The following is a 72,089-nucleotide window of genomic DNA, read 5'->3' as shown; positions in this document are numbered from 1 at the left end:
AGGAGCTTCTATCTTAACTGACATAAAAAAACACAAATAAAGATGAATAATATCATAAATACACTGTTTATAATCCTCTACATCTATCAGTTTTCCTTAGAAGCAGTAATAGTATAATATTTTTTCTAATATGTGGAGAATATAATGGGGACCCATAAACTAGTATAGTGTCACTAGTCAAGCTCTATGATTATTTCAGTATAAAAGACTAATTCAAGCAAAGCTAATCCTTCACTTCCCTTGGAGTAGTTCATAATTTACTTTGCAAACCAAAAATTTAACACTGAGCTCAATTAACTTCGAAAAAGCAAACATTCGTGATAGAAATCAAAACACCGCTATTTTTAAAATGAACTCAAGTCATTTGTCTTTTTACCACCTGTGAAGCAGGTATTTTAGACAATAACATTTACACAATCTGGCACTGTATTCCTGCAAAGCTCTACTTTGCAAAAAACTAAGAGTGCTTTAGCAAAATTCCATCTAACTTCACTTTTGTGGTTCTAACTATAACTTTTGTACTTCTTTTACATTTCACAAACAAAAAAAAACACTTTCAAACACTTGAATGAAATATCTGTTTATTTAAAACAGGATACTCGGTTTTAGTAGCACTTAGGAGGGGACCTTAGATAGATTTGTGATCAGGACAGAAGATACGGTTCCGAACACAGATTTATAGCATTTTCATTATTATTAAAACCACTCAGGCAAATTAACTGGTCCATGCCAAATACATATCTGAATGTTTGAAGTTGGCGAAACAGTGGCGAAGATTTGGTGGCAATCGACATCGCGGCTAACTGTACTCATGGCTCTTGTTCGAATTCTCTATAAAATCTCTTCTTGGAGTCGGATTTTCAACATATTAGAGCCATTACTTTTTCCCGAGATTACCAAATAGTAGCCAGATCCACATCCGAGGCAAAAATCCTTTGCAAAGCAGCTTCCAATTGCCTCTCTTGGCACCATCGAAGTGTACCGTGCTACGGCTGGCCACTTAATGCGTACTGTTCACACCAAGGAGCGGCCCAGTTCGACCACCAAAACCGCCTTTTTACATCGTGCAATGCCACTTCTGTTGCGGAGGGACTTCCCTACATCTTTTTTGTGTTACAAATACAAGTGCCCGAAGCATGAACCAGCTTTCAACAAAGATTGTATTTGTTATAATCACACACATATAATAATAATTTATCCTTTTAACAACTCCTTTTGCTTTTTTCATATATACATTACAAAATTCTAAATTTCTTGTCACAAATCAATGACTTTAACTGACAAAGAATACACATTCCATAACTGAGGATGCACAGTTACATAATACAAACCTATTTCTAATCGATATAAGTGTTACAAAGTTAATTCTTAATGTCTTGAACCATATCCCTTCTTATTGTCAAAGTGTTCCAGATGTTCTTCTCCCCACCGGTTCATCTTTTTTTATTATTCGTGTTGATCATTGAGGTTGAAGTCCACAAGAAGTTTCATCAAGACCACTTCAGCGTTCCAAACAAGAGAAGCTACAGCAAAGAAATAACTGTATATTTCTCGACTAGAGAACAATTCGATCTGGCCACCCCCTTTGGAAACACTCCCAACAAGGCACGAAGACAACTCATTCATTTGGAGGTCAGTCAGTCACCTTTGATCTGGAGTTGTAAGATACAGGAATAGCATCCAGAAGTGCCACTTCCCTGTAGATACCGCCAATTGTGTCTGTGGAGAATAAAATACCACGGAACACATTCTGGTCTGTCGGTTTTGACCTGTATCCTGCACAGAAGATGTTCTGATAGCGACTCCGAGCGCCGTTGATGTTGCAAGATTTTCGGCAACAGCGATAGAGCTCAATAATTATTTCTATCTTTTGTTTTTAATGGTATTGATACTTCAAAGCACGTTCTAATTTCTTATCTTATCAGTTCTCCTTACTTCCAACATTTTTCCATAGCATTACTGCTCAAACGCTTTGATTTTCTTCATTTTGTATTCCGACAATTCTTGATTCACTTCCATTCAATTCTGTGCTCCAGACGTACATCCTCAGAAACTTTCTCCTAAAATCAGGCCGAGGTTTGTTACTAGTAGGCTTCTTTCGGACAGGATGTGCTGATCTGCTTTTTATGTCCTCCATCTTGTGTTATTCTTCATCCTTAACTTCGTCTGCTCTGTGATCCTCTCATCTCATTTGTGCCACTCCTCCCTACTTTCGTTTTTCTTCAGTTTACTTTCAATTCGCATCCTGCACTCATTAGATAGTTCTTTCCAGCCAACAGATCAAACAGTTCTTCTCTACTTTACAATCTGTGAATTTTATCATTGATACCTTTCACTGGTAATTGTAATCCCACTCATGACCATTTGTTTTATTTCCGCATTGATTCTTGGTGTATAGACTGAACAGTAGTGGCGAACAACTGAGATCGTGTATTTATCGTTTCTAACGGAAATAATTCGTCCTTAGCCTTCCATTCTCACTGTTGCCTCTTGCTTCTTGTACATGTTATACATTATCCTTTTTCTTGAGAATTTCGAATATCTTATGCCTTTTTGCATTGACGAAAACTTTCATTAGTTCGACAAATGCTATGAATTTATCTTTATTTTTCGTAAGTCTTGCCTCCAACTTTATCATCACCTAACAGAATTTCAGTTTTCTTTTTCATTACTGTGCATATAATGCTTGTCAACAACATGGCGACAAGAGATGGGACAGTTCTCAGTCTTATCAGCCCTTTCTATCTTGGTTTGTGTTGATGATATTTTTCAGCAGGTCTCGATGGTATTTCTCCTGACTCTTGAATTTCCGTTTAACTGCCACTTCCCGCAGCTATCTTAGAAATTTCGAATGAATGTTAGCTATGTTTTCCACCTTTCTTGATCTTATGTGATCCAAAATTCTGTCCTATTTCTTTTTCTATCACGTCATGAGGGTGTTCGACACTTTCGCAGACGTTAATTGTTATTTTAATAGTATCGATTCTTCACGATATACCATGCTCGCTGGCCAGTTGGCTATAGCATGCAGTGGGTTGGTCTCCATATCGAACAGAACATGTTCCAGGACTGGTGTTCGAACGACAAACGATTATCCACGTTGGTCATCCATCTGGACAGGCACGTCCATAACAAACACCGGAAAATGCACGCAGAGTTTTTGTGAGTAAGGTGGTGCTTTCTGTCAGATAAATGGCTTGTTAAATCCGATCGGCCTCTCAACTTTCCCAAGTGCTTATCCGTAGATTAAGACAACCTTATCTGATTGCTGAAATTAATAGCGGAACATTCTGCATCCTCTTAACGAATATTGCTCAACAAGTCATCTGGAGAGTAATGTTGTTCACCGTGATACGTATTTCGGCAAATATGCATGAATGCAATAGAAAATTAGTATCATGTTATGTATAATGTAAAATACTAGTTGCCTTATCACAGAGTAAAATGGCTCTGAGCACTATGCGACTCAACATCTGAAGTCATCAGTCCCCTAGAACTTAGAACTACTTAAACCTAACTAACCTAAGGCGTCACACACATCCATGCCCGAGGCAGGATTCGAATCTGCGACCGTAGCGGTCGCACGATTCCAGACTGAAGCGCCTAGAACCGCTCGGCCCCACCAGCCGGCTATCACAGAGTCACCGACCATTTTCAGACATATATTGATATGGACATTCTTGCTCCCTTTTCATGTCAGGAAACACATCCTGAAGTTAGTGGTCTTACTTAATATTCCTTCAGTACATCTTCAGCCATCTCACCACATACCACACATCTCATATTTTGTGCTCTCCTGGTGACTGTCATTCGATGAAGGCTATGACAAATTTTGAGAAACGCAATTTGTCCACTGAGCTTTTATCAGTAAGATTTTGCTTCATGTTTATAAACAAATATGACTGTACAGACAACAAGAAATTGTGGCATACAAAATGTGAATCATATAATGTTCTTCGATAAACTTCGGACAAACTTCTGTTGAGCGTCATATCTGGACACTTCATAAATTCAGGACATACTTTGCGACATCTGATCCGGCTTTCAAGAAGAAAGGAAGTTCAGTGTTTGACATACGATGGTCATTAGATAGAAAGTAAAGTATTCATCACATGTGATCAAGAAAACATAGTGAATCAGAAATTTATTGCGACACAATTAACCCAACGGTCTGCGGTTGTGGTGAGCTCGTAACCAATAATTAAAGAAAACAATATCTTTTGAATGTAAGACTGAAAAGCTACTGCGGATCAAGCTTAGTGTTCTCTCAAGTTACTAAGCAAAGTTCACAACAGAAGTTTTTGCACAAAAGGAGCGGGAATTAGAGTCCAGAAGGTACTACCACAGTCTTAGTCCAAAACTAAGTTCGGCACAGCCGGTAACAACGAAGAGTGAAGATAAATATAATCCGCTGGTAGAAGGCCTCTAGAAGGAAATAAACACTGTTTTGAAAGGTAACTGGTTAGTAAGCACACAAAGCCTCCACTAGAAAAAGTTGAAGTCCCAACAGGACAGATCCAAGGTTACATGCTGAACGCTCTGACTCAGTCAAAGTTGAAATCCCCGAATGACGTCCAGTATTAAAGTTCAGTAAGAATAAAAGATGTTCACGTCCAGTGCATACGACAACAAAGTCCAGAGTTCTAACAAGTTTGCTCTCAGAAACACTAACATGAAGCTCGGAGTCATCGCTGCGCTGGCTGCTATGTGTCTTCCCAATTGAAGGAATGCGACTACATCTGCCTCGTACCCCAGGAAGCCCACTCGGAATCAAATGGCATTCAGAGCCCTCGCTCTGGCTTAAATATAGCTCTGGTTCTTGGATACGGCTGGTTCTCTTTCCAAACACGTGGTCTGTGAAAGGAACCGGTTAATGGGTCCATTTGACTCTGTAGGGCTTGGGTTTTCTACTGGTGGCTGTGTGGAACATTGCAGCTTTCGTGTGTCGTCTGCTAGGAACGCGACTGTCCTTGTAACTCCGCTGTAATGTGGGTTGCTGGTAGATTAGGAGTAACCTCCAGATACAGCAGGAAGCATTAGCCAACTGAATGAACGTGAGGAAGAAAATTGGCTTTTCAGGGGACTTGGCTAGGTGTTTCGATGGAGTGTTGAACGTCGGTAGTTTCGTATATGAGTTCACCACTACGTTCAGTGAAAAAACTTGATGAACATTAGAATGTATAAACAATTTTCCGTAGCTGAAACGTATGCAAACCTTACACCAGGCACATGACAACACCTAACTCAATACAGAGGACGACTGGGTGCATTCATTAACAAAATGGGACAACATTCATTTCAAAAGTTATTAAATACAAGATTTTTGGAGGTTCATATTTAACGATATACACGCAAAATAGTTAAACTCAGTACACCATTTAACTCTACATTTCAATTTGTATATCCCCAAGATCAAAATCTCTTACTTTTTCTGCATTATTTATGAACAAAAACACACAAACTTCTTATATCGTGAAGACATTTCACTGACAAAGTTTGTAAGTATCGATGTACTGAGTAACTCGAATAAAATATAGCTGTAATACGAAGAAGATAGAAGGAATTACCAGTTACTTCATTAGCGGCACTGAGCTTACCGCCACTTACTTTTCTTCTACAAAACCTTTTCAGATTTTCTAGTTTCTAACTTCTGACGTTCCATGCTTAGACTGGTAGAATGTTATCTCGCCGTCGGTTATTCACCTCTCTCTTGGCAGGCCACTCCCGGAGATCAGAATAGGGGACTAGTCCGAAATCTTTCTCCAGTGGAGATATCATCATGACACTTTTTCATTTGCAGGCCACATACCCTGTGAATACAAATTATGTATCTTTAATGCAGTGGTGTCCATTGCCTTCTGCATTCCCGTGATGTTGGTCTCTGCTGATTCTCCCGCCTTTTCGGGGCACTTTACATCCCAAGGGATGCTGCCTGCTCCTCCACTCTCTTTGACAAGGCCGCTGACAGGAAGAGGGTGACTTTTTATGACGGAAATCTTCGGCTGCCATTCATGATAATTTTCTTTTCATACTTTAAGCGTGGTTGGGTTCGAACCCGGGACGAAGGAAATTTTTGACTGCTAGTCAGGTACACTTCTCCTAGACCAGGTACACGCCATATGACTGAAAAATTGGTTTCGCGACCAATAATCAGCGAATAACACCTCTCGGATAATACAACTGAAAGACTGCGGAGGTCTGCTCCGTATTAACAGATTTGCAGTCCATCGCTGTAATATTCCTGTAGGACACCACAGATAGGCAGACCTCTGGTCACCGAGTAACTATTACGTGAGAAGTACGTGTAACACTGGGTTCGGTGCGGATTATGGAATTGACTTGCTTGGCAACATAGACAGCAATTACATAAACGATTAGTTACGGCTCTCCATGAGGAATTATGCAATCTGATAATTCTGCAACACAGTGTCCCGAAATATAACTGTCAAGCGGGCCCTCGTATTAAAGTACAACTATTCATAACAGCCTTTTTCTCTAAATCGGAGTGCATAGATTTGTGAAATATCCTTAGTTATGAAAATAATAAACCGGACCAGGACTCATGCCCCGGTTGTCGACTTTCACTGAAATTTCTCTGATCTAAAGAGGTATTCAGGCTCCAATCACGAACTGCTATCAAAACTCTGATTCTACCACTGGCTTCCGCACATTCGTATAACTACAAAATCTGTCTATTGTATCTTGCTTGACTAGTATATCTGAGAAAAAGGATATTGCAGAGAATCTTGTAGGATTAGTGTTTCTGAGAGAAAGGGCGTTGCAGAGAATGATTTAGTTGCTACCAGTATTTTCAGAATGAATCACACGCTCTGAAGCTACGTGTGAATTGCTGTGCACCTTCCTAACAGATTAATAGTTTATTGCAGACCGAAACTCGAATCCGAAGATTCTTTGGGTTGTGAGTCACGCGGTGAGAAGTTTACCTTGTAGAGCATTAGCCACAGAAGAAAAGGATTCATAACTTGTTCCAGGACACAATTTTCGTGTGAAAGGCAGAACCGCGCGCACTCAACTGATTAGTAAAGTACTGTGCTGCACTTGGCCATAATTGTAATTTTTTCTTTAGGAATGGTCAGTTTCCTAAAGGTATCAATAGTAAAGTCGTTTATAAAAAGGAAGAAAGTGATAATGTAGACAATTATAGATCTACATTTATGCTAGCAGTGTCAGCTAAAGTTATTAAAATGTCTGTGTATCTAAGGATAAATGATAATTTCATTTCACATAATTTGCTGTTAAATGTACTGCTCGGTTTCAGAAGTGCTATATTCTCTTTCCTCTGTGAGGCACTGGATGGATGAAATGAAAGGTTTCCAAAGCTAGGTATCTTTTTTGATTTAACTAATGTGTTTGATTTGTTGATTACAAAACATTACTCCAGGTGTTGGACCATTATGGAACATGGGGAGTAGCTCACAACTGGTTCACCTCTTATTTCAAGAATAGACGGCAGAAAGTCATTCTCCAAGAATGGCTATGATGTGGATCCCGAGAGGAGCACGATTAAATTGGAGAAGCCCAAGCGATCACTGCTGGGGTCGCTCCTGTTTCTTATTTATATAAATGATATGCCTTCGGTATTACAAGTGATTCTAAAATACTTCTGTTTGCTGATGACACTGGCTTGGTAGTAAAGGATGATGTGTGCTAAGGATTTTGCGTGCGCCATTGACACTGTTTCAAATAGTGTAGTTCAAGATATAAATTCACGGCTTGTAGATGATAAACTAAGGTTAAATCACATAAGTCTCAGTTCTTACAGTTGCTGACACGCAAGTCAACAAAACCAGGCGTTTTAATTACACATAATGGGAATTTCATTAGTGAGACTGAACAGTTCAGATTTGTAGGTTTTCAGATGCATAGTAAACTGTTGTTAAAATACAATGTTTAGGATCTTTTTCAAAGACTTAATGCTGCCATTCTTACTATTAGAACAATATCTGAAGTAAGTGATAATTCGACACGAAAATTAGTCTATTTTGCTTCTTTTCGTTCACTTATGACGTATGGCATTATATTTTGGGGTAACGCTTCCCATTCACAAAGGGTATTTTTGGCTTCGAATTGGGCGGTCCGGGCAATAAGTGGAGTAAACTCGCGAACTTCTTGTCTACTCCTGTACATTAGTCTGGGTGTTCTGGCATTGGCCTCTCAATGTAAACAGGGTGAATCACTAGATATTGCCACCAAGAATAACTCCGCAAGTATGATAGGATCTGAAAATTCTGTGGAACAAAAGTTGCGTGGAACAACGGGGGCTATAATATGACGTCGGTTTTTTGTTAGCAGGTGGCGTCGCGTCAGCGATATGAAGGTCAACTTTGTTTTTTTTTTCATATGGGATGCTATAGTTTGGCACTTCTGATGTCGGCTATCGAGACGAATCCAGTGATGTGTAACAGTAAGATCTTTGAAGGTCAACGAAGGTCACAAAGGTGGCATGAACGTCCATTTACAGAAGGCGACCGAAGTGATGACCATTGGTGTCAATGCAGTGCTGCAATCTTCTTATGATGGATTGAGTGGTATTCCTTACCACATCGGCACTTATCGAAGCATCTGCTATGACAATTCTCTCTGGCATATCTTCAAGTGTAGTTGGAACGTCTTTATAAACAATGTCTTTTACGAATCCCTACAAGAAATAATCCAGAGGTGTCAAGTCTAGCAAACTAGCCGACCACGACACATCTCCTCCGCGTCCAATCCAACGATTTGGGTATTGTCTCTGCAACTCATTTTTAGCCATCAGTGAAATATGTGCCGGACACCTGTCGTGTTGATACCACATTTTATTCCTTGTTCCTAGAGGTGTTTCTTCCAATAACCGACTTAATGTTTCTTGCAGGAATGTGGTGTACTTGTTACCATTAAGATTTCCTTCGATGAAATAGGGGCCTATAATTCTGTCCTCCAGAATCCCTCATCATATGTTCACCGACCACGGTTTTTGGTGTGCAACTTGCCGCAGACAACATGGGTTTTCACTTGTCCAATAATGCATGCTATGCAAATTAACATTTCCAGGTTTCGTGAATGTAGCCACGTCAGTAAATAAAGTCAAACTGATAACTGTGTCATCACTCTGAATCTGAAGTTGAGTCCATCGGCAGAATTCAATGCGACGCATACAATTCGTGCCAGTTAATTCTTGGTGGAGACTGATACGAGTTTGCTCATACCAGATTCTCTTGCGATTTGACGCGAACTAACACAATGATCTCGAACCACAGTGACAGGAGTACCAATTTCCGTTTCCTCGTTAATAACTTTCCTTTGCCGGGTATGTTCCGGTGCACTAAAGAACCAGCTGTTCTCAATTTATCGTACACATATTTAAATGTACGACGTGTAGGGTGAGCACTTTGAGGATATCTTTCAGTTGAGGATATCTTTCAGAGTGTGTCTCTAGCTCTCACTGAATTTCGTTATTCGCTTGATTCGACGGTACTAGTCTTACCATTCGTATGAGTGTTGTATTGCGAAACATCGAATGGCACGTTAGATGGATACGCCGTATTCGGTGAATATTTACTATCTGCACGATATACGAGAGCATGTGCTTCCATAAGTTCCGAAGTGATAAGGAATACCACTCAGTCCATCATAAGAAGATTGCAGCAATGCATTGATACCAATAGTCATCACTTCGAATACCTTCTGTAAATTGTGTTCATGCCACATTTGTGACCTTCGTTGACCTTCGAAGACCTTACTGTTACACATCAGTTCATTCGTCTCGTTAGTCGCTCTCATAAAATAAGTACCAAACTATAGCATCCCATTTAAAAAAGAATTTGACCTTCATATGTCTGAAGCGACCTCATCTAACAACAACAAACCAATGTCATATTATGGCCCCCGTTGTGCAATGCAACTTTTGTCCCACAAACTTATCAACTACTATCATAGTTTCGGAGTTATTCTATGTGGCAAAAGTTAGTGAATCACCATGTATATTACGTACTATCATTTCTTGTTAACAATATCAGCTTATTCACAAGAATTAACACCTTTCACTCAGTTAATACCAGGCTGAAATCCAATCTGCTTTTGGATCTCACTTCCTTCACTCTTGTGCAGAAATGCGTGCAGTGTTGTGCTGCAGTCATTTTCAATAAGCTACCACAAGAATTCAAAAATCCTGTTAGTACACCATGTGCTTTCAAATCAAAACTGGAGAGTTCCCTCATGGATCTCTCCTTCTATTTTGTCTAGGAGTTTCTTGAAACATTAAGCTGATCCTGTATTATATTGCTGGCTGCGTTTACGTAAACTTATAGCTTGACGTCTTTTTAGTTTTGATGAATATTTTATTTTGGCTGTTATTACATTTGTTGTAATTTCATGTACTTACACGTTCCATTACCATGGGAATTTGTGCATCAATTTGCTCTTACGGATCTAGACATGTAAAATAAAAATAAAAAATTCTACCAATTTTCTTCTAGGAATAAATTCTTTTCTGTGGCTAAGCAGTTCTACTCAAGAAACTTTCTATTAGGAGTCACAATCTAGCAGAATATGCGGGAAGGATTCCAAAAAAGTTTGTAAACTACGAGGTAGGTATTCTACATCACATTATTTTACTAAAAGCGAATTGGTCTGGATGTCATCCTCTGAACCTCACTTTACTGCAAAGGGTTGTTTCTGTTGAACAGTGACTACAATAGCCAGAGCCTATCACCCTGTCGTCGACTGGGCAATAATGTTAGACGTCGTGACAGATGAAGGTGCCTGACCGAATTACCAAATGAAATCTTTACTATTCGCCGTCACTCTCCTACTGACTAGTGTATTCAGACATCTTATGACTCATTTCTATAGCTCTCTCAGTGTCTCTCCCCCATATTCGAAATTTCACAAAATCTCTCGTGCAGAAGTTAGATGCCTATCATTAGGATAAGTAACATTATCGTTTATAAATAGCCTAGTCACAGGATACGAGTTTCTTTTGTAGAATGATACATTTACTAAATATAATATTATTAATATGGAGTGAGGGTAGATCGAGGAAAGACGAAAGTCATGAGAAGTAGCAGAAATGAGAACAGCGACAAATTTAAGGTCGTAATTGGTGATCATGAAGTAGATGAAGCTGAGGAATTCTGTTGCCTAGGAGGCAAAATAACGCCAGACTGGCGGAGCAAGAACGACATAAAAAGCTGGCAGAAAGGGCACTGCTGGCCAAGGGAAGTTACAAGTACAAGTCACAGGGCATAATGTGAGAAAGAAATTTCCGAGAATATACGTTTGGAGCACTCTGGCTTATGACAGTGAACCAAGGAATGTGGGAAAACCAGAAAAGAAGAGAATAGAAGCATTTGAGGTGAGGTGCCAAAGAAGAATGTTGAAAATTAGGTGAACTGATAAGGTAAGGAAAGAGGAGGTCCTCAGCAGACTCGGCGAGGAAGGGAATGTTTGGAAAAGGCTGACAAGAAGAAGGAACAGCATGATACGACTTATGTTAAGACGCCAGGTATTAACTTCCATGCTACCAGAGGGAGCTGTAGGGAGCAAAAACTGTAGAGAAAGACAGAGATTGGAATACATCCAGCGGATAATTGAGGATGTACTGCTACTCTGAGATGAAGAGGAATTCATGGCGAGCCGCTCAAACAACTCGGAAGACAGGTGACTAAAAAAAAGTTATTAACACAGAAGGCGCTCCGTATTCAAACGTTTCAGTAAGAAAATCTGCTGGTTTAGCGTAAGTTCCAACACGCTAGCTTGAGAGACAGGATTTGGAGGCTCACCAAGAAAAAAACGTGGCTTAATGACAGCATTCTGCTGCTTACAGTAGTGTGTGTAGTTGATAGGAATTTCATCACATCTGTGTTGCGAACTGTTTTGCAATCACGCATCTAGGTTTCTTCCAACGTCTTCAATTATTTGTTCAAAATGGTTCAAATGGCTCTGAGCACTATGGGACTTAACATCTGAGGTCATCAGTCCCCTAGAACTTAGTACTACTTAAACCCAACTATCCTAAGGACATCACACACATCCATGCCCGAGGCAGGATTTGAACCAGCGACCGTAGCGGTCGCGCTGTTCTAGACTAAATCGCCTAGAACCGCTCGGCCACACCTGCTGGCAATTATTTGTTGAATATATGCGAATCTGCATATTCTCCTGAAGCTTTTACTCCCTACAGTTCAATGAAATGCCTTATATATTATCCCTTGAATCCCTAAAAAAGTCTTCCGTCATTCTACGTAACACTTTTCCTTGCTATGTTTTCCGTCTGTTCCGCTCCAACCCAATTCTGCAGAGAATTTCATTACTTTCCTTATCAGTCCACCTAATTTTCAACATCCTTCTGTAGTACCAAACTTCAAATGCATCGATTCTCTTCTTTTTTGTTTTTTTTTCCACAGTCCATTGCTTAACGCCATAATCCTGAGTTCGAAATATATGTTCTCAAAAATTTCTTCCGCAAATTAAGGCCGATGTTTAGACTTCTTTTGGGAAGTAATGCTCTATTTGATCATATTAGTTTGCTTTCCGTGTGTTTTTTACTTCATCTGCCACGTGTTATTTTGCTTCCAAGGTAGCAGAATAACTTCATTGCATCTAATTTGGCCTCTCAATTTTATTTTATTGAAGTCCACACTTTTCTCATTTCTGCTACTCTTTCGTTTTTTTTTCAGTTTTCTCTCAATCTATAATGTGTGCTTGCTAGACTGTCCATTGTGTTCAGCAAATCTTGCAATACTTCCTTCTGCTGAGGACAGCAATGTCACCAGCGCATTCCATCACTAATATCGCTTTACTCCTAACTTAATCCAGCTCCTAAACCTTAATTTTGTTTACTGCTTTTTCCGTACATATAGCGAACAACAGGACCGAATGACTGAATCCCTGCTTGACTCCTTTTTTTAATCCTAGCACTTCATTCCTGGTTTTCGATTCTAATTTTTCCCCTCTCTGTTTTTGGAAATTTGGAAGTTTACGGTAAGTTCGTATGGGACCAAACTGCTGAGGTCATCGGCCTAGGTTTAAACACAACTTAATCTAACTTAAACTAACTTACGCTAAGGACAACACACACACCCATGCCCGAGGGCGGACTCGAACCTCCGACGGGTGAAGCTGCGCGAACCGTTTCAAGGCTCCTAACACCGCAGGGCTACCCCTCGCGGCCTCTTGGTTCTTTTTCACACTGCATATTACCCGTTTCTCCCTAAGGCTTAAACATATTTTTCTCAGAATTTCGAACATCTAGTACGCATTTGTAATAATTTTCTTACATCGCCTACACGTTTTCTAGTTCTATAAATTCTGTGAATGGCTCCTGATTTTTGTTATGTCTTCCTATCATTATGAAACGCAGCACCAGAAATGGCTCTCTGATTCCTCTTCCTTGCATAGAACCGAACTTATTGCCATCTAATAGATCGTTAGTTTTCTTTCCCATTATTCTGCACGTTATTCTTGTAACAAATTTGGATTCATGGTATGTCAAATCAAATGTGCGACAGTTCTCGCTCATACTTGCCCTTGCTACCTTCGAGATTGTGTGGATGATATTTTTCCGAAACTTCGATGATACACTTCAATGATACACTTCAATGATACACTTCAATGATACACTTCAATGATACACTTCAATACAACATGAATAGTCGTTTGATTCCCACCTCCTCCAAGGAATGTTACCTACGCCTTCCGCCTTATTGTATTTCCAGCGCACTGAACCAAGAAACCCGAACGATTTGATTAGTACTCAAAAACGCTACCACTAAAGCAGACTATAGGAACACTCAAACGCGAAAGCACACTGAACAAAATTTACCTGGTTCGCAAATATATCACCTAATGTTATTCTCTTAGAGCTACTGGTTAAGGAAGCAGGGAAGACATGCGGTGAATTTTTTGATGAACGTAAGAATTTTTAACTTCTGTAGCTGTCAGTTGACGACACCGATTTTTTTCTTTTTGGAATATTATATTTTTAGTAATACCTCATGGTATCAGGAAAAGGATAAACCCATTTTACATACGAGGGCTATTCGGAAAGTGAGGAACAATCGGTCCCAAAATGGAAATCACTGTGAAAATCCGACGAGGCTTTTCACAGACGTTTTGGACAGTGTCTCTAGTATGCCCGTCTATCGCATCAAGACGCTCTTTTCAGTTGTGAGCGTACTGTGAGCGAGTAAAGGTGCCTAGAAAAATAATGTCTCCCACCAAGTAGGAGGGTCGGCTGAGAGGCTTCGCCTTAGTGAATGCAGCCCACCAAACACAACTGCCACGCACTACCTTCGCCATGGCAGGTCTCAGCCACTCACTGCAGGGGCAGTGAAGACGCTCCTGCAGCCTTTTCGATCGGAAGTGTTCGATCACCCTCAGCTCAGCCCTAATTGGCTCGTAGAGAGTATCAGCTCTGTTCACATGAAATGCTGGATACGAAGACAGCACTTGGCGCAGGCTACGCGCTATAGACCAGCGTAGAGAATTATCGGAAAGCACAGGCGGCTGCCTTCTATGACGATGGTGTTGGAAATTTGGTATAACGCTCCTACAAATCTCTAAATAGGAACGGCGACTATGTAGAGAAGAACGCCGAAGGTGTAGTTTACATGTGCCAGGAAAACAGTTTTGGTTTTAACTGTGGTTTCCATTTCTCGACCGATCGTTCCTTACTTTCCGGACAAACCAGAAAATTTTTGAATATATTTACACAAAATGTTTTCATTTTCTACAACGCACATTATATACAAGAATAAAATTGATAACTAGTTTCGGTTGATCATACAACCTTCCTCATATGAATACTGGTAAAGACACTTTGACCTGTATACGGTAAGGTTACTCTGCATCGTCTCCGCGGCTCGTAGGCTTGCGGTATCGTTCTCGCTTGGGGTTCTCTCCCGGGTTCGATTCCCGGCGGGGTCAAGGATTTTCTCTGCTTCGAGATGACTTGGTGTTGTGTGTCTTTCATCATCATTTCATCCTCATTCACTCGCAAGTCATCGTAGTGGCGTTAAAGGACTTGTGGAGCGGCGGCCGAACCGCCCCGCGAGGGGCCTCCCGGCCACCAATGCCATACGCTCATTATTATTACTATGCATCGTCTACATATCTTGGTACATTCTTATATAATACATAACTTCTGTAAACTGCTGGCTGTATCTTGTTGGTACAGCCAGCACGTTATTGAAGTTGTCTCTTATATCAGATATTGCAAGTCTCTGGAATCAGCCTATAAAATAAACATAAGCCACATATCGTGTGTGGAACTTGGTCACATAGTAATGAGATAAAATCTCCGAAAAACAATGTCTCAGTGTCGGGAGGAGAAGACCTGCACTGTGAATGCCTTAGTATACCAAAGGTAAACAGACAAGACAGAGGTACGGTTGGCGTTGTTACTTCTGTGCCTGAAGTCCATCACTCTGTTGTAGGAAAGAGGCAACTTCCTCACGAATGTTTTCAGAGTTTCACAGTGTATACGGCATTCGGAAACGAGGGTATAGTTTTCATGTATATCGAATGTCACCAACTGTTAGAGCAAGGGAATGGCTGTATACTGAAAGCCATCCTGCTCTGTCGATCTGCCTATGCGAACATTAAATACTAAGAAATAAACCGGAAAAGCAAAGGAACAAAACACCAACGAAAGAGAACAGCAACTGCTAAAAGAAATGCAAGTAACACATTAGCAGCGGCAACGAAAAGTCACATTTCACTACGAGGTTGTCTGGTAGAGCATGGTCAGCGAACGCTTCACTTTTCGCATTTTGTTAAATCTGCCCCATCAGAATCGGTTGCAGTTATCCAAGTTTCGTCTACGAACCCTGCAAAGTAATTTCGGTTTTCTAAGCAGGATTACTTTAAGGATAAACACCATTTAACAATCATGGATAGATCAATATTCACAATACATCCAAGAGGTATTCACGTTGGCCCCGAGAAGTTGGTAAACAACGGCCTTATTCTGGTAATTTATGGTGCGGACATTTTAAGCCGCACATAACTGGTCCATGTTTTACTAATGGGGCTTTAAATATATACAAGTATCTGAAGTTCCTAATATGTTGCTGCCGCAGACATTTCAATGGGCACTAGGCAAAGTAGTGCCTATTGGAATGTCTGCGGCGGCGTACTTGTTAGGAATCTTAGACACTATGTGCATCGAACATGACAGATGTCCTGGAACAGATAATTACAGACATTCTTTATAGAACAATTGGAGATTGTTTAATCGGTCAGATTAAAAACACAAAATGATATGGACTCCCACCAGATTAAACATCTCTCGATTTTTATCTTTGCAGAATATTAAAAAAGTCTGCTGGGAAGTACTGAGTACTTTCTGAAGACGTAAAGTATCTTATGAAATGGACTTGTTCTGCGATAAATCCAGATGATCTTCAGCCTGCATCATTGCATGCCCAGCATTGCTTTGTTACGTGTATAAACGCTCATGGCAGACAATTTGAGCATTTTATACCACAATCATAATAACCGAGACACGAACTCTGCTTGAGTTACGAGATTGCTAATACGGACATGTTCAGAAAGTAAGTACACTGCTATGGTAACGGGCTGTGGTTCCTTGTTTTTGAGGTCTGGCAACAACTGGTGATAAGAAGCGTATCCCCTTATCAGATCAGGATTACGACAGTACTTAAACTCACGTTATAATGTTCAGTTGCGTGAAAGATGTCGGTAAGAAATACCGTCAAGTTCGAGCCATGTGCTGCGATACGCTTCCTACTTGCGGAAGGAATAACACCTACCAAAATTTATTCGCGAATCAAAATAGTTTACGGCAGAGGTTTTATGAACAGAAAGAGTGTGTTTAAATTGTGTAGGGAATTGAGTGGAGGTAGAAGAAATGTTCATGACGAACAGAGAAGTGGATGTCCTTCCATTTTGACTGTTGAGTTGGTGCAAAATATCAAAGAAACAGTTCGTGAAAAGTGCCGTTTGACAGTGGATGAAATTTCTGCAATGTTTTCGCAACTCTCCAGAACTCTCTCTTGTACGAGAAACTCACAGAAACACCGGAATACCGGAAACTGTGCGCAAGATGCGTCACAAAACAGCAGCTCCAGCGAGTTTCTTAAACGATTTGAATTGGAAGATAAAGATTTTTGAGCTCTGTTGCGGCTGGAGATGAAACATGTTTGAGACAAAAAGACAGACGTCACAATTACCCATCTGCCAAAAATTTCCAAATCACAGTTTTGGGGAAAAAATCAAGGACTTAGTGTTTTGGGACCGAAAAGGCATCGTTTGGGTCGAATTTCGGCCACAACAACAATAATGTGAGGGCCAAAAAAAGAAATCAAAAGTAACATTCAAGAGAAAAGAAGGGTGACTGCTGACAAAAGGAGTGTGCTTGTTGCACGACAACGTCCGCTCTTACGCAGCCTCAGCGACCTAGGAGCTCTTGGACTCGTTTGGTTTTCTGTATATGAGTGCGTCGGAAGAACAGACACGACGCGTAATCCGTAGCTGTAATACATATTATGTAAATTGAAGACAGAGGAGGGACAAAGAAAAGGAAAGTAAAGGAAAGGAACTAATGACATCAGCTGCATTGGGACATTATGCAGAATTGCAGCACCAAATGGAAATGTGTGCCACACTGGGACTCGAACCCATGATCTCCTGCTTCTTAGGCAGCTGCGTTAACCTCTGCCGCAGCTGGACAGAGTGTTTATCGCTATTGAACAAACTACCTCGGCACGCTCCCCGACCAACTGACATTCCCATCTAGTGCCACCTGTCTGCGTTTCCCATCTATGTCTTCCAAGCTCGCCCCTCCGGTTGCAAGTCGAACGTACATGTCCTTCTGCATTGAAGGTGTGAGCATGGAGAACGTGAACAGGGATTGCGGATAGGTGGCGATATGTGGGCATGTCAGTTGGTCGGTCAGCCTGTGAAATAGTTACGCAATTTTTTTTCTTTTTTTTATAAACACTGCGTCCGGGTGGCTCAGTGGTTGATGCAACTGCCTACGAAGCACGAGATCCAGAGTTCGAGTTTTTAACGAAATAGCTTTTATTTTCGTTAAAGATTGTATAATAATTATTGCTTTTAGTTAATTAATTTGCCTCTCTTTAACTGTCTTCTGTAAGTACGAACTTTGTTGTAGAACCTCTCTCTTATGTACGTGTGGTAATAAAAAAAATTCACTTCCAAAAGAATTACGTACATTTAAAAATTACGTGAACCCATATTAACTGATTAAGAATATTTAGTTGAGGATTAAATCCTTTACATCATTCGGCCTTGGCACACATTTTCTAAATGCAGTGAATTTTTTATCAAATATTTACTGAATTCTATCCCGGCGTTAACTGTGGAACACAAGATTATCTCTATTAGCAGAAAATGGTTAATTATTGCCAAGCCGACATTTAATTATCACTGATCAAACCTACTTCGCTATACATTTAAGTTATTTGAAAGAACCAAAATTGTTAAATTTCAATGTTAACTAACATTAACTATCCGCCTACGAATGCACAAACGTATAATTAGTTTAAAATTCATCAGTCTCAGGACCACTGTAAAAGAAGAACAATTTCTTAATTCACTGTTAATTTTTATCTATCTGTTCCCGATTTACGGGTTTGGTTGATTTTTCCTTTAGCGGAACAATTTTTTAAATGTGCCGCCGCTGCAAATCGATCGGTCGCGGCACAGCCCAGCAACACCGCTAAAAATGCTGAAAATTCTTTAAAGAAATTTTATAGATGACATGGGCAAGCTAATTTACATTAATAATACACACTTTTGATAAATTCTGATATATTTAGATCAAACAATAATTGAACTCACATTAATTTGTAACGCCTCCTCTAATGGCGGCTAAATCTAGACAGAGACAAAAGAAGTCTACCCACTGATAAATCGCTTCGACACAGCTTCCTCTCGCATTCAGCTCTATACAGAGAAGACCAAAGAATACGCTGTACATGGTTCTTTTATACTACTGCTGACTATTAACATTTCTTTGTAATTTGACAATATTATTCTCCTCTGGCTAAATTTCACATCTCTGTTATCGCAGATACTGACACATTTCACAATCACATAATAAATATAGAAAAATTACTATCCTAAATACAGAGAGAATATTACTACAAAAAATATTACGATAATAACAAATGTCTTTTACACAAAATTCAATAATATTTTTTGTTCAATAATTACGGTATATACAACTTGCTCAGAGCGGCGTATATGGTACAAATAAACTCTTGTTCATTAATAGCGTGAGTTTGCCAGGGAACGCATGTCAGTTGGTCGGTCAGCCTGTGAAATAGTTCGCGCAATTTTTATTTCTTTTTTTTATAAACACTGCGTCCGGGTGGCTCAGTGGTTGATGCAACTGCCTACGAAGCACGAGATCCAGAGTTCGAGTTTCAGTCTGGCTCACTTTTTTATTCATCGCTGCTGATTCCTCATAAAGTCCTGATACTTCTGATATTAATAGTGCCCTCCCTTTCCTTTCTCGTCTGGTCCAATAGCTGAGTCATCGCCGGCACGGTAGCTCAGCGTGTTCGGTCAGAGGGTTAGCTACCCTCCCTGTAACAAAAATATAAATAAATAAATAAAAAGAAACTGCCTGAATGGCTCCACGTAGAACCTAAACGAGTGTCATCGGACGTCCGCCCCGAACAAATTCAACGAACAATATAGATCAAAATGAGATTAAAGAAAAAGAAACAAAGTGGTCAGCGCGGCGCTCTGTCACGCCAAAGGGCCCAGGCTCGATTCCCAGCTAGGTCGGTGATTTTCTCCGCTCAGGGACTGGGTGTTGTGTTGTCCCTATTATCATTTCATCATCATCAGTGGAAGGCAACGGGGAAACCACCACTGGAATCACTTTCCTAGACGCTCATGCGGTGGACGTCTCCGACGAGGCTTCCCTCATGACAAGACCTGCCGTATGGCAGAACACAAAGGTTTTTTTTTTCCTTTCTCCCTCTTCCCACTCCCGTTTACAATATTTGGTTCGGATGTTTTGAACCAACCCCGTGTTCGCCATACTTAACGCCTTCAGGTTATTATCTTTTCTCCTCCATGAAGGCACACATGAGAGGAACTAAATTTTCAGCCGTCGGGCCAGTGCAGCAAGAAGTTGTAAGGTGTTGGAAGGTTGGAAGGAGCTGGCAGGTCAGTTCTTCGAGGAGGTCATATAGAAGCTTGCGCCACATCTCACTACGTGCACTGAACGGGATGGTGATATGTGAACAAATAGTCAACAAGTGTATAAAAATACGCTTCAAGTTTTTTAAATGCACTTTCTCTAGTACACTTACTTTGTTGGCGTGTCTCGTATTTGGTACAGTAAGTTGGACCTTAATTGGACTTAGTCTCCCGATGGTGAGGCAGCGGTTTATTGTGCTTTTATCTTCTTACTGTTTGAACCGCTGGAAAAGCAAAAATCATAATAAGCTTAATTTAGTATCCTGCCTTGAAGGAATGAAAACATCACTATGAAACACCTTGTGGCACACTTGCCTACATTCTCTCTTCTTTGGCTCTTTCTGTTCCAGAAACGTCAAGCTATACTAGCTGCGGTCACATCACAGGGCACAAAAACAGCTGCAAGCCACTTCATCCCCTCACCTCCTCCTTTGTAACGCCCCGCGGCGGGCTCCCCATCGGCAACGGCGACATCAAAGTTTCAGCTTCCTGAAGCAAGCCGCCTCTCATTAATTCTAAGCTCGCTTTCGAGAACACGCGAAATGAGGTTAATTTCATGAGACCAGGAAGCTAGGTGTTCGCTTTCGCGCCCCCGATGCAGCCTATCGCCGCAGCTGCCTTGGGGTGTGAGAACTAATTAATGAGGCGGCAAATATTTTCCGTGTCGCGCTGTGAGTGACGCCGCCGATGGAGGTACGGCCGGAGCGACACGGCGCCAGCAATCTGGGTCGCGGGACAACGCAGGCGGCGCCGAGCCGCGCCTACACAGTCACCAGTACGGCCCGCACCACGCGTCACCAGTCTCGTTGGTTACCAGTCGTGAAAAACGACTAAAATTCGATCAACGGTGCTCAATATGCTGTGTGAATACCTGTTCCCGTAATAACTCTCTCTACTTAGTTGGGCCACGTGGTCGAACCCGTTTAATTTGTAGGTATTTAAACACGACTGACCACTAAAATTCGAAGGTCAAGCTTTATGGAATCGTTGGTCTCACAAACAACTGATTTAAATCGTACTAAATAAATACGATGCGAGGATTTTAGGAAACACAGCTGGCCCTCTTTGTGCATGATATACAACAGGCTCTAGATACCGGCTCCCAGGTTGATACCGTATTTCTCGACTTTCGAAAGGCGTTCGACTCAGTTTCGCACTGTCGCTTGCTCCACAAAGTGCGCGCTTACGGTCTATCCGATGACATATGCCGTTGGATAGAAAGTTTTCTAACAGGCAGGGAGCAGTATGTCGTCCTGAACGGGGCGACTTCAACAGAAACAAGCGTAACTTCAGCTGTGCCCAAGGTTTGCGAATAGGTCCTCTGCTTTTTACGATTTACGTAAACGATCTGGCTTATTATATTGACAGCGGCATTAGGCTGTTTGCCGATGATGCTGTAGTTTACAGGAAAGTAGTACCACACGAAAGTTGTGAACAAATCAAAGTTCAAATGGCTCTGAGCACTATGGGACTGAACATCTATGGTCATCAGTCCCCTAGAACTTAGAACTACTTAAACCTAACTAACCTAAGGACAGCACACAACACCCAGCCATCACGAGGCAGAGAAAATCTCAGACCCCGCCGGGAATCGAACCCGGGAACCCGGGCGTGGGAAGCGAGAACGCTACCGCACGACCACGAGATGCGGGCGTGAACAAATCAATGAGGATTTACAGAAAACAAATGTGTGGTATAAAGACTGCCAGTTATATCTCAATATTAGTAAGTGTAACCTACTGCGTATAAGGCGAAAATCCCCATTAACGTACGAGTAGAAAATAAATACCCAGTCTTTGGAAGCAGTAACATCCGTCAAATATCTGGGTGTGACTATTCGAAATGATCTCAAATCGAATGATCAGATTAGACAAGTAACGGGTAAAGCAATCTCCAGATTGCGGTTTATTGGTAGAATCCTGAAGCGATGCAGCCCTTCAACAAAGGAAATAGCTTACAATACGTTATTAGTTCGTCCAGTCTCAGAGCATTGTTCGTATGTATGGGACCCTTACCAGTTGGATCTGATTCAAGAGACTGATAAGGTCCAAAGAAGAGCGGTAAGATTCGTAAGTGGTACATTTAGCCATCGCGAGGGCGTTACAAATCTCATAGAAAGTTTGAAGTGGGATACACTTGCATATAGACGGCGCGGTAAACGGAATGGGCTGCTCACTGAAAGCCGCAATCCGATCTTCACTGAGGATGTAGAGCATATATTATTACCTCCATCTTTCAAATCGCGCAGTTATCACCATTCAAAAGTCAGGGAAATTAGAGCTCGTACTGAGGCTTTCAAACAGTCGTTTTCCCCTCGCACGAACGAAGGGGGGGAATATGACTTTCGCGCTAATTGTGTCCTCCGGCACACACCGCTTGGTGGCTAGCGGAGTGCATATGTAGATGTAGATAATGTCCTCAATGCTTCTAACAAACTAGAAATTTAGAAAATTTTTGGGAGAAATCACGAAGTGAGTCCCAAAGGCTAAATTCTGGATCCACTCTCATTCCTCATGCAGAGTGTTTCAACTGGCCTTAACCATGGGGTTTATTGAAGCCACAAGTTCTTCAAGTACCACATCAAAATTTTCATCTTCTCTCGCTGCTAAAGAAACTCTCATGAGACAGAAAAAAAAGGAAGAGAACTTTTTATAGGAAATTTAATTGAATTAAATTTGGTAGCAGGATACATTTTCATTAGAAGCAGTAATTTTTCAATTATTCAAGGAAAACGTACGTACGGAAGTGACTTTCAAATTCGTTATTCTGGAATAAGGAAAACATTGGTCACCAGCTAAAATGTATCCCAATGAAAAATTTAGCTACATTAAATTTTCTACAAAAATGCATTGTTCATTTTCTTCTGTAGAACTAATAGTTTGCATGTAGCTAGCAAATGAATATGAAAATCTCGCATGTGGTTTTTCGAGGTGTTGCAGGTTGCATAAAATCCATATCTGTGGGAAGCTCTGTCGCACTGTTTATGTGAATGGCCTTCCACTTAATATTCATCAAGCACAACGGGTACTTATTATGGAGGATACTAACGTTATATTAAACTCCATTACGTCTACATCTACATGACAAATGTGCAGTTCACACTGAAATGCCTGGCAGATATTTCATCTTCAGATTATTTTTCTACCATTCCACTCTCTAACAGCGCGTGGAAAAAAATGATCATTTAAATATTTCTGTATGTGCTCTGATTTCTGTTATTTTATTACCATGATCATTTCTCCCTGTCTCGCTTTGTGACAGTAAAATATTTGTTGCTGATGGGAATTTCATGAAAATGTTTCGCCAGCACGGAAAACACCTTTGTTGTAATGATTGCCACTACAGCTCGCGTGTCATAACCGTGACATTCTCTACCCTGATTCGCCTCATTACACAAATAGATGCCCTTCTTTGGATTACTGCGACGTCCTCCGTCAGTCCTATCTTGTAAGGAACACATACTGCACAGCAGTACTCTAACAGAGGACGGACAAGCATAGTGTAGGCAGTCACAGTCGCTTTGGTGTACCTGTTGCATATTCCAAGCGTCCTGCCGATGAAACAAAGTCTTTGGTTTCTCTTTCTCACAACATTATCTATGTAATCGTTCCAACTTCAGTTGTTCCTAACTGTAATTTCTAGGCATTTAGTCGAATTGACAATCTTTAAATTTGTGTGATTTATCGTAATCGAAATTTAAAGTTTTTATTTTAGTACTCATGTGAATGATCTCACACTTTTCCTTATTCAAACAATTGCCAGTTTTCGCACTATACTTTATTAGACGCTAAATTACAGAATCAGTTTCAAACGGTCTCGGAGAGCTGCTCAAATTGTCTTCTAAATTGTTTATATAAATTTGAAACAGCAGAAAGCCTGTAACACTTACCTGGAGTACGCCAGATATCACTTCTGTTAAACTGGATGATTTTCCGCACTGTGACTTTCCTGACAGGAAATTACGAATATGGTCACACAACTGAAGAAATACTCCATAGAAACGCATTTTGATTAGAAGTCTCCAGCGAGGAACGACGTCAGAAGCTTTCTAGATATGTAGAAATATGGAAACATTTTGAGATCCCCTGTTGACAGCAAGTATCACTTCGTGGGATGTTTCACAAGAACAATACATTTTGAATCCGTGGGGACTATGTGTTAGTAGACCGTTACCTATGTTCAATCATGGTGTATGTTCCCAAATTCTATTGCAAATCGACGTCAGTGATACAGGTCTATTAGAGAGGTGGTTGTAAGTCATCCAGATTTTACAGTTTCAATAATCAGAAAAGCGTATAGAAAGGCGCGTAACACAAGGGCGAAAAGATGTGTAGGTGAAAACGCCAACATATTTGGAATGGTGTAGCGTTTATTACAGCAACCTCAGGAACCAGAAAATCGTATAGAGGGGCGCATAACACTTCAAACAACATAGTTTGAGGAATCAAAAAGCGTATAGAACGGTGCATAACTTAAGGGCAAAAAGAATGAACAGGGTGCATAACACTGGGGCTAAAAGGAACTAAGAAGGAAATACAAAAAATGGCGTGACAATATTAAAGGCCAGTTAGATCAAATGCGAACTGAAGCTAAGGAAGCGCAAATCACGCTTCAAACGCACGTTACGGGGTACAAAAAATGGAGAACAGGCATTGACACTGTCCAAAGAGACATGGTTACATTGCGTGAAGATAAGCAACAAAGTGGCAAAAAGGTTAAACAACAGGTCGAAGCTTTTGTCATCAAAGCGGCGACGAAAGCAAAACACGTTATTGCTGAGACGACGTCTCACAAAAGAGTAACAAAAGCTGCATTAAAGAAATTCGATGCTCGTATTTTACAAATACAAGAAAAAAACGAACACCAGTTTCAGCGGCTGAGATCGGAAGTTTTACGTTCGATCGAAAGTCGTGGTGACGTATAAAGCGTTAGTGAGGAGTCACAGACGACGACAGAATCCACTTTAGTGTAGGTCGATACTACTGTGAAGACTGCAAAATCGACAGTTGCCGATAATGCGACAGAAATGGTATCAGAAATTACGTGTGACGTAAGACGGAAAGGCACATGTGGATGCCAGTCCGAAATCGCAAACCGCGAACGGGAAATCGGTCCAAAACAGTTTGGATTGCGACCACTTGTCCAAGAAACAAGAACAGGTCAATCTGGAATACAAGAGCTTGGTTTGCAGCAAGTTTCAGTACGTAAAGCACAAAGCATGACATACGCCGATCAAACCATAGAGCCGCGTTATGCAACGCCACTACCGGAAGGACGAATTCCGACGGGTTACAGTACGGCGTCTAACGAGCCAGAATTGCTTACACGTCAAGATACAGAGACGGTAGTGGGCGTTATGCAGGCATATTGCGCAATGAGACCTGCAAGAAATACTGCAGCACAAATGTCACAGAATGAACCAAGTTACACACGTTTGCGTAGATTTGACGAAAAGAAGGACAGAGTTCAAGTCTTCAAAAGCCAGCAGATACATCGCAGAGAGAAGTGAGAGGTTCTGATGATAACCACTTTCTAACAGTGCTGAAATACCAATACTATAAGGAAGATGCAAATATTCTCCATCTCCGCTCATTTATTAACCAATTTCAAGAAGAAATACCAACACATTGGCCATTGAAACGTAAGCTAGATTTCATTTGCGCACATGTGGAGGGAAGTGTTGCTGAAACTATGCAGAAGATAGCAGAAACTTGCGATTCGTATAATTCGTTTAGAGCTGCCTTTATAACAAGATATTGTCTCGTGAAGCTCAGATGAGAGTAAAATATGGATTATTGTAAAGTGTCTCACTCGAAAATTCGCCTGAGAAAAGAGCAGTCAGATTCTTTGAGAATATGGGTAAATGGAACCAATACTTAGATAACCCATATAGCGACGGAGGATTGATTCAAATATCCAAAACGAAACTGCTAATGAAGTATCAACAAGCCTTGATAGGACGTGGGGGCGATAATGTAGAAACTTTCAAAAAGTAGAAGTCATGTATGAAAACGACGCTCAGAGACGTCGCGATTCAGGATAGAGTAATTCTGCAAGAACACGTAATACTAAGGAGATTAACAACAATGGTAGCTATGGTAGGCCAGTATTGGCATTAAATTTTGTACGAAATGGGAATAATTACGGAAATGGGAGTTGTGGAAACACCAAACCACAGCGTAATGGATTTGATTTTAATAGTGGTTTTAACAGGCGGAACATAGACGAAAACAGGAATGGAAACTGGAGAACTACGGATAACCGACAGACTGACTTTAATCAGTGATCTTCAGGTCCATCGAGAGAAAGCAGATGGGGAGGTGGTGCGAGAACGCAGCAACATGCTAATACTTCGGGTAATAACCGGAGAAATGAACCACAGATGGAGGTTGAATTACGATCACCAAATCCTGCGAAGCGTGAGGATTGACTGACGTTAGGTATTGCACGAGTTGAAGCAGACGACACACTTTCCGCAGAAACGGATGACAAAGCGTCTGCAGCAATAGGTAGGTTAAAGTGTGACGTACAAGAGTCGGAATTGGGAACAGGGACGACAGAAAGATCATCAAAGGTATCCGCACAGATACTACAAATAAGGAGGAAGTCACAACTGAAGTGCTGGGACGATATAGAGTGGATTGACACTGAAGATGAGGATGAACTCCCAGCAGTACCTAGTAATGAACCATTTGATTATGACCAAGCATTAATGTATATGGTGCAGATGTCTGATTCTGCACAGACGAAAAATGATTTTCAGCGGGATAATACATTTCCTACTGTAACCTGTGACGCTACAATTGATCAAGACGATAGTGTTAACCGACAAAATAGGTATGATACAGGTAATAGAAAAGAGAAGGAAGTACGGATGAGTACACCTGATCAGAAGTTCCACACGCTACCGGGTCTGTTAACATTCTTCCACAAGACTTTGGAAGAAAAGCAGAAAGAGTCTGAGGCATTGTGGATAGCGGAAATCGAACAAAAGCGGGAAGAAGAAGTTGATAATGGAGAGGAAAATGACAGGGAAAATATCACGTCGGGATCGAAAAATGAACCAGAATATAAAGTATGTGAACAGTGTGATAAATCAGATTCAAATGTATACAATTTTGGCACATACGAGGACACAGTACGGCAGCATTACCAATACTATGTAATAGTCACACCAGACACAGAAAACAATTTTGTAATAAATGACAACACAGCTGAAAATTTGAACCTGCAACTCTCAGTGGCAGATAACAAATGTGAATCAGCGTGTGTGGACACATACGCTTAACGTAGAATCTGACTCCCCAGAACTTAAGTGTAAGTACCGTCACACTTAAAGAATACTTGCCAGACTCTAAAATCCAAACTAGATCCTATTACACAGATGTGTGACGAGGAGACAAACTTAAAGGAAGGAGCAAGGTATGAAAATGAGGATTTAAAATCTAGCATGGTTACTTTAGAAGCCGATCTAGAAGCAGCGAGACTAAAGTTGAAAAATTTAAAAAGGGGAAGTACTTCTCCCCAAACTCTCGATGAAGACCAATTTGGTATATACTACATAAGAGGAGTTCCTTTTGAAAACTACATAACAACAGCTTTCTCAAACATTTCAAACGAACAGAACAACGACTCAGAGGTTTTAAGGGTCAAACATAAGTGGGAAGACAGGAACTCGGTTGACATTTGTCAGCATTATTTGTTGAAGAACGACGTGCTGTTCTACAGACGAGATCCTATTACAAGTTTATGGACAGTATGTGTTCGTGATGAACTCGGGAACAAATATATATGGTACACTCACTTAACTAAAGGGCACTTTGGGGCAAAGAAATGTTTTTTGAAACTTAAAGAGATCGCACCTTCCTCCAACATGGAAAGACGTATTCGGCAAGTACTGAAGAAATGTAAGGATTGCCAACGTGCCAAGCACGTTACTTTTCAGACTAGACGACCATTGTCACCCATAATACCGAAAAAGTTAAAACATCTTGCAGCAACAGATTTGATGGGACCGTTACCAAGGACAAGGAATGGGAACAAGTTTATCTTTGTAGTTTTAGAGTTAACATCAAAGTAGGTCACTTTGACCCCTTTGAAACGTGCAACTGGTGTTACGACAAGTAAGACATTACAACGTGATTTCCTCAAGCAGGTAGGGCATGTAGAAAGATTAATATCAGATAATGGGACCCAACATAGGTCTAAACCCTGGTTGGCGACTTTAAAAAGACATAAAATTAAACCCATCTTCATATCCAGGTACAAACCGAGCGCCAACTGTGCAGAACGAGCGATGAAGGATATTGGAACATTGTGTTGTCTGTACTGTTGTTCACAACATACCACATGGGATGCAAATTGACATCATTTGCAAACTATTATTAATGAAATGCTGCATAGTACTACACGATTACCACTGGTCACAGTGCTCAAAAACAAAAGACTGTTGGATAGGATAAGAGAAATTGTACAGTCTCACCCTCTCCCCCCACCACCACCCCCGCCCGTCCCCTCGCCAGAAGACCATCACACCAAAACACTGAACTAGCAGCTGCAAAAAGGAAGCTAAGAGCAGACAAAGGTGAGTCCACACGGGAATTCACTGTGGGATAGTTGTTCTTGTTAGAACTCACTTAGTATCTAATAAAGGAAAACAGGTTTGCCACAAATTTCATGCGATTTATAAGAGACCCACTTTAATTAGTAAAGTGGTTCATGCAAATATGGTAGAATTGGTGAACCCAAGAATGAGAAAAAATATAGGTCTACATCACGTCAGCCATCTTAAGGCTTATAATGAATGATAATTCTTGCAGTGGTCATACGGCAATTAGCCAAGAAAACTATTATTTAAAAGTATCACACATGACACAGCAAAAGAATGTAGACATGTTTCAGGTAGCAGTAGATATCAAGAGGCAGACAGGATGAGCTACAAACATGTAAATATTCAAAAACAGGTACAATAATACTAATCGTTTAAATCATCAAAGTAGGTTAGAAAAAAATAAAAGAAAACTAATTGCATTATGTACTAATTATCTAACCTACACATCATCAATCCATGCTCATTCAAGAAGTAAAGGAACCATTATAAAATGAAGTAACTTAATGTGTCAGAGATATATTGAATTTTCTTGTGTACAGCACTGAAAAAAAACTATTTAAACGTTCATTTTGTATTATTCATGAAAATTTCAAATGTCAAGCTCATAGTAAATTTAGATAAAGAAACTTGTAAGTAGTGACATTAATCAAAAGTCATTGTATAAGAAATGAAACAAAGAAGGCACGCAACACAACGTTACTACAATCGTCTGAGGAAGGGAGCCAACCTGACAACAAACAGAAAGTTGATGGGTAGTTACAGTCTGAGTGTGAGAGTTTATACGATTGCGCAATATGGCATTGGCGACAAACTGAAGACAGAAGTAAGGATTTTACTGTCTCACGCTTCACATTAGAACGGAGACAGAGCCAGGTGTATTTTGAAGAATATTGTCCTACACTTCGCCCCAATAGCGACAGGATGGGAAAACCCTGTAGCAGCAAGGGACACAAAGGCTGCAAACCTGGGAGGAAGGCCAACCGAACCCATAGTAGTGATGCACGACAGCAAGCTGTCTGCAACAATTCATTAGTACAACCGCCTGGAAAAACAAACTCAGAATATTTCTCTCAATTTTACAGAAGAAGCTGATAACTGAAAACAGATATATCACTTCCAAAATTATCTATTCAGAATTGACATAACATTACTGGTAGTCCTTCCGAATACTTTCGCTGAATAACATATCCTATCTCTCTGCCCGAGAAGTTCCAAGTTCCAAGAAAGAAGATATGAAGACACAGCAAGTAATGACGAGAAGAAAGGGTCCCAAGATGAGGGCAGAAGAAAGCAAGATTCCTTTCTAAATCCTATACCTTAAACCAGTATGAGATTTGGGAGAATCAACACAAAGCCATATTCAGCAAAACCATGGCAGTTATTTCATTCTAACTATCAAACCAACCAAATGTGGTCAAACCATCAAACAGAGTAAGCTTAATGGGGACATCAAATTGCAGCAACCATTGAGGGGCTACACACATCAACCTCAGTGTTAACCACACCAATAAAGGACTATGCCACCTATGTTGTCACATCATGGCATTGCCTTGGACGAGCAGTTCGTCATCAAAACAATGCAACATGGAATCAACCATGTAATGGCATTCGTGCTCGAACACTGAGAACTAGCAGCATCAACCACCACTGATCGACAGCAGCATCGTGGAGCAAACCCAACCCAAATTTTAAAGTGTAAAGAACGCTAAGAAAGAAAGTGATGTGTGAGACAAATTCATTGTAATATTTTAAAGACGGCACAAGATAATCATTTCAGCAAGGAGTTGAAATGCCTGTAAATATTCAGTCGCAACTGTACCACTGAGAATATGTACTTTGTGTTTCATTTGTATTCTGTACTTCGATTTGTAAATTGTTAAAGTATATTCATAAATGTACCATGTTTTATATTTTGTATTTCATGTGTAATTTGTAAATGTCCATTCAATTTAAATATATGTTAATAAGAATTTGCGTATTGTAGATATTCTGGAAATATTTTTTTAATGATAAATAATGTCAGTGAATATAACGTTTGTGTTAATGTGTATGGAAATATGCAAAAATATGAACTATTTTAAATATATAATGTCCATGTAAGTACATAAAGGTCTGTTTATGATAACAATTTTGAATAGTGGTGTAGCACATAAGTATTGAGAGTAAACGAACACTTCCTTAACTTCACTCATCTTTCACAATCATCATTATTATGAATGTTTGAGAATTGTGGCGTGCCTGAAGTTATTGAAAAGGGAGAATCAAAAGGGTGAATGAACCATTTTAATAGAAGTTAACAACAAGTACCAGAGAAATACGTTGTAAGATTAGTCAAATAACTATCTGCAAAGGACTGTAAAGCCACATAATAATCATCTAAATAGAAAATGCCGTGTAAGGCAATACATTTCAGATCAAAATATAATGTTAAAATGACATCATCTATCATAAGATAGACAAGTAGCTGAACAATGAGTAAATTATTTGAATTTATAATTTTGCACTGCAGTGAGCAATGCCTCAACCACTTATCACAGAAGCATAAAATTAATTAGGAAGGGATGGCATGTGCAAGGCATCGAGATTTTCCAGACCTTAGATGAGCTTGATCCATAATGGCAGGGCAATAGAGTATGAGATCCTCAGAAAATAATAATTGTATTATATCAACAAAAGGCAAGTGCAGTTTATCTTATATACTGAAAACTAAGAAAACAATCTCTACCAATATGGACAGTGGCATGGAAAAAACAACTTAAAGTGAAAAGCATTTTGGAGACGAACCGAGCAGGTCGTTAATGATATCGTAAAACACCCATTTAGCAAGAGAATGGCGAGCTTCAGCACAGAAGAGAAAAGGTCAGAACAATACAATACTCCTTTTAACGCAAATAAGGGCGGAACCAAGGGCAGGTGGCTGCATGTCATTAACAGGGCTACGCTCCGACCCAGCAAGAAAAATAAAAATGTATTCTCCTCTAGCGAGATGGTGACTGGCTGAAGCGATACTTGGCGATGCAGACGTGACACGGTGGGTTGATCCCCATATATAAAAGCATTTTGAGACCTTAAGGCTCTATCTCTCTCTCTCATCCCACGGTGGACCACACAGGTGTGTGGAAATAAGCGATGGCGATGAAAGCTTTGTGTTCTGTCAAGGGAGGACGATCGCTTCACATATCATGGCAACAGATAGCAAAGCGGTAGTCAATTATTCCTGCAGGACTTTTTGCAGGCAAAGAAATTGTGCACATCACTCCAACCCATAGGACTGGGCAATAGCCTTTATTTCGACTACAGAAAGATTAACGTTGTACGGAATGCAGGAGTGTTGCAACTGAGTGAATTCAGTCAAGGTCAGAGTAGTGAATTAGCATTTGAGATCCAGCGCAGGCACAACGCCGTTGCAGATGCCACTTAGTAAGGTACCATCATGCATAAAGCCACAGTAAATGTTTAGTCTAGATTTCGCTCACTCCAGCTTGCGTACACTTTGACCATTGAATATCAAAAGCTAGGATACTATCATACCTTTACATTGAGTACATGAAAGTTTTTTGATTGGTTCAAAAAGTAAATTTATTCTCCACCAACTCAGTGAATTGACCAGCTATGTCGCTATAGATTAAAATGTGCTGATGAGGATTTTTTAATAATCATACTTTCCTGTGAAAAAATTTCATTTTCAGAGATAATGATTTTAATAATAGTCATTTCAATATGTCCAAGAATTAAATATTCTGTTATTGAGTGTCAAAAGTAATTCAACATGATTGTTGTTTATCGCTTGAGCCCTGAAAGCAACAGTTGACAAATTATGTGTAGAATAAAAAAGGGAATAACTGTGTTGTCTTTCTGGAATAGACTCCAATCTTTCACTTTTATTAATTCATACATTCTAGGTACATGACAGCAGCATTTCTAATGATTTTGTTACTATCCGCACCTGATATTAGATGCCTTGCAGGGTTAGGGTCATATTTATTCAGAATGTTTTTTTTGTCACCCTGGGATTGAGAAGACAGTTCAGATGATTTGTCTATTGTGCACTAAGTAACAAGCTAAGTTTTCACACACTTGTATACTCACTGTGCAGATACAAGAATGGGATGTACGACAAAGTAAGGGAAGAAATTCCGTTGTTCAAAGAGTTATTAAGTGATTCTCCGAAAATCGTTTCCCCCTCAGTTATAAGAAAGGACACTGCATTCAGTTCAGCTCTACAGACAAAAATCGTACTAATAACTGATTTAGCACACGAACAAGAGTCACTGAACTTCGTAGAATCGTTCACATAGATGTTGATGAACACCTGAAATGGAAGAAGCATTCTACTGATGAGTCCAAACAACTAAGTTTGATTTTGTTCTTCTTATAAGAGCAGTCACAGAAACAAGTGAATCAGCCTCCTAACATAGTTTGGATATTTCCACTCACATTCGCAAATAAAATTCGTCATAAGTAGTCCATAACAATGTGAGACGAATGGTTATATCCACGTTACAACACTGGAAGAGAAGATGAGCTTTATTCCAAATGCGAGCGATTAGCTAACTCAGATTGAGAGAAAAAGAATTCACTGTCAAAGTGAATAGGAGAAAGTGATGTCGCGTGCTAGACTTGCTTTCTCGGTGATGAGACTCATTATAATTAACATGAACCTCGTTAAACTTGCCACGTAGATTGACAAAATTTATTGTAGTGCTGGGTCGTAGGCTTTTTGGATTTCGGTCGTAGGGAAGAGAAGTGTAGGTCCCTTACAAAATGATCTATGGGACATATCACTACGTAACTAAGGTAGACGTTGGAACGCAATATACTGCATGCTAGAATTTGCTGATGACTAGCATTTCCTTGCAACGGCATGTACTAGATAGGAGTAACGTCATCAACGTATTGTTAAGAAAATTGTCCTAAAGAATCAATGTAGAAAGAGATTGCGTACTAAATCAATGAGGAGCGATGATATGTGTTTGTAGTTCTGTAAGGCTATTGATACTGTGGTACTCGACAGTTCAGTCGACGAATTGTGAATATCAGCCACAGAAGCAGGACGACACGAAAAATAACTACAAGGAAAGATTTGGAAAGAAAAGAAACCGCTCATCAATTGATCAACGGAAGTTAGAAGCACAGATACTTTCCGGACAAAGAAATGATTACAGAAATATTAATTACATAGGGATTGGATTAATGGCGAGTGCACATAAGAGATTTGGAAGACACGGGCTCAAGTAAGGCGGAAAGCATAGACAACATTCCTTCGGAATTTCTACAATCAATGGGGAATTATCAGCCAAACGATAATCAAGGTAGTTTGTAGAATGTATGAGTCTGTAGTCATTCCATCAGACTTTTCGGTAAAATGTCATCCATGCAATTACGAAGCTAGCAAATACAGCTAAGTGAAAGAAATGTCGTAAATCAATGTAACAGTTCCACAAGCTGCGACATAGTCGCTGGAACAGTGACCTGAAAATGTAGACTAAATTTCTTTTATTTCGCGTCTATGGTCTCAAATCTCTTTTGTGTCAGTAACTGATTCTTCGGTGTATAGATTGGGCAGGAGGAATTTGAAAGCAGTATAGTGGAACCAATAGCATGCTTAATTGTCAGCACTGTAAAACTAGCAGTTAATGAGTTGTCGTCCCTGATTCAACACTGCTTTCACGCAGACATGTTATCTGCACGCGGCGAATAAAACAGAAATGTTTTCAGAATAGTAAGAGATTGCAACAATACATATTCTGATTGCTATGAACTTGCATTAAGTATTAGATCACAAGAGCGAATACTGTTCCATTTACAAAAATCGTTTCTGCCACTGTATCTATAACATACAAAAAAGCTGCTAGTCTCTTCGAAACTTCGTCGCTCTCGTGGATTACTGTCTTGTATCTTCTTGTGAGGCAATCAGAAACTCGTTTCGAAGCAGGTACTTTCAAGATTTATTTCGTTTTGTGAGCGTGCGCATTATCAGCGGAATTTGCGTAACAGAAGTTTACGTTACAGATGACTAAATTTCTTTCAAAATACATTTTTTGCCAGTGTGTAATGTCACTTATTAATGTGACTGCTACTTTTTTATATAATTTAATTGGCCTAATATACTTGTTTCTTAGCAAAAGTCAAAGATATTTGCAAATAATAGTCATGTGTTTGTCTAACTATGTAACAATTTTAATCTCTATATTAATTTTGTATATTCTGCACATGTCAAATGCAATGTGTTTAACGTAAAAAGATATTAGTTGAGTTGTTTATTTCAGAAATTATACGATTTAAATTCAGATTGTTATTTGTGTTAACGGAGTTTATAAATACACGAATCTGCTGTAGCACTGAAGGTTTCTCAGAATAATGGTAGATTTTTCAATTTCTGTTTTTGTGTTTTTCTTTAGGTCGGTCTGTTCGTTCTCATTGTGAAAATTTTTGGCCAAATATGTGAAAATTTCTCTTGCTTCCAAAGAATTTAGCAGTTCCGAAGGGTGTAGGATTGATACTCATTGAGTTACGCCACCGGCTCTTCAAGGCAATTACGTCAATCTTTTGTGAACTGCTGTTGGTCCATTACAAGACTGGAGGTGAATGCCTTGCGTAATACTGAGGAATTAAACTATGAACTTCAGATGTGAGCTGTTATTCTGCCTCTGTCGAAGTTGCTAGAATAATATTTCTTGTTTCTTGATACAATTATTTGTGGTGCAAACTACAGCCCATCCGAAATTGGTGAAATCTTGTTTTACTGGTCATGCAATGAGGTACACGAATACAGACCTGCAGCACAATTTCAAAGTAGTTCCTTCTTTAACGGCTTTCTTTTTTTTTGTGTCATCAGTCTCCTAACTAGTTTGATGCGGCCGGCCACCAATTCCTCTCCTGTGCCAAACTATTCAGTGAATTCCAATGTCTGGCTTCCCATAAAATTTTTGCACTCTTCAGTTCCCTCTAGTACGATGGAAGTCATTCCCTGATGTCTTAACAGATGTTCTGTCATCCTGTTCCTTTCCCTAGTCAGTGTTTTCCACACATTCATTTCCTCTGGTTCTGCGCAGAACCTCCTCATTATATACGATATCAATCCACCTAACTTCTAATATTCGTCTGTTCCACCACATCTCAAATGCTCCGATTCTCTTCTGTTCCGGTTTTCCGATAGTCCATGTTTCACTAACATACAATGATGTGCTCCAAACGTACATTCTCAGAAATTTCTTCCTCAAATTAAGGCCTATGTTTGATACTAGTAGACTTCTCTTGACCAGGAATACCCTTCTTACCAGTGCTAGTCTGTTTTTGATGTCCTTGCTCCGTCCGTCGCTGGTTATTTTACTGCCTAGGCTATTCAACACCAAAACTTCATCTATTCCGTGACCACCAACACTGATGTAAAATTTTTCGTGCAGCTCATTTCTGCTGCTTCTCATTACGTTAGTCTTTCTTCGATTTACTGTCAATTCTCTACTCATTAGACTGTTCATTCATTCAGCAGATCAAGTAATTCTTCTTCACTTTCACTCAGGACGGCAACGTCATCATCGAATATCTTTGATGTTCTTTCACCTTGAATTTTAATTCCACTATTGAAGCTTCCTTTTATTTCTATCATTGCTTCTTCGAATTACAGACTGAACACTTTGGTGGTAGGGGGGGGGGGATGGGGAAGACTACATCCCTACCTTGCACCCGTTTCATTCCGAGCACTTAGTTCTTGGTCGTCCACTCTTATCATTCCCTCTTGGCTCTTGTACATATTGTATATTACCCGTCTCTCGCTACATCTTACTCCTATTTGTCTCAGAATTTCTAACATCTTGTACTTTTTGACATTGTCGAACGCTTTTTTCAAGCCGACTAATCCTATGAACGTGTCTTGATTGGTCTTGCTTCCATTATCAAGTGCAACGGCAGAATTGCCTCTGGTGTCTTTACCTTTCGTATAGCCAATCGATCGTCATCTAACAAATTCTCAATTTTCTTTTCAATTTCTCTATATACTCGTTTTATTTTTGTGAGTAAATTAGTTGCATGAACTGTTAAGCTGATTGTGCAATAGTTCTCGCACTTGTCAGCTCTTCCAGTCTTCGGAATAGTGTGTACAATATTTTTCCTAAAATCAGATGGTATGTTAGTCGACTTATACATTCTGAACACTGTAAGCGGTCTAAGAATGTTTGCATTTACTTACTGACACTCTTACTTCAGCTATATCTCTTTTTTTATTAAACTGTTCAGACATCGACTTCATTATTGCAAACTTTTATCAAACAACATTTTTTAATGCTCCACTTCTTAACTTTTCTTAAATCACATATTTCTCCTGTCGACTTCATTATTGCAAACTTTTATCAAACACAACATTTTTTAATGCTCCACTTCTTAACTTTTCTTAAATCACATATTTCTCCTGTCGTTTTCACCAGAAAAATGCGAACATGTCATGAAGATGAAGTAAGTGAAGTGGCAATATATTGGGATGATGCGTCCTGTACCTGTTTGAAAGTGTATGACGTTATTTAAGCGAGTTACACGAAATGAGAGACAATCGCAGCCTCTTGCATCAGCCGCTGATGTTACGGACGCATACCGAACAGAAATTACAGAACTCCTCTTGGCTGATGCAATAGCGCCGCTCACACCTGTTACATTGTGACAGTAATTGTTATGGACTAGAAACTAGTGAGCAGCGTTGCATTACAGATACAGCCAGCAAACAGTGATAGCACCCGATTTCGGTTTCGGGTGTCCCCTCGAAAGATATTTCTCTATCAACACTGTCCTGATTACACAACCTAATCTCAGAGCAATTAGTTCTTATCACACCTGGTCACCACAGGTCGGATTCTGTACTACGTCATATTATTTTACATAACGACGTGCTGTAATACATCCGGTTGTTACTAGTAGTAAGTAAACGCATCATGGGCAAAGCTTCTACGACAGAATACTGTTAATTACGTTTGATGAACCTCTGATCTAAGCAACGAAGCATCACAACATCATACAATATTTGAATTGAGTTTTAAAATTTAGATCGAACACATAGAGATTTGTAGAACATTAGAGACACATATTTCGAGTGAACCTAGACACAAAGTATATATACTTCAACGCAATGGACTACTTTAGACAGCTGGTAATTAAAATCAGATGTGTAAATGACAGGAAATTGGAGAACAAAATTAAGATGATCCATTACGTATATCATTGAGTACGCGGCTGTATAAAAGAAAATAAATTACAGGTAGCTGCGACCAGTCCTTTACGTAACTTTGTTTCCACAAACTAGTTTTATTTCCATTTTTGGCTCATATTCAGACAGCAGGTGTTGACGGGGGTGGAAATTACCGAACAACCAGTTTAATAAGACACGCTTGCATAATACTAATACGAAGTCATTACAGACAAATGGAAAAAAAGCTGGTAAAAACCGACCTCTGGGGGAGATTAGTTTGGATTCCTTAGAAATGTTGGAACACGCGAGGCAATACTGACCCTAAGACTTATCTTAGAAGATAGATTAAGGAAAGACAAACCAAGGTTTATAGCATTTGTAGACTTAGAGAAATCGTTTGACAAAGTTGACTGGAATACTCTCTTTCAAATTCTGAAGGTGGTAGGGGTAAAATACAGGGAGCGAAACGCCCTATACAATTTGTACAGAAACCAGCTGGCAGTTATAAGAGTCGACGGGCATAAAGGGAAGTAGCGGGGAGTGAGACATGGTTGTAGACTATCGTCGATGTTATTCAGTCCGTATATTGAGCAAAACAAAAGAAAAATTTGTAGTAGGAATTAAAATCCATGGAGGAGAAATAAAAACTTTGAGGTTGGCCGATGAAATTGCAATTCTATCAGAGACAGCAAAGGACCTGGAAGAGGAGTTGAACGGAATGGACAGAATCTTGAAAGCAGGATATAAAATCATCAAAAGCAAAACGACGGAATGTAGGCGAATTAAATCAGGTGATGGTGAGGGAATTAGATTAGGAAATGAGACACTTAAAAAAGTAGATAAATTTTGCTGTTTGCGAAGCGAAATAACAGACGATGGTCGAAATAGAGGGGATATAAAATGTAGACTGGAGATGACAAGGAAACTGTTTCTGAAGAAGAGAAATTTGTTAACATCAAGAATGGATTTAAGAGTCAGGAAGTTTTTTCTGAAAGTATTTGTACAGATGGTAGCCATATATGGAAGTGAAACATGCACGATAAATAGCTTAGACAAGAAGAGAATAAAAGCTTTCGAAATGTGGTGCTACAGAAAAATGCTGAAGATTAGATGGGTAGATCTCGTAACCAGTGAGGGAGTACTAAATAGAATTGAGGAGAAGAGGAAATTGTGGCACAACTTGAACAGAAGATGGGATCGGTTGCTAGGACACGTTCTCAGGCATCAAGGAGTCACCAATTTAGTACTGGAGAGAAGCGTGGAGTGTAAAAATCGTAGACGTAGACTAAGAGATGCATTCACGAAGCAGATTTAGGAGGACCTAGGTTGCAGTAGTTACTCCTAAATGAAGAATCTTGTACAGCATAGAGGAGCATGGAGAGCTGTATCAAAGGAGTCTCTGGACAACAACATTCAGAGAGGGATGTAGAAGTTTAAATGTTTAAACTTACAGAACTGTGTTGAGCGCTGGAGTTTACTGCGCTAAGACATAATCATAAAGCAAGAAATGGAGACCTCCTACAATTTCAAAAGGAATATAAAAACAAATCATTTTATTATCTTCGTTAATGGGTTGATCACAGCTGTTAGATACAAGGTACATACTTACAATAACCGTTTTGCGTGACATGTATACTGTGAACAGGTGTTTGGTGTTGAAACGTAGGGGGAGCCAGATCAACTACAGCATAATTAATTAGATTTTAGTTAATAACCATTTACGGCAAAAAATATGTAATTTAATTGTTGAAGTTAATGTTTCTTTGAAATTTTACTTTGTATTTAAATATATACATAAAACATTTATGTGTAAAATTTGTCCTCAGGTCTGGGTGAATGCAATATCTACCCTAATGATTGGTCACTAATATTTATAATTTTAGCACCTCCTGAAGAAATATTTGTGCAACTGAAAATAATGATACAAATGTTGTAACATTAAAGTATAAAACATAATAGTAAGAGAAGCAGGTAATAAACATAGATTCTACATTAGGGAGCAGCAGAATTAGTGACTGACAGGGTAATATCAATTCTCTCACCCTCGTCTTGCCTTCGTTTCCAAGTGACAGTGAAAAGCGTGTGGCCTAGTCCACCTTGGTCCGGGACTCTAAACTCGCATTATTACTAAAGTGTCTTTTTCGTCACGTAGCATCGTCAGTTAGTATCGTAATAAGCAACAAATACCAAACGAACACTGCTCGTTAACCGGGTTTCTGCGACTACTCTGCGGTTAACTCATGCTTTTGCTGGTACTACGTTGTTGCTACCCACTTTCCAGGACTCGCTTTGTCGGCTGCGTGGAAGTGTATGCTTGCGAAGAGAGCAGAGATTTTCACCGGTAGTACTGCTATTTTTGTTTGCGAGTTAATATGACTGAGTTTCAAGACACACAGCCACCAATAAAAAGGATGTACGCAAGGTATACGAATTTATTTGCCATCTTAACGACAATGTCAGACGAGACGAAATATTATCGGCGCCACAGATTGCAACAGCAAAGGTGTGTAGTGTTTCACTGCTAACCGTACAGATAATATTTGCAGAAGCAAGGACAATGAAAACCTGTAACCAAGAAATTATGTTTCAATCTCTGAGAAAAAAAGGTGTTAGCGGAAGAACAACTTTCACTGATTTGTACGATTTTTAGAAATTTATGGCCAACGCAAGTATCATACGAGGCAAAAGGTAGTAGAGGTTTTAAACGATGAGATTAAATTCACAGGCTGCCATCATTCGAGTTGGAAAATTCTGAAATCTTTGGGGATTAGTTACCGAAGAAGCAACGATGGAAGATGTATTCTGATGAAAAGACAGAATACTGTAGAAGCTAGGGCCACTAATCCGATCCAGAAAAGGAATGTAAAGAAAAAAATCGACTCTTTCAAGGTTTACATTGGACTACAAATTGCAGGTGATGAACCTGAGAAAAATGATAATTTTCAGAGTGAAGTTAAATATGTCACATTTATTGTAAGAAATATAGTTTATATGACATTTTGTAAGAGGAAAGGTAATGTAACCTTCTGAATAAGAGTATTTGTTTACAGCTAATGTCTGCGTTGGAGTTTTTTTATGCCACTGGGACCATATCCGAAGTTATCCGGACGACCTACGCCTCGCCTTCCTTGTTCCCAATAGTCAGCAGAGGATTGACGAACTTGCTATTACGTTTTATGGCAAGATGATTAATTATTCTGCAGCTGTTATTGTGTTGGAAGAACTGTGGTATTATAAGCCTAATTTGGATGATTTAGTGCGTCAGTTTAGGAACGCCTATAGAGAATATGTATTTGTGCCAAACGGTTTAAGGTGTGCAAACAGGTACTTTGATTTTAGGCAAGGACGTTATAGGCCACTGTGGTACAATTATTAGAACCTCAATAAAACAACCTCGAAAGTCATACCTCTTATTCTTAACGTTTACAGTAACTGGTCGACCTTCGACAATACGCTTCAAAACAGAAGCATACTGACGCCACGTGGACCATTCAAATTCTTCTAAAAAACAATTACTTTGTGAATACGACTATGATAACCACAAAATCCGAATTCGGAACAAAAAGGCAAATATACGTGCTGCTTTTTAGACAACACCTTCTCCACTAAAGTTGACTTGCCGATATTTGTATCGCCAAATAAATACGATTGCTTCTTACGAACCTCCGTGGACGGAAAGGCCTTGTTATACCAGCGTACGACGCGGCTCGCCCAGCCATTATACCTTAAATGACACTCACTCAAAGAGTGCACAACGACCCGATTAGCCTGAAAGGAATCAAAGTACTTCTCAATAAAACGTATACGACTCCAGTTATCAACTAAAAATGGATCTGTATAATCAAACCTAGTAGTTCGCTCAGCCCATCTATGTAAGCGAACATTAAATGACAAGGCGGAATCATTACAATTAGATAAAGGTTCTGAGTCATGTTTAGTAATGTATATTAGAGCGGATTTCCGGCTTCTACAATTTTGAACAACAAAAACACCATTAATACTACGAAACTGAATTCCAAACAAGAACGAACTTCTTCTAAAAACATCCTAACTTTCAACTTCACATAACAGTGGAAATACGTCAAATTACGTCGAGCAAAACGTTCCTCAGAAACGCAGTACTCCAAAACAGACCAAACAGCACAAGAGCAGGAACTAAAATCGTCCCCTCCCTACTATTTATCTCAGTGAGATCTGGGTCGATCAGCATCACGTCATAAAGCGCCTCTGGCCAGATCATAAAAGCAGTGGTGAGTTGAAATCACCTACTGGCAGAGGAACAAGACTTATTGTCTGTTACACAGGACCATCTGAATATGGATTTACAAGAAATTCAAAGCTAATATTTACATCCCGAAAATGCAGTGATTATCATAAATAAATGGGTATTAATATATTTAAACTCTGGCTTTTGGATCTGTTACATGATTGAGAAGATGCTTCCGTGCTCGTTAAGGACAACGCTTGTTGATCTTTGAGAAAAAAGAAGAAAATTCGTAACTACCAGCAAAGGAGTAATTGCTGATTGGCTTGAAGATAAAAGTATATCACTTTCAGGCAGCTACACAAAAGTGGAGATGTAGGAATTCAGGCGACACAAGCACCTTAACAATCGGTATGAACTAGATAGCTTAGCCCAGATGTTGTGAGGCTGCCCCGCTTAAAACTGTCAATACTAACTCACAAAAATTGTGTCGGCATTAGTGAAAGGTATGGGTCGCACACAGAAACTGCACATTCAGAATGAAATAAGTGCATAATTTGCTCGAGGAAGCAATGGTGATGTCATGCCAAAAGACGGAATTAAATATGTACACCAAGATGAAACTCTGCAATAAACGGGTTTTCTGGAGGAAGGCGCCCCATATAAGTTCTTTGAAAGAATTTTAATTGCTTCGAATTGTTATGATGACGACGAACGAATCGCCGCCAGTGTGAATTACTGGTGGTCAATGCTAAATAGAAACATACAAATCTCTTCTTTGCATATGCAGCAGGTTTCTGAGTGAAGTTGATATGGAGCTGGCTGTATGGTCTGGGTCTACAACGACTAACCTAATTACGGGTCATTGGTAAAAAATAATATATTGTGCTTAACTGGTGGTACAGGAGTCTTCATAGTCAGGAGGAATATAATTACAAACAGAGAGCTATGGAGGTATCAAATAGGCCATACTTTAACTAAACCCCTTGTTAGAGGTTGCTTCCTATCAGCTGAAGGCTATACTACTTTCCTACTTGACGTCCCGAGCAAGAGTGGCCGAACGCTCGCTAGAGACTTGTTGCAAGCCGCGGAGCGGCGCTAGTCTCGACTCACGGGTCCAGTGATACTAGTATGTGCCGCGGTCGATAACTGCAAACCCCTAACAAGTGCGGTATCGAACTTTGATACCACACAAACGATTCCTGGAATAGTGAGTCTTCAATAAAGGATAATTAAATGGTAACAAATTGCGTTAAATACTATGATTGTTGCACCTTCCCCATCCCAAAGCTGTGAACGCCGTTCCCTCTCTGCTTTCGTCACTCCCCCTGTAAATTTCTCAACACGAATCACAATACAGGCGCACACAGCCTGTGCTGGAATGTTTTTAGGTTTTCTTGTGGACAGCAGAGAGCTCATGATTTCTGCTTTGCTCTGACGTTAAAACTAACACGCAGAACAAAATTGCTTTTTAATTAGCACATGAGCAGTAATAATATAGCTGTTGTCATACACCTTCAAAACGAGAAATGATATGGGGAGACTACTGTTTCACTAGCTTACGGTTCTACAATCATTGTAGCAATGTGCTAACTGCTGATTTGCAGTACCACACCATTTTAAAGTGACCACACATAGGCGCAGAGCGCACACACAACATTCTATGATGGTAAAGTTTACTGGGCTCTCCTCAACACTCGCAGGTCGAAGGCTTCGAACATATGCCGACTGAGGCGTGCGGCGAGAACACGAATGGGGGAAGCGAGAAAAAGTTGGAAGGGGTGCCTTCTACACTTATCCCTCCAGCCGCCACTTCCGCTACACGGTGCTGTAGTCAACAAATGGCTCAAATGGCTCTGAGCACTATGGGACTTAACTACTGTGGTCATCAGTCCCCTAGAACTTAGAACTACTTAAACCTAACTAACCTAAGGCCATCACACACATCCATGCCCGAGGCAGGATTCGAGCCTGCGACCGTAGCAGTCGCGCGGTTTCGGACTGCGCACCTAGAACCGCTAGACCACCGCGGCCGGCTGTAGTCAACATTGAGGGCATTCGCGATGTTTACTCCTTTTGTGCATCCAGCATGTTCCCATTTTGAGAGTGTTATTGCACCTCTTCGATTCCTTTACTTTCCTGGTGTTTTTACTATTTTCCGTACGAAAAATGCAGAAATATCTTCGTTGTCCTACAACTGACGTTGTGTGAAAGGTGGGTTCTTCCCCGTCGTTTTGGAACGTTTTCGACAGCAGAGATGCTAAATTTTGGAAGTATTGGTATCAACTGAACTTCTTTCCTTGCTTCCTTTTGGACGTTTTGTGGAAGTTCCTTCAAGATAGCTGTAGGCGAAGGGGGAGCACCACAGGCAAAAAAGCTGCATCCTCAGATCCCTTCTGCGACGTTGCACTGTTGGTCGACGATTCTCTCTGTCATCAAGACTATTAGGGTCGTTTTCTGACTTTGGGTCTGTCATGTTATGAAACCCTACTCTTGAAAAATTTCATCGTCATACGGCCAAATGCCAGTTCCAGAGGTCTCTGACAGGATACTCGTTGGTGTTGGTGGTGGAGCAACGGTAACGATTTTTAGGATATTCTATACCGTTTACCAGCTTCTTTGGTCATCTAGGAAGCTGTTACACGATTTACGTAAATTTAAAGAGCTTATAAAGTCTCCCTTCACGGTCCACTTTAAGGCATGCGAGCAGTGAGGCTGTAACGACAAAAGAACTACACCAGTCTCTCTACTCTCTTCAGAATTCAAAGTTCACAGCTGGTGGTTCCAGAAAAATCCGTGTGATTTCACCTCTTGTGACAAATTTATTTATGACAGGGGAAGACTCCTTGGATTTAATTAGTTTCGGAAAGTTTCTACTACTCTAAAGTACATACAAACTGACCATGGAAAATACCAGGACACTCTCCACAAGTGGGGCAAATCTTCATTACCATCTTGTCGCAGTGGTGCTAAATGACAGATAGTTGCTCGTGTTGTACCAGCATACACCGCACGTGCCTCCAAGGGTCCTTTCGAATACTTCTGACAGTGACGAATGGTGTGAGAGCGGTTTTGAAGTGTTGATATTCAGTGGTTTCTTAAGCTTCACATGTATATACACTCCTGGAAATGGAAAAAAGAACACATTGACACCGGTGTGTCAGACCCACCATACTTGCTCCGGACACTGCGAGAGGGCTGTACAAGCAATGATCACACGCACGGCACAGCGGACACACCAGGAACCGCGGTGTTGGCCGTCGAATGGCGCTAGCTGCGCAGCATTTGTGCACCGCCGCCGTCAGTGTCAGCCAGTTTGCCATGGCATACGGAGCTCCATCGCAGTCTTTAACACTGGTAGCATGCCGCGACAGCGTGGACGTGAACCGTATGTGCAGTTGACGGACTTTGAGCGAGGGCGTATAGTGGGCATGCGGGAGGCCGGGTGGACGTACCGCCGAATTGCTCAACACGTGGGGCGTGAGGTCTCCACAGTACATCGATGTTGTCGCCAGTGGTCGGCGGAAGGTGCACGTGCCCGTCGACCTGGGACCGGACCGCAGCGACGCACGGATGCACGCCAAGACCGTAGGATAATACGCAGTGCCGTAGGGGACCGCACCGCCACTTCCCAGCAAATTAGGGACACTGTTGCTCCTGGGGTATCGGCGAGGACCATTTGCAACCGTCTCCATGAAGCTGGGCTACGGTCCCGCACACCGTTAGGCCGTCTTCCGCTCACGCCCCAACATCGTGCAGCCCGCCTACAGTGGTGTCGCGACAGGCGTGAATGGAGGGACGAATGGAGACGTGTCGTCTTCAGCGATGAGAGTCGCTTCTGCCTTGGTGCCAATGATGGTCGTATGCGTGTTTGGCGCCGTGCAGGTGAGCGCCACAATCAGGACTGCATACGACCGAGGCACACAGTGCCAACACCCGGCGTCATGGTGTGGGGAGCGATCTACACTGGCCGTACACCACTGGTGATCGTCGAGGGGACACTGAATAGTGCACGGTACATCCAAACCGTCATCGAACCCATCGTTCTACCATTCCTAGACCGGCAAGGGAACTTGCTGTTCCAACAGGACAATGCACGTCCGCATGTATCCCGTGCCACCCAACGTGCTCTAGAAGGTGTAAGTCAACTACCCTGGCCAGCAAGTTCTCCGGATCTGTCCCCCATTGAGCATGTTTGGGACTGGATGAAGCGTCGTCTCACGCGGTCTGCACGTCCAGCACGAACGCTGGTCCAACTGAGGCGCCAGGTGGAAATGGCATGGCAAGCCGTTCCACAGGACTACATCCAGCATCTCTACGATCGTCTCCATGAGAGAATAGCAGCCTGCATTGCTGCGAAAGGTGGATATACACTGTACTAGTGCCGACATTGTGCATGCTCTGTTGCCTGTGTCTATGTGCCTGTGGTTCTGTCAGTGTGATCATGTGATGTATCTGACCCCAGGAATGTGTCAATAAAGTTTCCCCTTCCTGGGGCAATGAATTCACGGTGTTCTTATTTCAATTTCCAGGAGTGTAGATATTCCTGTGATTCGAAACTCTTTATGTATGCCATCCGATAAATAAATAAAATACAGATTTTTGTGCACAAGCAAAATTTTGTTTTCAGGGGGAAACGTCCCCTTAGAAAAATTTATGAATGACTATGCTGATAAACCTCTTACATTATTTGATTTTCAAAGAGCTGAGCAGAACTGAACGTACCCAGACATTTCGCTCTTTACCTATTCTGATCAACACTAAACTGACACACAATATTTTTAGCGCAACGCAGTCTGGCTTTCAATAATCCCTACAAAAGAATGGTCCTGACTATAGCAATAACATATATCTTTCATGAATGACTTACCTCACCTTACTCGAACTACTGCAATACAGCGAGCGCCACTCCTGCCAGCTGAATAAAAAAAAAATGGCTCTGAGCACTATGGGACTTAACATCTATGGTCATCAGTCCCCTAGAACTTAGAACTACTGAAACCTTACTAACCTAAGGACAGCACACAACACCCAGCCATCACGAGGCAGAGAAAATCCCTGACCCCGCCGGGAATCGAACTCGGGAACCCGGGCGTGGGAAGCGAGAACGCTACCGCACGACCACGAGATGCGGGCAGCTGAATAAAAGATTCTAACTACTGAAGGCACTAACTACTGATAGGCATAGTTAGCAAATGAAAGATTTTGATAGAGAACACACAATGTATTTACCTTAATAGTGCTCAAAAGTCATTATATATATATATATATATATATATATATATATATATATATATATATATATATATATATATATATGACATCCAGTCTTACAAATTTACTGTCTCTGATGGACACACGTCCAGATCATCCGCTCTCAATACTCCGCCATCTCTCTCTCCACATCCACCACTGCTGGCGGCTCGCCTCCAATTGCGCTGTTCACATCCAACTGCCCAACACTACAATGGCGAATATTCCAACAATGCCAACCAGCCACAGACTGCACACAGCACAGCCAGTGATTCACATACAGAGCGCTAGGTGACGATACCAACATAAAAACCTAAACAGCCTACTTACAAGGCGAAGATTTTACAAGTTTTTCAGAGTATTTGAGAGCGTAAAAAATTCAAACCCTACAGTCATCCAGGACCGTTGGAAGCTCCAATAGAAATTATACGAGCACTTCGTAGAGAATAATCCTGAAAGATTTTGCGAGGGAACAGCAACATTGAAGGCTATCAGTTTTCTGTACCATTTACTACTACGCAAAACAGCACAAGATATCCATTTTCTGTCGCAGCTACTGCCAAAACTCGTTTCTTTACGTTTTCTTCCAATACTTTTTGTTAGAGCCTGTACGTTAAGGACACTAGTCCCACCTTACAGATATTCTAGAACTGAAACTTGTGGTCATCTAATATTTTTGAAAGGTTGTTAAAGATATTACATTTCCCTTATTCATTTCTCGGACGAGACGCTTTTGGACGACGAATCGGTAACGAATAATTCCGTTTCAGAAAGCTATCCAGCTCATACACACCAGCCTCTTTTCGGAGAACGTAAGTCCTCACTGTACAATAGACAGACAGGTCAACTTTTCTCCTGTGGACAAGCGATACCGCAGATCGGCGGAATATTTGCTGTAGACTGGTAGTTTCTTCTTGTGATCGACACTGAGCACACAACTATAGGGATTGTATTCTCATTTGGGAATATCGCTCTTCTTCCTTTTTTGGCAAAATCTATGCAGTGAAACGTCACGTGTGCCAGACTCTCTTGCCACATTCCCCACAGTATCTCTTGAATTTAAAACTTACGTAGCAGCTGCTTCCATAGTTTCCTGAGACACCTCTACCTCTCTATTGTGCTGCTGTGATTCATTTGCTTGCTACAAAAGAGGTTCATATAGATCATTCTAATACATATGCCTTTACAATCTATTCAACAAAGCTAAATTATTCTTTTTTCTGCTGAAGGTTAATACTACCCTAAATTGGAGCGATCGAGAACAGTGGGATGAATAGAAACTAAACTTCCACAACCGTTCTATGTTAAAGTGTCGGTAAATAAATGGGCTTATCGTTCAAATATTTACTTGTGTATGTTGGTAGTGAACCAGTCTAACAGGATAATTATGAATTTCAAAACTGATGACAACGTCAATCGATGTTTGGTTCCCTCTACGGTAAAAATGGGACGTGTTGCTGAATTTGCTTACTTCGAAATTAATTTGTATGTACCAATCTACATTCCGTTGTTTTAATTCTAACACGCTGTAAGAAATTTGCAATCCCGTTTCACTAAACCAAATTTCCGTTTCGAAGTGCTCTTTAACCTGACTTACATTTTGGCGAAATGAAAAATTAAGGCTGCGTTTTCGAAATTTGTAAGTAGATAGAAACAGTAATTGTCAGTGTTTCTTCAGAAGAAAACAAAAAATTTGACGGAAAAGAACCACCTGAAAGTTTTAACAACCCTGGAGTTCACGCTGTGATTAAAGTATATGGAAAAAGTAGAACGTGATTTGCATTGCAGGGATGTAAACTTTCTAATTTGGAAGACAAAAGTTGTGTTGATTCTTTTTTTTTAAAAAAAATCGAGGCCAATTAAAAGCATCTATTTTTAATATAACAAGAGTCATATTGTAAACAAGAAGATTTGTCCGAAAGCTCAGAATATAGTGTCTAAACATATGAAGCATATGAATGAAATGGAGAAAGATTCTGCAAAATTTAATACAATAACAGATAAATAATGGGTACTTCATTACAGAAATTTATTATATGAGGAAGGTAGGAAAAGAAGTGATTCTATACACACTAATAGTAAATCCATCAGTCAAATAGACATAAAAAAATAAAAGCAGCCTTAAATGTAATAAAAAAACTGAAAAGCTAGTGGCCTAGATGGCATTAATGGTGAAATAATCAAATATGAAGAAACCATTTTAGAATTTTGCTTCCTCCATTTTTAAAATATATGTTGGAAGAACTGTTCTGTACCTGAAGAATGGAACATGACTAGAGTTACTTCTATATTTCAGAAAGGCAACAGGAAAGACAAAGGAAATTATTGCGAAATAAGTTTACTAATAGCCAGATACAAAATTTATGGAAAAATTCTTAATAAAAAGCTACAAACTATTGCTGAAGCAGTAATCACATCAGAACAATAGGGCTTCAGAAACATACATTCAAGTAATGATAACATATTTATAACAAGACAGACTATTGAAAGCATTGGGAATTTGGTTCAGAAACTAATGCAGCATAAACTGATTTGGAGATAGCCTTTGATAATGTAAAATGATCAATTTTGAGGATAATATTGGAAATTACAGGTTTTCAAGAACATCTTATAAATACAATAAAGTGTCTATATCTGAATACTAAAATACTTGTACGTTCATGTCTGAAAACGTCTGATGAAATTTTAGTTAATCGTGGTATTCGCAAGGATGCAGTCTGCCACTTGGTTTATGTTATATATTGACCAGCTAGTTATGAAATCCAAAGGTGAAATACTCTAAATGCGAACTTTTAGGTTAGGCTTTACCGTTACTGTTATTGACATTAAATGAAACAACAAGTTTACTGTTACTGGTCACTGTTTATTATGTCCACAGCGCGTTTCTAAGGTTTAAACCTCCATCATCAGGTTAGGCTTTACCATGACTGTTGTTGTGATTAAATGAAACAACAAGTTTACTGTTAGCAGTCATTGCTTATTAATGTCCACGACGTGTTTCAGTGGTTTAAGCCCCCATCATCAGGAGGATTTACTTTTGTTAGTGTGGCATGCCTGTGTGTGTTGTGTTAAAATTTTTTGGAGGAACTTGTGGCACTGTCTAGTGGAGAATCAAAACACTATTTCAGAACATGGGTTCGGGTTTCTTCTCACAAAAAATAAATGTGTATCTAACGATAAAAGTGAAGTAAGTAAAATAGAGTACCTCCAGTGCTCACTTGTTCGTTTCACTGTCGTAGCACTTCACATTATATTATCGTTTGTACAAACAAATATAGCGCCTGGAAACTGTTAGGTGCTAGGTTCATATAGCAGAAGAGAGGCATGATCTCAAAGTACAAAGAATATATATTGTAAGAACATTATTACAGGATAAATGCTAAAGGATTTTAAACATCTTAGTTTTAAAATGTTGAATACATGCATTGGAATAAGTATTTCAGGTGATATATAAAACCGATTTTGCCAAGTTAATGCAGCTTAAACTTCATACTCGTTTGTGTAATTGAGTGACATGTTACAAACTATAAGTACAATAATTATATTGACTACAGTGGTAAAAGTGTACACATATAACAATTTTAGTTGGGATTCACAGATAGAAATGAAAGGCTGGCGGCAGAGGGAGAGGAAGAGAAAGAAAAAGTGAGAGGGAGAGAGAGGATGGAAGGAGTGATTGGATGAGAGCAAACTTTCCAAAGCAGGGTTTCTTAAGGTTGTACCTATTACATGTAATAACTGGCTATAGGTTGGAGTAAAACATTGGTTAATGCTTTAAAATACGCACATGGATGTACAATTTGTGCCATTAGTTGACTCATATAGTTTAAAGCTAACAGGGGGTACAAGCTGTTGGTGTGATCATATAAATGAGGTCAATCCCTTGTACATTTGGGGGATGTCATGGTAACATTAACTAAATATTTATGGTAAATATTAAAGTGTGTGTGCATGTGTGTGTGTGCGTGTGTGTGTGTGTGTGTGTGTGTGTGTGTGTGTGTGTTTGTGTGTTTGTGTGTGCGCGCGCCCGTTGCCGTTATTAAACACCTTCAACGACAATATTTACAATAGTATCATCTTTTTTTTCAGCAACTGCCGACGTTAATAAATTTGCAACACACACACACACACACACACACACACACACACACACACACACTCATACCCACACATACGCACACACAAGTCGACAAGCCAAACCGAACGCCATCTAACACATTCTCAATTTTATTTTCCATTCTTCTGTGTATTATTTTTGTCGGCAACTTGAATGCATTAGCTGTTAAGCTGATTCTGTGATAATTCTCGTACTTATCAGCTCTTGCAGTCTTCGGAATTGTGTGGATGATATTTTTCCGAAAGTCAGATGGTATATCGCCAGACCCATACATTCTACACACCAACGTGAAAAGTCGTTTTGTTGCAATTTACCCTAATGATTTTAGATATTCTTATGGAGTGTTATCTGTTCCTTCTGCCTTATTTGACCTTAAGCCCTCCAAAGCTCTTTTACATTGTGATTGTAAGACTGGATCCCCTATGTCACATCGGACAAAGCTTCCCCCTCATAGAGGCTTTCAATGATCTCTTTCCACCCATCCGCTCTCCCCTCTGCACTTAAAAGTGGAATTACCGTTGCACTCCTAATGTTACCACCTTTGCTTTTAATTTCACCGAAGGTTGCTTTGACTTACCTACATGCTGAGTCAGTCCTCCCAACAATCATTTCTTTTTCGTTATCTTCACAATTTTCATGCAGCCATTCCACCTTAACTTTCCTGCACTTCCTATTTATTTCATTCCTCAGCGACTTGTATTTCTGTATTCCTGAATTTCCCTCAACATTTTTGTGCTTCCTTCTTTCATCGATCAACTGAAGTATTTCTTCTGATACCCATGATTTCTTCGCAATTGCTTTGTTTCTTCGTATCCAGTTATACTGGCCACTGATGCGATATATATGGGGATCGCGTTAACCCGTTGCGCATCAACTATAGCCTAAAGATGACACATTGAAGCGCCGGAATTGGTTGCAACAAAATGAATAAAATCATAGGACGGCTGCAGGTGTTTTATTTTCTCGCAAGTATTTAGATCGCCACCGCGGACCGGAGGGCTCAGTCAGTCTGTCAGTGATACAGTCACAGTCTAAGTCTCTCAGTCACTAGATCAGTTACCGAGCGAGGTAGCCCAGTGGTTAACACACTGGACTCGCATTCGGGAGGACGACGGTTCAATCCCGCGCCCGGCCATCCTGATTTAGGCTTACCGTGATTTCCCTAAATCGATCCAGGCAAAGTCGAGGATGGTTCCTTTGAAAGAGCACGGCCGACTTCCCTAACCCGATGAGACCGATGACGTCGCTGTTTGGTCTCTTCCCCCAAACAACCCAACCGCTCAGTCACCGGCGCACTAACTCTCCCTCCAAGCTGGTGTTTGTCAGCACATTGCGACCAGAATAGTGTACATAGCGCGGCTTGTACCTCACCAGCAGTGAGGGTAACGTGGACTATTACGGAAGAGCTTGTACTACAACACGTGGACGCTACGAAGTTAAGTAACAGCTGTCTAAGCAAATAAAGGACCCTGTTGATATGGGTGTGCAGATGTTTTGTAGAAAGAGGATACTGGCTACCAAACACACTAGACAACATCCTCCCCCTTGCATCTCCTGGTACAAGACTCTAAAGTGACAACGACGACACAAAAGTTCTCGTGATTCAGTAGTTACAAAGACCACTAGGAAGTGGCAGTTGAAGCTAACGGACGCAGGTTCTGGTGTTAGGAGACAGACGAAAACCTACAAGTGGTTCTCGGTATGTTCACTCGATGTTCTCCGAAATCACAAAGGCATCTCCCCAAATGGTTTAACCTGACACACAGACCCAGCTGTTCTGAAAGACACTAAATTTTCGTCCATAGAAACCACCTTACTGCCAGGAATAGTCGCCAGAAGACTGAGATCATCGGTTGGAATAAGTGCAGATGACGTTTGCTTGCTACGAAGACTGGTCCGACATTTTTGGTAATATCCTGTGGAGAGATGAAGCCTCTCATGTCATGGATTTATTAGCCGGTGCAGATACGCGATTCTTGGGCAACTAAAAAAACAAAAATATTGAATTATGACATATAAAGAAACCCTATTGTTAAACTGAGACGTTCCAAATCATTACGAAGTGTGGTGTTCGTAATATACGGAACAACTATTAAGGTAATGTATTCTAATATAATGTAGTGCACGGGACCAGTATGTTCCAAAGCGCCGCGCGCGAAAATGCGATGTTTTAGGTGACCATATCTCTTCTCTTGATGAAAGAGGTAAGGGGACAAGTGCTTTCGATTGCCCCTGGCTTGGCGACCACTTGTATACCTATGGGAAGAACGGGCATGCCGCAGCTATCCTACAGTTCTGAGTCAAAATTAAAACGTTACACACTTCCTCAAGCTCAGGGAAATGAAACGAAACGGTTGGTTCTTTTGCACTGCTTGTGGTGCAGGGCGGGCGTTAGACGGTTTATAAAGGTATCATGGATTCATAGATGATTCCTGAGAAAGCCTCCATAAACCATGATTTTTGGGTACCATAGGTACCAACTGTGGGAACGGCCTTTCTACAATTTCTGTTCACAGTAAATTATCGAAATTTTGAGCACATGTTCTTAAGCGATGTTTCAAGGCAATTTCGAAATTTTTTTCTGTAGCTTTATTCGTGATAGAGACCCATAGGCTCAAATTGACTGTACTTACGCACTTAAATTATGCACATAACATCCTGTCTGAGGAGGAAATGTAGTTTTAAATGACACAATGATCACACAATTACGGTCTTCGCAATAGCTCTAGGTCACCAAACTATGTTTTTAGTCACCAGATTTTCGCCAACAAAACCTTACATTACGCTGTGTCTGTATAACGGGCACTTCATGCTCATACAGGCTGTTTTGCCCTGGAAACTATTCAATCGCGAGTCATAGGAAGTACATTGTACTTGCAAATTAAATACCGCCTTTTTTAGTACAATGCAGCTGTAGATTAAAAACGTTGTACATTTTTTGTAAAATAGTGGAAAGTGAATTTGCTTGGGAGAGGAGTCGATATTACGCGTAACAATTTGCTTTTTATATGTGTCCAACTATGTAAATCTGTCCAAGTGTGTAAATAAATTGTCAAACCTTTACTGACCTACGGAATTCGGTTTATATAAACAGCACACCGTGCTGTAACTGGGAAATGAAGGGAACCAGCTAAGAAATGCCCCTATCAGAACACAAAAAAGGTATGTTCATCTTTAAAAAATTGTAACAAGAAAGTGGGGAACCAGCTGCCTCAGACATCATTCCGCCCCTTCTTCACCAAAAATTTTGGCATGCGACAATACCCGAGCTCTTAGAGCTGAAAGAGACTAGCAGAGAGTCAGTGACGGCGAAAGAGAGAGGAAAGTGGAAGAGAGAGGAGACAGGGTCAGTAGAAGAGACAGAAAGAGGACACAGTAATTTTGGGAGAGAGAAAGTGGCAGTGAAAGGGAAAGCAGGTGGATGAAGACAATAGCAGCGGAGTCAAAGACACTGGAGACTGTAATGGTGAGTGAAAAGACAGTGAAAGTGGAAGAGAAAGAGAGATGGATGGAGAGAGTATCAGTGGGAGAAAAAGAGAGGTGATACAGCTGAAATGAAAAGAGAGATGAGTGGAGACCATACATAGGCTTCGGTGGTCAGGACACCCCCCTACCGACTGGCGAAGTGTAACACGAAAAAGTTTGATCACTTTGCCCCATTCCCTTTACCCACGTGTTAAAGTTTCCCTTCCAAGGGATCAAAACCCCGCGCAAACCACCCCCAACGACAAGTGTGGCTGAAGAGGAAGACAGTAGACTACAACCAGTATAGAAAAAGAATGAAGCAAGGACAATAGCAGTGGGACAGAAAGACAGTAAATTGGAAGAGAAGGAGACAGTTAAATATCTATTTATCTTACGAACAGAACGTGTAAGTGCAATAATTCGCCCGTCTTGTCTGGTGTTGGCAGTTAATATTCATGGAAATCTCTATGTTTAGCAATACTGCGACCCTGGCTATAGGACTAAAATCAGAAAATTTATAGTACATGTTTAACTATGTCTCTAATTACTACGGAATTACCGGAATTCACACCAGACAAGATAATAAACAATATCTACTTCAATATTTTTCTACTAAAGACAGAAGCATTTCAGTCATACAGTAATGAAAATTTCAGTATCCGATAAATGATCCTTCAATATTCCCGTCAGATCAAAGGAAGGTTTACGGTCTACTGCAACGCAAGTAGAAATTACGTAACATTACATTTATAACAGAGCTCAATTTACATCACACCTTTCCGAAAAGAGCATCATTTCAAGAGTGAGTAGTATTTTATCATACAGATTACTATGTTACGTCTTACGAGTGTAAACCGAGTACAAAGAGTTAACACAGGATCACGGCTATATGTTTCACGACTTATAGTCATATGTGACAAACATCGCAATTACTGCACAGAGTGTGTCAAAAAAAAAAAAAAAAAAAAAAAAAAAAAAGGGATGGAATTTCCTGACAACAAAGCAGGACTCACTATACAGTACAGAGGAAGGGTGAGAGAAGGGATGGGGACAGTGAGAGGAGAAACTGCCGATGGGTGAAACAGAAGGCAGTGGCGGAGAGAGAGAGAGACATATGACTGTGAGGACGGTGAGAATGAGATGCTGAGTATGAAGACTTTATAGAGAGACTGGGTAGAAGGGTTTAGAATCGTCTATGTTAAAAGAGTGCGAATACATTCGCATGCCAAAATGTTTGGTGAGGAAGTCATAATGAGGACTGAGACAGTTATGTTCTCACTTTTTTGTCATAGTCTTTAAAAGAGGAGGATATTCGACTGTTTGTCCTCCGGCAGCGACAGGAGTACTTTCCAGCTGGTTGATTCATGCTCAAAGAATGTATAGATCAAAAATGGTATACAAGTGAGTATTGTCACAGACTACCATGTTATATGGACAATATAACTGGTGAATGATGTCGTCCAATCCCAGATGTTCCTACACGTTTACGTCGTTTCATCGACGACACAAGAGCATATGTGGAATTTTGGTGAAGTACTCATATGCCGTAGAACCTGAGAACGAACAAAAACTTGTTGCCTGTGCAAATATTCATTAAAAAAGTAATGGAAGTTTGTAATTAGAGAGTGACTTCTCACCCATCGTGTACATATAGCATGGGAGCCCATTTCTTGCCTGTGATGTGTTCCTTCTGAGGAGGATGAAGACTTGCTCTTATCTTCTGTCTCTTCCTTCTACTAAGGATGAATGTTATCAAGTAGGTAGGTCTTGAATGCGATTTCTTTTAGTAGTTTTCATTCACATTCAGTTTCGAAACTTAATTTTATTTGTGGTTTTCACAGCAGACGGTGACCCATTGACTTGTAGGTTATATGTTTGTGTGTTACAGGATGTTGGGAATTGGCACGTAAATGGAAACGAGCGTATGGCATCGTCGGCCGGGAGGCCCCATCTGGGGAAGTTCACCCGCCAAGTGAAAGTCTTATTTCAGTCGACGCCGCATTAGGCGACTGGCGCCACGGTGATGAGGATGAAATGATGATGAGGACAACACAACACCCAGTCCCCCAGCGGGAAAAATCTCCAACCTGGCCGGGAATCGAACCCGGTCCCGATTGCATGGGAGGTGAGCACATTACCACGCAGCTGAGCAAGCGGACATTGGCAGGTATTACTGTGTCTATAGGATTTACTTTCCGGTATATCTTAAAAACTGTAATTGGTTCTTAAGGTCAATGGTTGGGTCTGATACTTTGAGTGAGACTCCTCCAAACTTCGCTGCAAACTAAGTATTACATTGGGGCGAATTTAAGTGCTGGAAAATTTGTTTCATCGCGTGGTGGTACCTGTCCACGAACACAGTTTATCATCCACATACCTGGTCCAGTACGGTATTTTAGAACGTGCACGTAATTAATACAAAATTATTTGTCCAAAGTAACCCGTAAGCAAGTCAGCTAATAAGGGGCTCAGAGGGGACTCCATTGCTAATCGGTATGGTTGACCGGTTCAAATGGCTCTAAGCACTATGGGACTAAACATCTGTGATCATCAGTCCCCTAGAACTTAGAACTACTTAAACCTAACTAACCTAAGGACATCACACACATCTATGCCCGAGGCAGGATTCGAACCTGCGACCGTAGCAGTCGCGCAGTTCCGGATTGAAGCGCCTAGAGCCACTCGGCCATCGCGGCCTGCCTGGTTGACTGAATACAGTATGATGAAACTGGAAATAATGTTGCTTCAAGTGCTTTTCCGCTGTCTTCTAAGGCTTTATCATCAGTGTTACTCCCTGTTAACCTACGGTGTTTTGTAAGTTAGTTCATAACGAAATATAGCACTTTCAGAACTGATTTAGTGGCGGCTCCCATGATGTACACGTGTCCTAATTGGCGTCTGTAACTGCCGCAGCGACAGCGCATCGTCGCTAATGGCCGTCTGAACGGGGAAGTGAGCGCCGGAAAGTTTCGGCGGCAATCCCCTTAAGAGCGGGCTGTCCCACGCGCTGCGCTCCCACCGCCTGTGCGCCCTCTCGGTGGGCAGGACCGGCACCCAGCAGTGGGCTACAAGTGTGGGCGGCGCGGGTTTCTCGCTCATTTGGCGGGCCACGCTACGCTGCGCTGCTATTATCTCCACCCACGCTTCCAGCTGGCGTCTCCTAATGGGAGTTTTTGCTGACGATGGCGTTGCGTCATTCGCGGCTTAGAGCTGGTGGGCTGTGTGAAAACGGTAGCTACTGCCTTACAAAAAATGATTGGCACTGAACCGAACATAATACAGGGTGTTTCAAAATTGACCGGTATATTTGAAACGGCAATAAAAACTAAACGAGCAGCGATAGAAATACACCGTTTGTTGCAATATGCTTGGGACAACAGTACATTTTCGGGCGGACAAACTTTCGAAATTACAGTAGTTACAATTTTCAACAACAGATGGCGATGCAGGTGATGTGAAAGATATAGAAGACAACGCAGTCTGTGGGTGCGCCATTCTGTACGTCGTCTTTCTGCTGTAAGCGTGTGCTGTTCACAACGTGCAAGTGTGCTGTAGACAACATGGTTTATTCCTTAGAACAGAGGAATTTTCTGGTGTTGGAATTCCACCGCCTAGAACACAGTGCTGTTGCAACAAGACAAAGTTTTCAACGGAGGTTTAATGTAACCAAAGGACCGAAAAGCGATACAATAAAGGATCTGTTTGAAAAATTTCAACGGACTGGGAACGTGACGGATGAACGTGCTGGAAAGGTAGGGCGACCGTGTACGGCAACCACAGAGGGCAACGCGCAGCTAGTGCAACAGGTGATCCAACAGCGGCCTCAGGTTTCCGTTCGCCGTGTTGCAGCTGCGGTCCAAATGACGCCAACGTCGACGTATCGTCTCATGTGTCAGAGTTTACACCTCTATCCATACAAAATTCAAACGCGGCAACCCCTCAGCGCCGCTACCATTTCTGCACGAGAGACATAGTGCACAGGATTGATGACGGCGATATGCATGTGGGCAGCATTTGGTTTACTGACGAAGCTTATTTTTACCTGGACGGCTTCGTCAATAAACAGAATGGGGAACCGAAAAGCCCCATGTTGCCGTCCCATCGTCCCTGCATCCTCAAAAAGTACTGGTCTGGGCCGCCATTTCTTCCAAAGGAATCATTGGCCCATTTTTCAGATCCGAAACGATTACTGCATCACGCTATCTGGACATTCTTCGTGAATTTGTGGCGGTACAAACTGCTTTAGACGACACTGCGAACACCTCGTGGTTTATGCAAGATGGTGCCCGGCCACATCGCACGGCCGACGTCTTTAATTTCCTGAATGAATATTTCGATGATCGTGTGATTGCTTTGGGCTATCCGAAACATACAGGAGGCGGCATGGATTGGCCTCCCTATTCGCCAGACATGAACCCCTGTGACTTCTTTCTGTGGGGACACTTGAAAGACCAGGTGTACCGCCAGAATCCAGAAACAATTGAACTGCTGAAGCAGTACCTCTCATCTGCATGTGAAGCCATTCCGCCAGACACGTTGTCAAAGGTTTCGGGTAATTTCATTCAGAGACTACGCCATATTATTGCTACGCATGGTGGATATGTGGAAAATATCGTACTATAGAGTTTCCCAGACCGCAGCGCCATCTGTTGTTGAAAATTGTAACTACTGTAATTTCGAAAGTTTGTCTGCCTGAAAATGTACTGTTGTCCCAAGCATATTGCAACAAACGGTGTATTTCTATCGCTGCTCGTTTAGCTTTTATTACCGTTTCAAATATACCGGTCATTTTTGAAACACCCTGTACATCAACCCATGTAAGTGGTTATTAGCGAGAAAATAGTGAAGTCGTATGTCAGGGAATAAACCATAGACAACAGAAGAAACACTTCAGTTGATGAAACAAAGAAGTACAATTATGTTCAGGAAAAATCAGGGATAAAGACATACAAGTAACTTAGGAATGAAATAAACAGGAAGTGCAGGGTAGCTAAGTAGAAATGGATACAAGAAAAACGAGAAGAAATCAAAGAATTGACTGTCGGAAGGACTGACTCAATATACACAAAAGTCAAAACAATATTCTAAGAAATTAAAAGCAAGGGCAGTAATATTAATGGGAATTCCAATGCAAAATAGAGAGGAGAGAGCAAATAGGTGGAAGGAGGACATTGAAGGGGAGGTTTTGCCTGATTTGACAGAAGAAGAACTGGAGTCGATAGAAAAGGGATAGAGGATCTGCTACTCAAATCATAATTTAAAACGGCGTTGGAAGACTTAAGATCAAATAAGGCAGAATTCCGTTGGAATTTCTAAAATCATTCGAGGAAGTGCCATGTTGGTGTGCAGAATGTATGAGACTGGCGATATACCGTCAGATCTTGTTACGTCTAGAGAAACAAAAACAATATATTATGTAGTAATTAGAGAATTAGATGTATTATATTGTGTTATTGTATAAAATTATGTATTTTTTTTGTTATTTATTTTTGAGAATATCTGCGTCGGCGAGTAATGAAACCGCCACAGACGATAAATGTCGAACAAAGATTAAAATAAGTAACTAGTATATAATACGTGACGAATAGCAATTTATTGGTCTTCTTCATCTGGGAGTCGAACGAGTAAGATATCCTGTGTCGTAGTAGCGAACGCTAGTGTAGCATTCTTTTGTCGAGACTAAGCAATGTACGCCATTACGTGTGAATTCACAAAGGTCTGTAATCACTGAGATATTTAAAGGTTTTAATAGAGTTGTTTAAATGAAAACTTGTATTATTTATTGTTAAGCTTGCTTGCATATTATCCCATCCTGTTGAGACATTTTTCAGTTATATAAATATTATCTGTGGTGCTGAGCTGCGTGGAGAACGAAGAGCCGCTGCCGCGGCGTATTTAAACGACTTACAATATAGTCGAGCATACCGCAAGGAAGCGGTAAAATAATAGTAAAATAATATTATTTCTTTTAGCTCCCAGACTGGCAGTGAAGATCAGCAGATTTTATGATGTGTTGCAGATTGACGCAGGCTGCTGATAGGATATAATTTACAGTGCAAATAATTTAATGTACCTTCAGAATCTGATAGGAATCTTGCTGTGCTCCGTTCTGATCTGGCAAACTTTATAGTGACAACGTATTTTTTAATGAGAGTCTCATGTTCTTGGGCTAGTCGTGGTATGAAATAGCATTTTAACGAGAAATAAAATCCACTGCGAACTTGTGTTTTTGAACGATCACACGGACTGTAACATCAGTGCTCATAACAAAGTAATTTCAACTTTTAATCACTATGAAGTAGGGAAGATATATTGATTCTTAGCATGAGTTGCAGTTACGAAAAATCGTTCCTTAAATTGTAGGCCAGATACAGAACAATAAGACTTCCATATATACATTTTATTCCGCTAAAGGGTAATGATGATAAAGAAAAGCAAAGCACAGCATTATTAACAGATATTTCGCGGCTCTTTTCGTATATGCGATAATAAAAAAACGTGAAACTGTCGCCCAAAAACGCGGGGCCCGAATTTGCAGTGGCCACAAATATAAAATTTTATGTATTTTTCTTTCAGTGTTGATTGTTATGTATGTGTAGATATATATGTATTTAGTGATAAATGTATGTATGTATATCATGATCAATGCTATGTATTAATGAATGTGTAAACACTCTTTCATGACAAAACGTACTACTGCAAACGAGTCTGAGAAGACGATCCTGATAGTACTGAGAAGCTGTAACGACTACGTAATCCGGGGGCAGCCGAACCCCGAGATAAGATAAACTAAAGGTAAGACTACAGTGTAGTTGTCCTGTTTGTAGAAGTCGAGCTCCAGTGAAGTGATCTCATTTCGCTAGTGGTGAGCATATTGTGCGTAGTTTGATGTTAGTGTTTGTGACAGGACAAAGTTGATGGTAGATAGTAATTTTTAGTGTGCAGTTAGTGTAGATAAATTAACGTATTTTGTGTGCAAGGAGCAAAACTGTCAGACTTTGTGGTTTAGTAAGCAATTTATGAATATGGTTAAGTTGCGTAGTCAACGTCCGAGCAATATGGATACTGAGGAACAACAATTAGTTAGTGCAGGAAATGTGGAACCGGGTACCTCAAGTAGTACTAGTACTCTCTTTGAGGATATAACATGTGGGAATGTGGGGGCAGGGGCACAGGAAGTGGTGCCACCGCCCACTAGTCCTCAAGGGGATGTAGAGAAAGAAGTTGTACCACCACCAGAAAAGCAGGAACCAGAGAGTGGTAATCTGCCTGGTGGGTATTCGCTTCAGGCTATATTAGAGCGCGTGCTGAATTACCAGGCAGAATTTGCGCAACAGCAAGTCGAGCGAGACCGCCAGCAAGCGGAGCGAGATCGCCGGCAAGCTGAGCGGGACCAGCAACTTGTGCAATCGTTAGAAAACATGAAAAAAGAGATTGCAGATATGAAACAGAATTATGAGTCGATACCTAAGGCCGTGCAGGAGCTGACTGAACAGGTCAACAACCTGCAAGTAGCAAACACTAACAGGGTAGACGAAATAGGTGTATTAGCCAATCGAGTAGAAAAGCTAGAAATAGATTCCACGCAGCTTGTAGAGCAGAAGTGGAACGAACAAGCAACTAAAATTGAAACAGAATTCAACTCATGGCTAGAAGTGAAGGAGTGTGAGATTGACATTAATTCCAAAGTACAAGCAGCCATAGCAAATAGAGGCTCCGAATCGTTCAGTACCGCAGTGAATAGTCAGGTACAGAACGACGTGCAAACCATCAAACAAATACTCAGTGAGGATATTCCGCAGTGGCAAGTGAATATGAACAAACGGATATCCGACCTGGAGAAGGGTTTAGCACAAAGCAGAAAACATTTGGAACAGGAACCTCTGTCGCCAACAGCCCATGGTTTTGGCAACGCACAAACTTATACGCGATACAACAATGGGGAATCTGTAGTCGATAATGCGAAGAGCTGTAGTTTCGGTTCGGAGCAGACAGCATATGTCCCAGGAGCAAATCCATATAGTTCAAAAATATTAGTTGAAGAAAGTTTAATCAAAAATAGGCAGTTTCAAACGTTTACTACTGAACGGAAGTCAGTACACCCAGTAGTATTCATAAAAAGCTTTAAAAATATCTTGCCTAGTGTGTGGAATGAAGAACAGAAAATTCAATACGTAATGTCATACATTCAGGGTGATGCAGTGTTGTGGGCTACGGAAGTAGCAGACAGCTGCATGACATATGAACAGTTCGAAAGGGCGTTTCTGTCGAAATATTGGTCGCCTTGTATACAACAGCGTCTAAGAAAAGAAGTATATAATCCCGAACCGTACTCACCCCGTCTTGGGAATTTGAGACGGTATTTTGAAAAATATATAAACAAAACACGCTACTGGGACGAGCCTATATCACCAAGAGACATAATAAGACTACTAAAATCACATTTACCCATTCATATCAAAGAGAAATTAATACACGTACCAGAAAGCGATATGGAAAACTTCCTGTCTGTTCTAGATTCTATAGACTTGATACAGGAAGACGCAAAATCAGCGTGTGATCACTCGCGGAATAATGGGTCAGGATGTAAACATGACAGAAATAGTAGTGCACAAAACCACAACCATGGAAATGGTGGGGGTGGTAACAAGCGGCAAGAACATTCGCAAAATGGTAGTAATGGTAGAGGCCAGAACGGGTATGGACAAACAACCTATAACAAAAGGCGTCGATTTGACGACCGGTACGAATCTGGAATGTCAGGGACCATCCGCTGGAAAAATGCGCGAGGTCAGTGGCAGAGCAATTATAGTGATAGTAATCGAAATTGGCAGCAAAATCAGCGAAGAAGCCCAGAGCGACAGGGTAATGACCGGTATGACAACAATAGACCACCGCCGCAAAACGCGCCTATTGCGCAGCCGTGGCGGCCGACAAATCAGAGTGTACATATAGTGGAGGTCGCGGACAATAGCCTTCCAAGTACTTCACAAGCAACTAATCCAACAAACTAGAATCGGCCTCGATATGCTCTCCATCGATGGCCGAGGGATGGAGTGAGAGCAACACGAGTGATAATAATATACCTGGGATACGTATGCTGCGATACAACGATGGTGTCAGTATGGATAAAGATCTACTGAACGAACCACACGAATGTAAGAAAGATAATAACGAAAATGTGCAAGCTATTATTGAAGCGAAAATCAATGATGTTTCAGTGAATATAATCATCGACACAGGTGCCTCAGTAAGTGTAATGAGTATGGAGTTATTTAAGGCACTGGGAAAAGGACATAGCATTCCGACTTTCCCGGTTAATAATTGTAAGGTGTCTGGAGCCATGGGTGCACAGAGCCAATCAGTTAAGTACCAGGTGCAGGTGGAGATTTGTAAGGAGGGCGAAGCCATAGTGAGCTCGTTCCTCGTTGTTAAAGGATTGAAGGTGGCCTGCATTCTGGGAGTAGATTTTCTCCGTGAGAGGGACGCATTGATCGACCTCTCCTTGGGGAAATTAAGCATAGTTAATAGGGGTAGGAGGATTGAGTTATCTATGATGAAATCGAAGGAGGTACTTGTGCCGTGTTGTAATCGAATCAATATCAAGGGTAGGAACCCTTGGGTACTACACCTCGATGATTTGTCACATGCAGCAGACCTCTATTACCCGAATTTAGAGGATCGAAATTTTGAAACAAATGTTGAGGCATTTCAAACCAAAGTGCAGGAATCTGAAGGTTTAAGCGGTAAACAAAAGCAACAGTTGACGCAGCTGCTATCGGAATACACTATGGTATTTACCGACCGACCAGGAATAGTCAAAGGGTACCACTATCACATAGAGGTGATGCCCCACAAAACATACTGTCGCGCAACTTACTCCATCCCTTGGTCGAGGAGGGAATTAGTAGCTAAAGAGATTCGGAAGATGTTAGAGTGGGATATCATTGAGCCCTCCTTCTCTCCATACAGTAGTCCTCTTGTAGCAGTGGCGAAAGCCAATGGAAAAATCAGGCTAGCGTTAGATGCGAGGGACATTAACAAAATTATCATACCTGTGCGGACTCGCCCTGAGAATTTAGATGAGCAGATACAAAAATTTCATGGAGCACAGTACTTGACCTCGGTCGATCTGAAAAGTTCATATTGGCAAATTCCCCTTACACCGGAATCCAGGAAGTACACAGCTTTCATATTCGGAGGGCGGAGTTACCAATTCAAGGTACTTCCCTTCGGATTGAATGTGAGTGCTGGAGTGTTTATTACTGCACTAGATACGGTACTGGGTCCAGACTTATTAGAAAAAATCACTGTATAGGTTGATGATCTGGTAATCGCTACTGCTACTTGGGACGAACATATGGAATTGTTGCGTAGGGTACTAGAGAGATTTAAGCAAGCAGGTGTGACAGCAAACCTAGAAAAGTCAAAATTTGGACGAAATAAAATTAAATTTTTAGGCCATCTTATTACACCACTTGGTATACGCCCAGACAACAAAAAACTAGAGGCGATCCGAGAATTTCCAAGCCCCCGCACTAAGAGGCAATTGAAAGCGTTTCTTGGGCTCACGTCTTTTTTCAGAAGGTTCGTGCCCAATCAGTTATTAAATGACGCGTCGCTACTAAATCTGCTACGAAAAAGTGTGCAGTGGGTTTGGACTGACAAATGTCAACAAGCTTTTGAAGCGATTAAAACCGCCCTACTGAATGCAAATATTTTGCAGCACCCAGATCTGTCAAAGGATTTTTGTCTTGCGACGGATTCATGTTCCTATGGCCTGGGAGCGTGCTTATTTCAGTGGTAGGAAGGAAACGACCCGACAACAATAAAGATTATCGGCTTCGCCAGTAGGACTTTAACTAGCTGCGAGAGAGCCTACTCGGCAACCGAACTGGAAGCACTTGCAGTAGTCTGGGCTGTGAAAAAGTTTAATTATTATTTACAAGGGAAGGAGATTAAAGTGTATAGTGACAACCAGGCGTTAAGTTTTTTGATGTCATGCAAACTATTCCATACTAGACTGAGGAGATGGATGCTTGTCTTACAAGAATACCGGATAAAGATTATGTACATAAAAGGCCAAGATAACGTAATAGCGGATGCTCTGTCGCGACTGCCGGTAGGATTACCGGATTTAGCAGAAATGTTAGAGCAATCCGCGGAGTATAAAGTGCTGTTAGTGCGTGACAATACTTACATGAAGGATTTTTTATATATATGTAAAAACCTGTGCGAATTACAAAGGGCAGATCCGATGTGGAAAAGAAAATCATTAATAATATTGAAGAGGGTGTTAACAATAGAGATGAGCAAGATTTTAAAATAGTGAACCATATTTTGTATCATAAACTTAATACGAAAGAAGACTGCTGGGCGGTATGTATACCTAACCAGTCGGTAAAAGTTATGATATGGCACACGCACTTGGCATGGGGCCATTCAGGGATTGGAAAGTGTGCAGAGATCATGGCGAGATACTGCTACTTTCCTCGTATGAAACACCAGATTCAGGTAACAGTTAGAACTTGCGTGATATGTCAAAAAGCAAAACATTATAATAGATCCACTAAGTTTGAATTACATCCCATAGTTCCACTCAGGCCGCTTCAAATAGTATCTGTGGATGTAGCCGGTCCTTATCCCATGGCCAGAGGAGGTATGAAATATATACTGGCCATGTACGATATTTTTTCCAAATACTTGGCAATTTATTGCATAAAATCAGCTACTGCCAAAACCATGGTCAGGCGGATCAGTCAAGAATACTTGCCCCAAGTGGGAAAACCCGAAGCCATAACGACTGATAATGCTTCTTATTTCACGGGTCGAACTTGGAGAAATTACCTACGGGAACAAAATATACAGCATATTCTGGTATCCCGGTTCCATCCCGAAGCCAGTCTAGTTGAAAGAATATTCAGAGAATTGAATAAGTTCCTTAGAATCTACATAGGGAACCGACATACAAAATGGCCAGGGCTAGTACCGAAATTTGTAGAAATACACAATTTAACACCCCATTCAAGTACAAGCTATCCACCGGTAGAGATATTGAGGGGATTTAATGAGACACCGAATGAATGGCTCACGCCTTTGCCGAGACTACCAGTCAAGGCAGAAACAAGGGAGGAAAAGATGAAAAAGATATGGAACAGACTAACCAGCTGTGCGGCAAAGAGGAAAAGGAAGTACGACCGAGGTGTAACTAACGAACAGAAATATAATGTAGGAGATCTAGTACTTATTCGTAACCACGCTAAATCCTCAGCCACCTTAAAACAGAATAGTAAGTGGCAATTGCTATATTCAGGGCCTTTTGAAGTAATAAGCGTGCCACACGAATGTAGCTATTTGTTAGCACATCCCCATACGGGGAAGATCAAAGGATTGTATCCACGTAAAGATGTGAAGTTATTTATTCAGTGACATATCACATATAAAGAGTAATAGTTGTAAGAAGATTTTAATTGTGTTTTAGAATATGAGTATGTTAGTATTAAGAAAGAAATTTGTGTGTAATGAAACTTGGAGGAAGTGGATTCAGAAAGTAGGCAATAGCTTACACAGGAAAGATTTTGTTTATAGACAATTAGAGCCATTTAAAAATTATAGGCTCATTAAGCAACGAACAATCTTCTTGTTGATAAAGTGAGGATTAATTTCTTGAATCATTATACAAAGGATTAATTTCTTGAACCATTTTCTATGTGTAGTATGTAAGTGCAATTAATGATGCAATCTAATATAGTAAGGTAACTGTTGTAATTGTATTAGGATAAGGAACCCTGAGAGAGAGAGTCTTGACTAGCCAAACATGGACTCTGTAATATGCAACAATTATGTGATGTTTGCTGCCAGTAGTGATATGAGAACGACACTGGAGCATAAGCTAATCAAAAAACAAGCCCGTTCCGTGGAAAATCCGCTTTGTATATAACAATGCTTCAATTGAAGCCTGTGTACTTGGTACACGCCCTTGAATATTCATTACGCGATACGCGAATTAAGTCAACCAATGTGGAACCTACACTGTAGTCATATAGGAAAATTCATTAAAAATAATGCTAGTGCTAAATGAAGTATTTATTGATCAATATGCCCAGGTCAAGCTGTCATGCACATGGTAAAATCTGTTTGATAGATGGGTGATAACCAGGCAAGCTACACTGATAAGAAAATTAAAAAATTTCACAAAAGGGCTATATACGCCTAGTAACAATATGAAAAGTGTGTTGTGATAAGGTAAAAACAAATAGACGCCATGTAGATGAGAGTGAGTATGCGAAGAACAGTTAAAAGGTATTAAAAAATAAACTGTGTGCATAAACAATGGAGGAAAGGACGGAATATTGTGTGTAGCAGGGACGGAAAATGACTGTTGTATCTGCACCAATATATACGTCGATAAGTCTAGTGTTGAGTGACAGACTGTCCTAGTGCAGTGCTCAACGAACAATAGACAGTGTATAAAAACAGTAGTTATTGATCCGTTCGGAGTCGAGTTAAACGAACCTAGCTCGACGGGGACATGTAGTATGTGTGTTACGAAACATTTTCACGTGTTGAAAGACGCTCTGGCAGTGTACCAACCGTGGAGTGAGTGAAAATGTGTAGTACAATGTGCGTGTGACGAACCTTGAATACCAGTGTCACAATGCCACAAGAAACCTGCTATCACGCCAAACCATCCTGTGCATACCAGTGAAGCGACGGCTTACTGAACAATAATCGCTTTTAACAAGTTGCATCTTCTTCCACAGCTAGTAATCTGTGTCCTTAAAGGCAGTACACCGTTGTGGAATGTTTGTTTCATGCGCTACAACGGGGAGCCATGTGGAGAAGCCGAGACGAGTGCCGTGCCGCCAGCCAGCCGGTCGCGGTAAACCACTGCCACTCACCGACATCGGCGAATGGTTCGCCGCGGTTCGCGACTGCTTGGGCGCCACGTCAGCACGACGTCGCTGTTACTGAGAGCAGGTCGTCGAACCCAGCGGCCGTCGGCACGCGGCGTTCCAGACGACGCGACTCAACAACTGCTTCGCGCCGCCAGCTCCGTACAACATTGTTGTCATTCAAATGAACTACCAAATATGTGTTTAATGCACTAACATGAATAGGGTTTAGTGGACACGAAATGACGTGACAAACATTAGTTCTTTTTTCTTGAGTTATTCAATACGGACCCAAAGTATTCATTGGTTCAGTGATATATAGATATAATATGTTTTCGTCATGTTAATGAAGTATACTCGCATGAATGCTAGACATTTTAAACCAATTGTCGCGAGTAAATGCAAGGACGATTCATGATACTACTGTAAAAATGTGTAATAAGTGACTTTCATTACAATCCAAAACACAAATATTATGTGGGTAACAAAGAGACTAACGGTTTAACATGCTCTCACAAATAGCCTTTGTTATATGTGAACATTGGATAGAATCTGAACTTTTTGTGATCAAACTGGGTATTAAAACAAACCAGACGAGATGACCATGGCTCCGGCGCAGTTTTCCCAGGTTTTCTGATCGCACGTAGCCCGAGTGGGGGAGCCAAATAAATGTAATGACCCTGGGACTAGGTTTATGGTCACCTCGCAAAGTGTAAGAACAGTATAAAAAGTGTAATTAAACCTACAGTGTAAGAGAACTAAGAAGTTTAAAGTGAATGTTCTAACCAAGGTAACAGACAATAACCAAACAGACGTTAGTGGCAGCATATTGCCGAACATTCTTAACGTTAGTCAATTGCTGCCAGGGGGCATTGTAACGTCTAGAGAAACAAAAACAATATATTATGTAGTAATTAGAGAATTAGATGTATTATATTGTGTTATTGTATAAAATTATGTATTTTTTTTATTATTTATTTTTGAGAATATCTGCGTCGGCGAGTAATGAAACCGCCACAGACGATAAATGTCGAACAAAGATTAAAATAAGTAACTAGTATATAATACGTGACGAATAGCAATTTATTGGTCTTCTTCATCTGGGAGTCGAACGAGTAAGATATCCTGTGTCGTAGTAGCGAACGCTAGTGTAGCATTCTTTTGTCGAGACTAAGCAATGTACGCCATTACGTGTGAATTCACAAAGGTCTGTAATCACTGAGATATTTAAAGGTTTTAATAGAGTTGTTTAAATGAAAACTTGTATTATTTATTGTTAAGCTTGCTTGCATATTATCCCATCCTGTTGAGACATTTTTCAGTTATATAAACATCATCTGTGGTGCTGAGCTGCGTGGAGAACGAAGAGCCGCCGCCGCGGCGTATTTAAACGACTTACAATATAGTCGAGCATACCGCAAGGAAGCGGTAAAATAATAGTAAAATAATATTATTTCTTTTAGCTCCCAGACTGGCAGTGAAGATCAGCAGATTTTATGATGTGTTGCAGATTGACGCGGGCTGCTGATAGGATATAATTTACAGTGCAAATAATTTAATGTACCTTCAGAATCTGATAGGAATCTTGCTGTGCTCCGTTCTGATCTGGCAAACTTTATAGTGACAACGTATTTTTTGATGAGAGTCTCATGTTCTTGGGCTAGTCGTGGTATGAAATAGCATTTTAACGAGAAATAAAATCCACTGCGAACTTGTGTTTTTGAACGATCACACGGACTGTAACATCAGTGCTCATAACAAAGTAATTTCAACTTTTAATCACTATGAAGTAGGGAAGATATATTGATTCTTAGCATGAGTTGCAGTTACGAAAAATCGTTCCTTAAATTGTAGGCCAGATACAGAACAATAAGACTTCCATATATACATTTTATTCCGCTAAAGGGTAATGATGATAAAGAAAAGCAAAGCACAGCATTATTAACAGATATTTCGCGGCTCTTTTCGTATATGCGATAATAAAAAAACGTGAAAATCTTCGGAAAAACATGATCTACGTTCCGAATATGATAAGAGCCGAAAAGTGCGAGAATTTTGGACTGTGAGCCCAACACCTCATGCATCCAGGTCGCTGACAAAAATAGCATACAGAAGAATGGAAAACAGAATTGAGGACCTGCTGATGACCATCAGTTTGGTTTTAAAAATGGGAAAGGAGCCAGAGAGGCAGTTATGATGTTGCGTTTGGTAACAGAAGCAAGACTGAAGAAAAATCAAGACATGTTCATAGGATTGATTGTACTGGAGATACCTTTCAACAATGCAAAATTGTACAAGATGTTCAAACCTAGAGTAACGTAGCAGTAAGGTTTAGGGAAAAGCGGGTAATAAAATATATGTGCGAGAACCAAGACGGAATAACGTGAGTGTAAGACCAAGAACGAAGTGTGCGAATTAAAAAGGGTGTCAGACAGGGATACAGTTTTTCGCCCCGTTGTTTAGTCTACGATTCGAAGAAGCAATGATGGAAATAAAAGAAAGATTCAAGAGAGGGATCAAAAGTCAAGGCGAAAGAATATCAGTGAAAAGATTCGCTGCTCATATATCTATCCTAAATGGGAATGAAGAAGGCTTACAGAACCTATTGAAAAGAATGAACAGTCTAAATAGTCTAAAGAGTACAGAATATGGATGGAGAGGAAATCGAAGAAAGACGAATGAAATGAGAAGTAGCACAAATCAGAACAACAAGAAACTTAAATCATAAAGAGTGATCACGAAGCAGATGAAATTAAGGGATTTTCCTACCTAAGCAGTAATATAACACATCATTAACGGAGTAAGGAGGACATAAAAACAGACTAGCATCAACAGAAAGGACATTCTTGGCCAAGAGAAGTCTGCTAGTATCATACATAGAAAAGAAATTTGAGGAAGAAATTTCTGAGAATGTACATTTAGAGCACAACATTGTATATCAGTGCGGAAACCGGAACAGAAGAAAACCGAAGCATTTGAGATGAAGTGCTACAGAAGAATGTTGAAAATTAGGTGTGCTGATAAGGGAACGACTGTCAGAATTGGAGAGGAAAGGGATATACGGAAAACACTGATAAAAGAAGTGACAGGATGATAGGACAGGTGTTAAGGCATCACTCAATAATTTCCATAATACTACAGGGAGATGGAGAGGGTAAAATGTGAAGAGG

Source organism: Schistocerca americana, chromosome 2 (genome assembly GCF_021461395.2).
Source record: "Schistocerca americana isolate TAMUIC-IGC-003095 chromosome 2, iqSchAmer2.1, whole genome shotgun sequence".
In the NCBI taxonomy this organism is placed as follows: Eukaryota; Metazoa; Arthropoda; class Insecta; order Orthoptera; family Acrididae; genus Schistocerca; species Schistocerca americana.
Note: the sequence above shows the minus strand (reverse complement) of the source record.